Raw genomic sequence first — 72,089 nt, 5'->3', positions numbered from 1 at the left:
TATCCATGCCTTCAATATAAGTCTTTTGGGAAAGCAGTATTGGCGGCTCCTCCAAGCTGATGGTTCACTCTTGGAAAGGTTCTTTAAGGGATTGTAATACCCTCGTTGCTCCATTGCTGATGCTCATCTTGGTTTTAGTCCCAGCTATGCTTGGTGGAGTATCTTGAGTTCAAAGGAGCTAGTGCTGAATGGATCTCGTTGGCGAATCGGAAATGGAGAAAAGGTAAGCATCAATGAAGATAGATGGATTCCTACTCGATCAAGTTTTAAACCTTCTTACCCGGCTGCTATTCTCGATCCCTCAAGCAAGATAAGCTCTCTTATTGACTCAGATACGACATGTTGGAATCTTGAAACGCTTAGGGAGAATTTTGATGAAAACGATGTCACTCATATAAGCAGTATTCCTCTCTCTTTTCATCTCCTGAAGGACAAACTCATATGGCACCATGAATTGAATGGAGAGTATTCTGTTAGGTCCGCTTATCACGTTCAATGGGGGGTTGGGTAGCACAAACAGACATGGTTCCTCTTCTCCGGATAATTACGGCTTTTGGAAGCAGTTGTGGAAGCTCGAAGTGAATCCAAGGATTAAGAATTTTATGTGGAGAGTCATTAAAAACATTCTGCCCACAAAAGAGAATCTGCAAGGCAAAGGAGTCGCGACTGATGGATTGTGCCCTCTCTGTTATACTGAAGCTGAAAGCATTTGCCATCTCTTCCTTCGATGCGCTTTTGTTAAAAAAAAGTCCTTTTTTCCAGCCCGTTGGGAATTAGACTTCCAAGGGCAGGTGATATTGCAAATTGGTTGGATGATATCTTCAAGAAGAATGATTATAAACTTGGTCAAAGGATTCGATGGCTATTCGATGGGTTCTGCAAGTGGCAAAGGATTTGGGCATTTAGGAGTTTGTTTTACAATCGGACGCGATGGCGGTCGTGGACTGCATCAATGACTGGAATAATTATGCAGACTTGAGTCCTATTGTCTTTGATTGTAAAACCTTAATGTCTAGTTGCAAAAGTGTTGGTATTATGTTTATTAATAGGACTGAAAATGGAGATGCCCATCAGCTTGTTGGTGTTGATAAATCCTTAGAATAAAGAACATGGACGGGGCATATTTCAAATTTTAGTCCTGTAATTTGTAATTTTCCTTCTATTCCAGATTAATAAAAATTGTCTTAACATCAAATATATATATATATATATATATATATATATATATATATATATATATATATATATATATATATATATATATATATATATATATATATATATATATATCCTTCATGGTTTCTATTTTCATATGTTCAAGATCTTTGGATTCCTCAATTTCCACAAGAATGTTAAAGATCGTACATTCTTTATCTTCACCATGTCACTAATTATTTCACCATTTTACATCATTCGATTCGTCAGCTTCACTAATTTTGTAAAAAAAAAAAAAACTCAATAATTAAATCTTGGATCATACAACTTCAATATCTTATATTGGAAACACAATGCTTGCAACTTCCCTTTCTTCAATTTGTTGTCAACAAGGTAGATCTTATTGAGAAAATTCTAAGCTCTCCTTTAATGATCATCAAAAATATTTTAATCTATATGTTGTTGGATTAAGAACAAACCTTCTGCGTTCATTTTTCCTTATGATTGTAAATTCTTTGTGCCTCACTTGCATTTTCAGACAATGTGGAAATACAATGATTCACAATTTTAAGAACATATTAAAATGTGAAAATAAATAACCTTCATTTGCACACTCCAACAATTATAGTTTTATCTTTTGAGTATTGTAAATTTTGAGAAAAATTGTCCATTAAAAATTGAATTTGAATTTTCAATTTTTCTTGAATCCATAAGATTGATTTAAACTAGGCTATACGGTACCATTTTGTTGGAAAACTTGAATACACAATTGATCAAATGAAAGGAATGATCAAGAGGGAAAATGTAATGTTGCATATTGAGAGAAAGAAAGATAGTTTCAACAAAATTGTGATGATAATTAGGAGTTTTATCAGGCCACTAAATGAATACATTCATAGAGGGATTAGTTACTTAATTATATATAATAAATTATTTAGCCAACTGATCATAACCACCACAAAAATCTTAAAAACTTTTTTAAACTAATAAAATAAATTAGTTTGTATGTAAGGAACTGACTAAACATTTGAATTACATCAAAATATTTTGAGAAAAATGGAGATAACAAAAAAGTTTCGTTGAAGAAACCAAATCTTAAGGGAAAAAAAAACTACGAGGTCGTTGAAGAAATGCAATTGGTGTCATCTACTTTAATATATAAAAATCAATTACCACCAAATTCCCTTAATTACTCTAATCACAATCAATTAAACATGGTTTTACATACCCCTGAGAGTAATTACACCCCTAAACCTATTAAATTACAGCAGCCTAATTATTTTAAATATTTTATTGGAATAATGCAGCCGCCAATATAATTATTTCATTGGAATATGAAAAAAAAACTTACAACACGCTTTACTCTGCAGAATGCATTTGAACGTTGAGTTTTTCAAAACCCTTAACCCTTTCAATTTCCTCCATACATGTATAAAGTTGTACACTACCAGCAACATTTATTTTCTCTCTCATTTCCTCCACCTTCCTCATACTCTCTCTTTCTCCTCCGAAAAAAAATCTCAAATCTCTCATTTTTCCTCCATCATCATTCAACACTGCACCATCCTTCATTCTTTTTAATTTTATTTTTGAAAACACTGTTTCTCTCTACAGTTTTCCTTCATCTTCATTCCTTTCATCTTTGTTGCTTTCATTTTCTTGATGCTTTAATTTATTCGTCTATGTTGCTTTTAACCAGATAATAAGTCGATAATTTTCCTCCGTTAAGGACATTAACGACACAAAGGAAATGGAGACTGTATCTACAAGAGAAGAAGAAATCTGGGTATTGGGATATGGTCGGGAAAAGGATTCTGATTTGTTTGCTTTTGCTAATCCCTTTATTGTTTGGTTGTTTGTGTGATGCTTGATCATTCTGATTTCAGTTTACCTTCGAATTTGTGATTGCTAGGACTTTGTTACGCTGCTTGGATGATAGATCGAGAGAAAAAGAAGAGAGCTAAAAGGGTTTCAGTTTTCTCAATTTTTCTGCCATGTTGTTTGGACTATAGATCAAAGACAAAGATGAGAGAACGATGGAAACGTTGATGAGAGAGAAGCATAGGCGGAGAGAAGACTATTATTTTCCTCTTTTAATGTTTTTTTTGGAAAATTAAATGAAAGAATAGTGTGGTATTGGAAATTGTTAATTGTTAATTGGAGATTTTTTTTTTTGCCTTTATGAAAAGAAATTCAAATTCAAATTTTGGTATCTTTCTATTTTATTTATTGATTTAATTTAATTTTGATTTATGTTTTTGCATGACTTTAAAATAAATGAGATTAAATGAAAAATTAATGAAAATTATTATGAACCAAATATAATAATATATATTTATCATCATTTCTTTTCATAAATGTTTAATTACTATTTAATTTTTTTTAATATTTGAAAACGGTAATAAGATCACATTTTTTGGGCAGCACGTGTTTAAAATAGGTTAATTTCTCCTATAAATAAATTAAAACAATTTTTTTAAAATTTTTTTTTTATAAAATATATTGTTAAAATTTTAACCTTTTTGCTATAGCTTATAAATTAATATAAAAACGTATGAATATAAAGATATTTTAAATAAATTTTTATATCAAATTTGATTCTTCAGTTCATAAATTTCCATAGCAAATAAAAATACAAACTACATAAAAAATATTATAAATGCATTAAATTTAGTTTCTTTTATTTTTATCATAATAAAAAATTAATAAAATTATTTTTTTATGTCTACTGTAACCCTTGGATCAGAGAATTTTTGGAGAAATAACTATTGATACCTATATAGTTTGAAGAATTTTTATGTCTATTGTAACCCTTGGATGAGAGAATTTTTGGAGAACTAACTATTGATACCAATATAGTTTGAAGAACTTTTATTGAATGCTTTGTTATAATCTTATGTGACATATTCTAAAAGTGAGTTAAGATCCAAACGTTATCAAATATATTAAAGATCATTTGCACCTTGAAGAGGTTTTGATTTTGAGCTATTAAACTTTCAAACATGTATCTAAATTTTTTATACAATTAATAATCTTTTATAGGGAGATAAAAATAATAATAAAAAATAATAACTTTTTTATTACCATTATTATTACATTTTATGTGTCTAATTAATTCAATTAAACCACTATTTTTACAAATTATATTTTTAAAAGATTAAGAAATTAAACGAATATAGTACTAATTTTATTGAAGATTTGTTGACAATTTTATTAGGAATCTACTTTAATATATAAAAACCAGTTTGAGAGATTTTTTCATACCCCTAAACATAATTACACACTTAAACTTATTCAATTGCCTTTAGCCCTAATTAATTATAATGTTTTTATTTGAATGAGTAGTCCATTTAACACGCTGCCTTTTAGTCATTCCATACTAATTATTAACCATTTTAAATACAATTTGTAGAAAATTTTAATAATATTAATTTGAAGAAAATGTCATTGGGAATATGTAGTTTCAGGTGATAATAATTAGTTTTTTTTTTAACATTTGCAATTATTAATATTTTTTAAGAAATAATTGATCTACTACTATAATAACTACTATCATAATAAGAAAATCGATGTCTACCAAAAATAATTTCATGTCCAAGTTTAAACAAATATTTTAATCCGATTTTCATGCCTTCAATTGTCTTTTTTTCATCATCAACTCATATTAGCATGCCTTATGTCTTTAATATTTGACAATATCTAAAAACAATCATTATTTTTTTGCATGCTACAAATTTTCCAATCAATTCCAATATCTAAAAGTAATCATTACGGTTAATTAATCATAAAAAAGGTGGAATTCATATAACTCTCTACCTTCCATACAATATCAACAAATATATAGTACCTTGACATAATTCAAATTCAAATAGAGGAATCAGTATAAAATAATTGTAAATAAACATACAAAAAAGATTTTGTATAGAATTAAAAATTAAAAATTAAATGTATATAACACCTTTCAATACGCATTATTGTATCTTCCCCATTGAAAATAGTTGACATTTATTCTAATTTATATTCATTCCTTTAATATCTATAAAAAAAATATTTGACATAATTCTAATTTATATTCATTTCATTAAATATATGAAATATAAAGAAAGCGTTGGTATATAAATCTTTTTCTGCCAATGATTTTACATACCCCTGAGAGTAATTACACAACTAATCATAATTAATTCCAACAAGTCATTTAATGAAAATCTTTTTTATTGGAATATGAAAATTTTGCACTACGTTCTAGGTCACTCATCGAACATTCATTTTTTCCCACCCTAATCATTATTAATTCTAAATATAAGCATTTAGTAGATTTTATTTAATTATTTAAAAAATTATTTAATTTTCATTGGCTCATGGTTTTCTCCATACAATCTTTCTCTTTCACGCTTTTGAATTTGATAAGCTAATATTAATTACAAATCCTATTTTACTATATATTCTTTTTATCAACCGTCATTTACACCAATCACCTCTTTTACCGTAAAAGTATTCCAAGCATGTTTCATATCAATTTTCCACCCATGCTTTCTCTTCCAATGAGAATATTTTAACTTTTAAGATGTTACTTTACATATATTTTTTTAAGTAATAAATATAATAACTATAATAAAATATATTAATTAAGTAAATCATCTGAAATTACAATTATATTATCGAAAAAATTATGTTTTTATTTTTAATGGTTTTTAGAGGTTTGCATAATAACTACACTACTTCTATTTTTAATGTTTTTTTATTTCTAAAGCATTTTATACTAAAGGGAACTCTACTCAACTTTTTGTGTTGGATAGATAAGAATTCACCTTTAAAAAATATTTGTATTAAATTATGTAATAAAGGATAATAATGATTACTAACATCATTTTGAAATATTTGTATTTAAAAAATAACATCATAGTTATTCTTATCCTTATATAATAATAATAATAGTAATAATAATAATAATAACAATATAACAACAACAATAATAAAAATACTTTCTATAAAAAAATGAAATAATAATATTATTAATAATAATAATAATAATTTATTAGTATTGTAAATGGTGAATATTTATAAAATTTATTTTATATATTTATTACATATTAAATATTATAAAAAATTCTTAATTTGGAGAAATTTGCATGTATTAAATTGATAAAAAAGATGGATAACACAATTTTCTTATGAAAAACTCAAATTTGTTATTATTTTTATTTGATTTATTTTATTGTGTATTCAATAATTATAAAAAAGATGGATAAATTCATACTATATTTTTGCATATATAAATTCATAATATATAAATTTTATATTCATATGAGTTTTATACTCATATGATATCTTTTACAATTTACTTATCACATTGCATTTTATAAAAACTTTTTCTTTTAAATTTTTCAACAATGATTATTTGTTTAAGATTTTTCAGTGATTCCTTATAAAATTTAACTGTGTTTAAAATTATTTTCTATTAGATGATAAAATTATATATTATCAATAGAATTAATAAATTTACAATACAGAAAATATAAAAATTATAGGCATGCCCGACGGGCCTAACCTATTATTTTGACGGGCCGACAAAATATTTACTTAAATTGAACAAATATAGAGATCATATATTAATGAATTCTGAATTACTATAGCATATAACTTCTAAATTACTACACAAATTTAACAAACATAATCAAGTTGTGTTATCCATCTTTTTTTGGTGTATTTTTTTTTTATTTTACATTAAATCTAATCAAATTATTAAACCAATATATTTTTTTGTTGTATAATATATTTTATTTTATAATATCGATAGAAATTGTAAAATTAAAATTATAAACAATTATAAAAATTATTGGCATGCCCGACGGGCCAAACCTTTTTTTCCACCATATATTTGGTTTAATAGCAATTAAACAATCTATCTATATCCTAACAACTACTACAACTTAATAAATTAAATTAATATTTATACCGATTTTAAGTGACCCGTGCGGGCGCACGGGTCCTTTACTAATAAACATATAAAATATTATTATTTTGGATCGCGGTTATTTGAAACATAGAAAAATTGCAAAATTAATTTTTGTCCAACGATAAAGTCTCTAACCAATAAAAAGCACGTTCTACAATAAGTGATTTTTTTTTAATGTTTTTCACCCTAGAATTGAACTCAGGTTTTTCCAAAAGATTTAGTTCATTAACCACTTGAGCCCAATTACATGGTTCTACAATAAATGATTTATTTAGAATAAAAAATATCTCAAAATGAATGATCATTTTAATTTACAATGCGAATAAATTCTTTTTCTTTTCTTTTCTTTTCTTTCAATTGTACATTTTAATTATTATTACTTTCATCACTCCTAATACATGGTAATGAGTACTTTTGTAAAAAATATCATTCTCTTTTTTATTTATTTATCCATTTTTCTTAATATGTATGAAATGGTCAACTGTGTCACTCACCGTGCGACGGAAGCAGTATTAGATATTCACCGGCTAAGTGGTTGAATTAGTTTAAAGTATTATGATGTCTTAGGTTCAATCTTAGTGGAAGTCTGTTGGAATTCTTTTAGAGTGTGTTTGAATGAAGTATTTTAATAAGGGAAAGTAATTTGTTAAAAAAGTTTAAAATGACTTAACAAAAATTCACGGTTAAGATAACAAATATGGAGAATTATTAAAATGATTTGAATTTATAAAGTATTTTATTCAAGTTTAATTTAAGAAGTTACGAATAATATAAAAAAGTAAAGTATTTAAAATTATTCATTTAGTCTATATAATGCGAATGTTAATTTGTTTATTATTAATTTTTAAAATTTTGCAAGATGGTCTTCATATTTTATTTTTTTAAAAATTTAATTCCACTCCTAAAAATTTTAAAAATGGCAAATAAGTCTCTAATAATTTTCAAATATTACAATTTGGTCCCTTCAAATTTTAAAAATTTACAAATTGGTCTCTATTTTTCATATTTTATATTTGGCCGAAAAGTTTTAAAATTTATGTAAATGACCCAAAACATTTAACAATTGATCATTTTAATTCTCCATCCAAACAAAATATTTTAAAGATGAATGTATTTCAATTGAATAATTTAAATTTCTAATAATTTTGAATTTTAAAAATTCTTAATTACCTCATCCAAACACACTCTTAAGTTTATATATTGATGCTAAGCAACCTTCATAAACAGAATGGTTACATATAAGTTTTGGTTTTAGAGATTGTTGATAGTTTTATAAATCTTATAAAACTCAAATGGACTAACATTTCCAGCTAAAATTCCATACAACTCAAATGCCATTTGGCATAGAAGGGTGAGATAGTGGTTCACAATATCCAACCCCACTCATTATTCATAATCACAAGTTGTTGATCCCTTAACCTCTCTTGCTCCTAGTTTTTGTTCATCCAAAGGGAGACATAGTCCGGGAAGCTATTGAGAGTGATTTGGATTTTTTACGACATTCGAGAAGGCTTTAAGGGGAGTTAGGAAATGCATATGTGGAAGGTGTATGAGTATTCATGCTATGAGTCAGGCATGTCATCATCCTGATTGTCAGGTTCGAGTTAATCATTGGACATGGGAGATCGGAAGTCAAATTATATATATTGTAAAACCTTTTATAACATACTTTAATAACCTTGATGAAAATTAGGGGACTGTATTTGACACAAGGTTGTTAGAGAGAGTCTTACAACACCTATTTTCCTTGTAAAAAGTATACCTCTTAAGTGTCGTTTTATTCTCTCTCAATCATTGAAAGATATGCTCTTCAAGGTGGTTTTTAAGTCGAGATATGCAGGTGTTAGGATTCGGTTGTTACTTCTTCCTCGTTTCACTTTACATGTGGTCAAGTCTTAGAATAGGCGGGGATCGCATGTATAGAAATCTGAAGACCTTGCAACATCGAATTTTGGAGTGTTAAACTACTTGGAGGGATGCAAATCTCTTGCTAAGTTAGTTGATAATGTGTTGGGAAGCTCTAAGAAAAATAAGTTGGGACATGAGAATGTTCATATTGAGGAGAAATATGTAAAGGTGAGCTCTAACGTTAAGGAATGCCTTCGTGAGGTTGTAGATGGTCACTTCACATTGGTTGTAAAAATTTTGGAGTCATTTGGTATACCCCCATATAATGCACACATTATAAAGGCTTTGGAGGCTAAAAACAAGTACAAACTACCTAACTCCATACCCACCACCTTGTACTCTAAAGCTCCACTAGTGGCTAAAATAGAGACTATCTTTTAAGTGCATTAAGTCATTCCTCAAAGGAACTTCATTTGGTAGAGATGGTTTGCAAGCAAAACAATTATTAGACGGGGCTGCATGGAGAATGTCTTGCTATTACTGGAGATTTCTTATATGTCATCACTATAGTTGGGAGGAATGTGGCTGATGAGTTTAGTAGATTTTGTTGTCTTCACACCCTTGACGTCATTATTAAGGCTTGATAGTGGGATATGACTAATTATTTTGAGTTCTATTTAGAGATGGTTGGTATCCAAGTTTGCAATGAAATGGACTAGTAAAGATATGGTATGATATCTCAATGACTTCTAGTTTGGGATCGGGGTATCAGATGGTGTTGAGGTCATTTTGCATAGTGCCAACAGGGTGTTGACCAATTAATCCACATGGACATGGCTCTTTTACTATGATCCCAGTAGATATCACGAATGCTTTTAATTAACCTGGTAGATAGACATGGCTTTTTGACTATATTCATTAATGCTTTCAACCTTCAAAGACGACCATAATTGTATCCAAAATTTTAATCTCAATATCTTTTTTAATTACTTCTCTTATAGTTTTTCCAAATTTCTCTATATTGAGAAGATTTTCTAATGTTAGTTAGACATAGAGTCTTTAAAGAATTTATAAAAAGTGACACCCTTCATCTTACTAGCTATTTTTTTAAGGATGAGTTAGGTCAAACTTTAATATGGTATAGGAGTCTATAAATCGGACCATGAGTTGCTCATCAGTTATATCCACACACAAAATCCAAAAGAGTGTTAGACGTGAGGGGTGTATTGGAAAAATCTCAATTCCCACATTGGTTAGATACAAAGTCTCTAAAAGATTTATATAGAGTGACGTCCCTCACCTTACAAGTCGATTTTCTAAGGATGGATTAGGTATGGGTTTAAATGGGTCGGTTTGGACCGGGTTTTTTATCAAAAAAAAGATTCAAACCGATGATATCTCTATTGGTTTAGTTTGGTTCGGTTTTTAATCTTTTTCAAAAATGGAACCGAACCAACCTAACCGGTTTGGTTCTGTTTGGTTTGGTGTTATTGATCGGTTTACAAAGTTATTTTTTCAAACATTTTATTCATCAGTGTATTTTCCATAATCATGTTCTTTTTTTGTGAATTTTATGCTATTAATTTTTAAAATAATATATTTCATGCTCTATTTTTTTCAAACAAATTACAAGTTTCTCTTGAGCCATGTGAAACAATGACATGATTTTTCATTGCATCATGACATAAGTTCACAATCATATATAAAAGTTGACATTTGGCTTTAGAAAGTTAGAAAGAGATTTAAAATCTTAACAAATAGAACACAACAAAGTACACATCAATTAACATGTTTGACACCTCAAACACACATCAAAACTATTTTGTAACAAGACTAGAAAAAATTTGCTGGAGAAGAAGAAACAAAATAGGTAAAAAAAATGGAAATTAAGGAAAAGAACTTGAACACAAAAAATACGACCATAATAACGGTAGAGAGCAATAGTTGTGGCAGGCAGCGAGAGTAGAAGTTCAGTGAAAGCAAGTTTTTGTGACTTATGGTTTTTATTTTCTAAGTTTTGGAGTTTGATTCAAGATGAGTGGTTTGTTGATAGAAAGGAAGTGTAAACAAAGATGGAGAATGGTTGGACTGATAATATCAAAATATCACTCATCTTGTTTACACAGAAAACAGTCTTTAAACTCCATAAGAAAAAATATTACTCTTTATAATATTTTAAATAAAAAATATATTTACATTATATGTCACTCAAATATTTTGATTATTCAATATATTAGTAAATTATTTATCTATAAATATCGACTTCAAATAATTTACTCAATTAAATATAGAAAAGCTAAGATGCGGCGACTCGCCAGCTTAGGTTAACGTTAATGTAGAAAAAAGACAGGGTCCCCACACCTAGGGGTGGCAAAACGGGCCGTGGCCCGCGGGGCCGGCCCGCCACCCGCCAAAAAATGGCGGGTTGGGTTGAGATTTTAGGCCCGCCGCTCGCCAAAACTCGCCCCGCAAAAATCCGCCGCCCGCCATACCCGCCCCGCCAAAGCCCGCCGCCCGCCGAAACCCGCTTCTCCTCCAAAATTCACTATTTTTTTAGTTAATTCTAGTAATTTTAATTCTTGATGGTTTATTTTATACATTTATTTATAAATATATGTAATATTTTTTTAAGTAAATTTGTTAAAAAGTTGCTTTTATAAAAAATTGTTTTAAAAAATAAGTGAAAAGTTTAATTAAAAGGTAAAAAAAGTCGATTAATCTATTAAAAAAATAAAAATAGGCGGGTATGTCCGCCGCCCGCCAACCCGCCATCTTGACGGGGCGGGCATGACTTTTATGCCCATTTTACATGGCGGGCATGCCCGCCCCGCTTGTTTTTTGGCGGGCATATGGCGGGGCGGGCGGCCCGTTTTGCCACCCCTACCCACACCCATGATACTATGTCTGTAACATACGACAAAATTGTAATGATAAGACTGAGTTATCATGAATACAACACAACATGACAACAAAAACAACCCAACATTCCACAAAGCATCTTCCACTTCCATCATTATTTCCTTCTCTTACTCAACTAATGCGCTCAAAAGGTGTATGTATATCACTAATAATATTTTCATTCATGTATCTATATGATAAAATTAAAAAGAATTAATATAGTAATTTACAAACAACATAACATTTTGCACATCCTCGTTGGAACAGTAGTAGAGTTTGAATAAGAATTGGCATCGTTGTGTTTGTTAGAAATCTTGAAGAGAGAGTCGTAGTGGTTTGTGCTTACAATACTAATAAAGGATAAAGATGAAACTTGCTTGCATGCATGATGAGATTAATTTGGTCACTTGTTGTGGTTGTGCGTGTCAATGTGTCATAGTCACCAAATTGTAACGCATCGTCGCCGTTTCTTTTGTCTGTTTCGTGGTTGGTTTTGTGGATCAATATGTGGCTCCACGGTAGCTTTCTCTTCTCTTATCCTAAAATGCTAGTAAGGCCCATCTTATGTTCCTGACAAGGTTAACTACTTTTCTATATAAAAATTTATGTCACCTTGTCGCGTCAATTAATATCATGTTGAAGTGCAATTCAAATTAGTAAGTTAATTGAGTTACTTGCTTTGTTAAGTAATTGGTTAGTTATGTTATACTTATTGTGAAAATAACTTATTAAGTGGTTGTGATGTTTTGAGTCTCATTAGTATATTGTAAGTCCAATTTATGATGTGCAGTGGCGGAGCCAGGAATTTAATGTAGCCTAGGCAAAAAATTTAACTGCACGTTTCATGTGACAATATATAAATAGTCATAAAGTGTGCTAAATAAAATTGAGAGGTAAATGCCTTCTCCGAGACTTCTTTGCGGTGAATGTTCGAATAATCTCAACATCTTTAAGTGACTTGAATATCTCCCGCTCGGTGTAACATATCAAGTCATTAAACCACACATTGTTGATCGTGTTGCACAAATTAGACTTGATAATCTTCATTGCTAAAAAAGCTCTTTCAACAGATGTTGTCGTCACCGGCAATATCAAAGTCAACTCAATGAGCTTGTGCTATGAGATATCTAATACAACCTAAAGAACAAGTCAAACAGATCTTATACAATTCTTCTGATTCCCTAGTTGCTTTAGCAAAGATACTTGTCACACTTTGTCTTTGATTATTATAACGTCATAGTGTTTCATACATAAGTTGTGCTTACTATCATGACTACCAATATGATCTTTAAATCCTTTAGATGCATGCTTCCAATCTTTAAATTTGTCTTTGTTGAAGACTTCATAACCAAAGTGTTCGGCCCTCCCGTGCGGCTTAAAAAGAAAGCAATGGAAACAATAAGCTGCATCCTTCTATTCACTGTATTCAATCCATGTATAATTCTTATACCATGCTTTACAAAATGCTCTTGAAGACTTCCCAAATTGAGTACGAGGAAATCTTGCTAAATTTGATTGCGTTGGACCCTTCAATATATATGTCCTTCTCACTTGGTCTTGAATATCCGGAGCATACTCATGAATTTGTTTCCTACATCCTGGATCACGCACAATCTCATTTATATTAAAGTCATTGACCTCATTATGGGGTGTTTCTTCTACTTCGGCTTCCGGTTGCTTAACATTCATTCACTCTTTCAATACTTGTTCTAGGAACCAAAAACCTCCTCATCCCTGAAATTTAATGATTCAGAAAAATAAACTATGAAACTAAATTGAAAGTAAAAATCGTATTTCATTGCTTCATTGAAATTATATTAATTCATTGAACAAAATTGAACAAAATTGAAATTAATTCGTTGAACAAAATTGAAATTAATTCATTGAACAAAATTAAACCTAAATTAAACTAATAAAACTTTTTTTAATAGTTTGAATTTTGAACCTATATTACAATACCTATATGCATATGCAGTATTGCCAGTACACAGAATAATAATAAAAATATATTGTTTCATCACTTCATGTTTCTTAACTAGCTTATATTTCCGGTCCAAAAAAAAATTATCTTCTGAAGCATTAAAAAAAAGAAGTTCTATATAATAGCAAAAGGAACCTAACTACCTAAGTGCATATAAAAAACTAGCTTCTATATTTCCGGGAAAACAAAAGAACTAGCTTCTATATTGTTTCATTACTGACACTGTGTACAGTATAACTCCATTGCAGAAGAAGAAAAATAAGAGAAAAAATAATTACCTTTTTAAAATTTTATTATAATTTTATATAATTAATTGGGTTGGGTCTGTCTGGACCATTGGGTACTCATCTATTTTAGTTTTTACACCTTTACTTTAAATAATTTTGCCCCTGTTTCATCTAAAATTCTACTATTAAATTGGGGAAAATATAAAGAAAATAGGGGTTGAGCCCGGGCGCGTGCCCAGGCTCGCTGGGCTATAGAACCGCCACTGATGATGTGTATGAGTAAGTATTTAGTGTTCATTAGTATACTGAAAGTGAAATCTTCTTTCTGGCTTGGTAGCCCCTAGAGTAGGTAGTTAAACCGAACTGAGTTAACAATTAACTGTGTTATTTATCTTCTGATTGTATTGTTTGTTCAGTCTCAGAATGTTATAACATTGTGTATAACATCAGGTTCAGTTTTGATAGCTGTTCCTTTTATAGAACCAATAAAGATTACAATCTGGTTATGTTTGCTGAACATATATGATCCCAGGTCTCATTGACTCCTTCTTAGGGTAATTTAAAATTGGGGGATCTTCTTGTTTATGTCTCTGTTAAGTTAGTAACAGATCAGATGTCCTGTCATCGTGAATGACATCCTGAGTCTGTCACACAATTGGACGTTCTGGTTGTGCTGAAGGTAGAAGATTGTTTGAACAAGAAATGTTCATATTGTATGGTCCCTTGACGTGGAGGATGGACCTATATGTGGAGGATTAGACCAACCTGACCTAGAGCTGTGATGCTGGAATAAAGGAGTGCTAAATTCGAAGACTTCATGCGGGAGTGAAGAATTTGAATTGAACTAATTCAGCCGGTATCTATGGACAGGGAAGAATTGCATCAAAACCTTCATGCAGGAGTGAATATATTGATAAGGTAACCTCTGAATCTATGTAATGTTATCAGGTCAGGATGTTGGTTAGGTCTAGTCTATTGCTTGGTGCAGAAGCAAGCATTGTGCAGGGTTGAGTTGCAGTCAATCCTTAGTTGTCATGCTTACAACTAATATCTGGAGTAAGCATTGTGTGAATTCTGTTGAAGTATGGCTATTTTCCGCTGCATAGCCTCTGTGCAACCCCAATTGTATACGAAAGATTCTAGGGTTATTGAGATTCAACAGAATGTATGGCAGAATCTTACAGCTATAATTAAAGTGTCAAAGATACTTGAGAAATCTCTCAAGTCCACTCATAATGGCATGGTTTATTAGAGCTATTGAATATCAACTGATCAATGATATTCATAATCATCTGCAAGTGTGAACCTTGAAAAATATCAAGGCTGGAGTGTTCCTAAAAGGAGGAACAAATGCCCTACCGGATGTTAGGACATTAAGAACTGGTATGCAGCTACCAGCTGAAGAACAGATGTTCTGGTGCTAAACTAATGTAGTGTGAAAACATGGTTTGGAACCTACTCCTGGTCTGGAAGAGGAGACATCTGACTATAAGTTGATCAGAACACGATTAACATGTACTTCTACTCCAATTCTTTTAGAAGTAAAAAGCTTAGTGCCAAAGAAAACTCATGAAGGTATTCCTTTCTGATCCTTTATGCTTAAATCAAGATGATCTTACATCTGGTATTTTCCTCTGATCAATGGAGCCAGATATGTGTATTTTCATTCATAACCATAGAGCAGTTGTTGGAGCTGAATAATGTGTCTCAACCACAGTGAAATATGGTCAAGAATGTTTACTTCCCTAGTTGTTATCCAGAAAGGGTAGTGTTGTTTGGAATCAAGGAATTCAGATGGCTCAGAAGAATCTGACTAATTAAGTGTCATGTTATAACTAAGTCTGTTCCAGAAACCTAAATGAGAGAATCTTCTCTATAGGTACAGACTGTGGCATCCAACATCTCAAAATCAGAATGGAAGTCTGAAGAAAAGCTTACTGAGATGCTGGCTATTATATTCTTTGATATGTCTGGATATTGCTGATAATTGCATTACTCTGTTTCCACCGCAAGTGTTATGAATTAGATGTTAAAGGTGTTAACCAAGAATCATGAAGGATGATGTCATATCAGATGTCACAACATCATCTCAAGATCTTCAGCTTTCGTGTATTGTGTTTGCCAAGAGAAGAAAGTACAAATGTGAAGAGGTAATCAGTCAGAATGACCTAGTGTGAGTAGCAAATTCTAAATTGAATAACTGGTAAGTACTTTGACGGGAGACTTAGTACTTATTGGATGTAGAACATGGATGCAAGACAGAGAAGAAGAAACCAGTCAGGATGAACTAGTGTGAGTAGTAACTCTTACTGAGTAACTAATAAGTACTTTGACGGAAGACTTAGTACCTATTAGATGAGAAGTCCCTCTAGTTATGTATTCAAGGTCTAGTGTGAACCTAAGGTCCGTGTTCACTATTATCTTCACATATTAAGGAAGTGTGGCAAGAGTTTCTGGTGAAGCATACTGACTCTGTTAAATATCTTGATGGGAGCTAGATATTTACTATGTCTGTATGAAAAGCTCATATGTGTATGCTGAAGATTGATTTATGGTTATACAATCATAGTTTCTTCTACTTCAAGTTGCAGAGTGTGGCAATCTGAATCTTGTGTAGCAAGTAAATTGAGGCTTCTGAACTTGGAAACTGTGGCAAATTCCAAATGAAGGGAACTTCAAGGACGAACATCAAAGATGTCCTAAATTTGTATATCTTAGGGGGAGTAAGAGAGTATGAAGATCAGCAAAGACAATGTGATTCTGCTTCTAATCAAATGGAAAGTCTTTCAAAGACTAATTTTTAAGGCAGAATAACAATGTCACACAAGATGTCAGAACATAACTCAAGTCATGTTTATTCTTAATGACCAGCAAGGAATATTCTTTTCATTATCATCTGAAGACATGTATTGAAGGTGTGTATCACTTGTTCTGAATTAGGGCATGTTCCAACCTATGAACAAGTCCACCTGGTGCAGTTCTTCTTCAAATGACATCTCTTGAACGTGACTTTGGTTAAAGTTCGGGTATGTTGTTTAAATTGCTCAGGTTTCTAGAGTCTTTTTCCGTGTTGTTTGAATCTTGTTTGAGTCTCTCATGTTCTTCTTTCGGATATGAGGAAAGTCTAGAGTCTAGGCTATGGTTGTCAAATTGTGACAATCATAGGGTTTAAGGGTAGTGTTCAGACATTGTTAAGTCTGAGGTCATTCTTTACAGTTGTTTTGTAAAGAGTGGAGTCTTGTTTCGTGTCGTGAACACAAATTATTTCTTGTGTTCCAAGTCATTCTATAGAGAGGTGTTATCTCTATGGATATTCGAAGTTTGTTTGAGTTTGAGTGTCAGACGAACTTATGTCTTGTATGATGTCAACATCACAATGTGCTATTATCCTGGAAGATTGTCTAGGAATATGCATGCAAAGTTTGAAAAAGAGACATTATTGTCTGAAGTGGCAGTTCAGACATAATGTGGAATAGGATGGGCAGGTTCTGATCTGGATGTTAGTAATGTGTTCTGGAAATACATAATTACTTTCATAATGAAGACTTCACTTCGTGAATATGACTATGAAGACAAAAGTTCTATGATCTGATCAACACAGCTGAAGATAAAGGAGAATCCTTCCGGTTCAAAATAAAGGAGCATGTTAATCAATATGTAAGATTGAATAACATCATATCAAGAAGGATTTCAAATTTTCTTAAGCAGACCATGATATGATACAAACATGGTAAGGTTATGCTCAACAAAGTACAAGAAGTGGCAACTCTTTATGTTGAGATTGTGACAACCTCTCTGTGTGTGCTTCTAATGTCAGGAGGTCATCAGTTGATCATTTCTGGAGGAGATAAGTTGGTAGACAAGGGTCTGTTATAGAAAGAGATATGAACCTTGTGGAAGATACTGGTAGTACTAATGTCAGACACAATGTTATAACATCTTATTTCTAGTGTGAGTATCTATTGTAAAGGAGATACATTGCTATAGTGAGTGTGTTCAGCAGGATAGTTGAATAGAGGGTGAGGCTCTTGAAGATATGAAGATGCGTCTTATGTTTTCTATTCATCATTACAAGGTTATCCTTGAAGAAGCTTAGACTATCTCTGATAGGGGGAGTAACTTCTTATGTGAAGAAAAATGTCTTGATAAAAAATACTCTAACATCATGAAGAAAATGTTACATTATTGTCAGTGAATGGTTGAATCTAACCATGTGCAACTGAAATCCACAATTCTTTCTCTAGTCTGATGAGGTAACTGTATGTCTACAAGTGTTGAAAGATTCTTCACGGTTGCATTAAACAGTCTCAAGGTGTTCAAAACAACAGAAGTCTATGTCTATGACTAGTGTGTTAGAAGAGTAAGTGGGGAGTCTATTACTTGGTCCATCAGATTCTTTGTCTTAATCTTTTGAAGAATCTTGAGCTATGTGCTTAAAGGGAAGAAAAGTGACAATGTCTGACAGAATGTCATGACATGTTTAAAGACATTGAATCTTCTAAGTCAAACAAGGAAACTATCTTGAAGTTTATCTACACATTAGTGGTCGGTGTAAAGTACAATCAATGACTATGCATGCACTGGTATTTTAAGATAACTCCTATCAGAAAAACAGTCAAAAATTGCTTTGGAAAGAGTAATTGCTTTTGGAACAGTTTCCTAATTAACCGTTTGACCGTTGAACAAGACCAAAGACCATCGTTATTTCCTATAATCTCAAATGGCTATATAATAACGTCTCCACAGATTACAGAAATCAAACTCTCTCAAGATGTCCTTCGTGTGTGTCCCTATGAGTCGTGTCTGGGTTTGGTATTACGATGGGTTGCTTTACCAAAACCTGTCCAGAAAAAGAAAAACACAGGTTGGGGATGTTGGTTGTCTCTACCATGGGTTTTTCTGCAATAACAACAAAGATGTTCCATCATATACAACCATCAGTATAAGAACTATTTTCGTTGTGATTTGTGATCTGAGTTATGAACACAATTGTGATTTGTGTTCTGAGTTACTAGGACTGGTGGACAGTTTTCACTCAAGTTCTCTCTCAAGCTCTAAGCTAGGAATTGGTTTCTAGTTCAAGACTGAGTGAGGGTTCTCTTTTTTCCACCATTGGTCCTCGAAGACAAAGGCCTTCTCCCATCATCTTTCTCGTGTACATCAGTGTTGCATGATGATGTTCCACTGCATATTATGACATCAGTCCAATCTTTGTCATATTATGGCTAAAAAAGGGGAGAGAAGTATCATCTGATTTTGCTACTGTCAAAAGAAACAAAGGATGTAAAGATAGTGCAGACTGAAGATGTTATGATGTGGTTCAAGACCAGAAGAACAAAAGAGCCCAATTATGAGAATGTAAAAGTCTGTTCCTTGTTGTCTTGAAAGTTGAAGCATTTATGTTTTGCTGTATTTTTAATGTATGTATAGTTTTAGCCAAAATATGTCAAAGGGGGAGATTATTGGTGCTTTTATTTGCTGATTGGCATTTATGTTTGGCTAAAACATAATAGCAGCAAAATGTAATACAGCGTGTAATCTTGCAAATATAAAAGAACAAAACAGGTACAAGCAAGATGTTATATGGAATGTCATGACTTCAAATCATGACATCGCGCCTGCAAAACTGGAATGAAGATTCAGTTTGATTCTCAACAGATACAGAATATTCTGTGAATATTATGTAATCCTATGTGGCACAGATTTAAAGGTCAAAAGAATCAATTCTTAATATTGAAGAATCAGATCAGAAGATTGATGATTCAGCAGTTTCTAATTTAGGAGATAAATTAGGAAACTTATGATTAAAAGACCTTGATTGTAGCAGAAGATATCTGCAGATTTGTAACAGCAAGGAGTGCTGCGATTTGTATGCCCAAGTCCAATTGAGAATAGGTTATAAATAGAAACCTTTGTAACCTAGTTTTGTATTGAAAAAATATAGAAAACCTTGTTTAGAAAAGATGTAGTCGTTAGGGTTTCTATAAGTAGACCACCCAGGTTGTGGGATGGCTGCCTTGTCCTTCTCGAAACCTGTAGGTAAGAGAAGTGATTGTTCTCACTCGAAACCTGTAGGTAAGAGTTGAGTATTGTGTTCTTGATTGAAGCTGTGAAGCAAGATCAAGCTATTGTTCACTGTTAATTATGTAAATAGCTGTTGCAAGGTTGTAACAGTTATGTATCACTAGGGAGTGAGCAGGGGTTCTCTTGTCTTGGATGGATATCTGAGATAAAGGTTGAATTGGGTAGTGACTAGGTAAACCAGAGGTTGTTTATCTGTAAACCAGGGGTTGTTTACATAAAATAGTACTACTGATAGTGAAATCTTCTTCCTGGCTTGGTAGCCCTCAGAGTAGGTAGTTAAACCAAACTAGGATAACAATTAACTGTGTTATTTATCTTCTGCATTGTATTGTTTGTTCAGTCTCAGAATGTTATAACATCGTGTATAACATCAGGTTCGGTTTTGATAGTTGTTCCTTTTATAGAACCAATAAAGATTACAATCTGGTTATGTTGACTGAACATATATGATCCCAGGTCTCATTGACTCCTTCTTAGGAGTAATTAAAAATTGGGGGATCTTCTTGTTTCTGCCTCTGCTAAGTTAATAACAGATCAGATGTCTTGACATCGTGAATGACATATTGAGTCTGTCATACCAGAATTTCAGCAATATATATGTTTGAAGAAAGAGAAGCACGATATCTATGTGTCTTGCCTAAACAACATGACTTACACTTAATAGGAACTTTATATGAATTGTGAATTTTACAATGTTCAAGAGCAAGTTTTACTGCAAACAAATGTGTATTTCCTAATATATAATAACATAGAAAGGAAGTATTCAGTTTAGGTACATCAGAAACAACAATACAAGATATAAAATTGACATTAATATGAGAGGAAAGTAAGTTTAGATGCTGATGTGAAGACATGCTTGAAGGCTTCTATAGCAGTCGTGGAAAGAAATACAGTCCAATCGGGTCAAGGAAGCCTTCAAGTAGAGTAAATATAAACCCTGATATTTAATATAGCATTTGTCAGCCAAAAATTCAAAAATAACATGATTATATTTAGAAAACTTGGATATAAATTTCTTGTAATGCAAGACGCAACTAAAATATCATTTATCTTAAATGAAAAGGTTGGATATGCAGAGGAAAACACATGTGTGGAAGCTACACCGTGAATTGCAAAGGATTCACCATTAGCAACATTGACTCTATTATGACCTTCATACGATTTCTTAGAATGCAAGAAAGAAGAAATAGATGTTAGATGGCGGGAAGAACCTGAATCAGCAAACCATGATTGACTCTCAAGCTCATTAGAAAGAGAGTAAGCATTAATGGATGCCATCAGAGAAACTTCTTGAGATTCATATGTAGAAGTTGCAGACTTGTCAATAGGTTCATATGAAATACCAACTAACTTGGGCTGATTTGGTGTAAATGTTTCATCAAACCTGTGATAGCAATCAACCATTGCGTGACCATATTTTCCGCACATCTAACATGTAAGTCTTGTACTAGGTGAAAAACGGCCTCTACCATTACTACGACCTCGATATATACGTATTCGACCTCAAGTCTCCGCCATATTTCCTCGCACACCAACAGTTTAATCATTTATGTGCGCTATATTTGCAGTAGCAGTTGACACAACTAATTCTTGCTTGAACTTGTTAAGCTACGCCTCCTGAACGTAGAGTAAAGCCTCTACATCATACAATGTCGGTGGTTCAGCCATGCCATACATTTTCATAACAAAAGAGGTATGCTCTTTTGATAATCCACCAAGAATCAAGTCAACTTGACTTTGCTCAGATACAACATCACCAAAAGCTAGTAACAAGTTAGCAATAGCTTTATCACTGTAATACGGTGGGAGAACTGACTTTTTTAGAAATGTCGCGGATAGCAAGAGTCGCCACAGACTTTTATTTATCCAATTTGTAGAAAGGCTAAAAGAACAGAAAAAACCTTTTTGAAAGAGATTGAGTTCGGGGGGTAAGTTATACAAAGGGAAGGTTTAAGCACCCTTTGTATCCATGGTTATCCATGGGCTCTTAATTGCTTAGCTCACTTTTGTTTTCAAAATTTTGAAGTGTCGTGTGTGAATAGAAAATGTTTAAATAAGGACTTTAGCTTGTAAAATAAGCTTAGCCTTTTTGAAGGTTTTTGAAAAGATAGTGAAAAAGAAATTTTGAATTTAAACCAGAGCAAGCAATTAAAAGTAATTACCCTTAAATTAAAAGTTTATGTTCTTTAAGGCTTTAATGGGAAAGGGTTATTGTTGAAAGAGTATTGTGGTGTACTTTTCGTTATTATCGTATCCACAGGGATTATTGCGATATCACCGCCGTTCTATAGCCTATTTTGTCTTGAGTTAATGTTACTTTAGTTTTAGGTTTGCAAAAGATCATTCAATTTTAGTAGCAAAGAGTAAATTAATGAAAGTTCTAAGTTAAAGAAAATGTATCAAGATTCGATTTCATCGACCTAAGTTTGTATGTTCCCTTATAAACAGATGCATATGAACTTGCTAACGATCAATATAATTACGTATCGACATCTATATCGTCCGTGTCCGCAACGATATAGTCAGATTTACCGTATTGTTTAACCGACGATTTATCCACCGTTTAAACAATACAAATAACGTTTTAAAACCGATACTTAGTAAACATCAAACTCTAAATCCATGTCTGCAACTTATAGTTTGAAAGATGATGAGCTAGGTCTAGATACAAACATTGATGTCTCAAACATTTAGACCAAAGAAAAAGCTTTAATAAACAAACTAAACCATCTATATTGATCATCACTTGTTCATACACATATATTCACAAGAAAAACATACAAAAGGCTAGGAAGATTACATCTTATCTTGATACAAAAGGGGTTTAGCTATCCATGAGAATGGTAGCTTGCATAAGAAGGAAAGGATGAAGATCAACAAGCATCAAAGGCGATTAATCGATGATCAAGGCTTTCAATCTTCAATTCTATGTTTGCTACAGTGTATATTGCTCTTGGTTCTCTCTTAAAATATCTCTACTCCTCTCAAAAGTGATCTGGCCCATAAACAAATAAACAAAGTTTCGCAGACCGCGCTTAGCGCGGTGCAGCCCGCTAAGCGCGCTATCATTAATTGCTTAAACCGCCCAACCGCGCTAAGCGGGCTCCAGACCTCGCTTAGCGCGGAACTCTCTGCCAGAACTTCCTTCTTTTCTTCAAAAGCGCGCTTAGCGGGCTCAACCTCGCTTAGCGCGCTACCTCTTTTCAGCAATCCTTGGCTTTGGTCTTGGAACATCTTCAAAACACTTTTTCCATGGTCCAAGCTTCCAATTATCTATAAAAACTACAAAATCCAACATAGATTGCAAAGATAAGAACTATTCAACACTAATATAAATATAAGAATAAATGTATACTAAATGACAATAAAATACTACTATTAACCACAAAAAGACTTGAGAGTTACCGAAAATTACCTAAGATATTTACACAAATTGGTAACTAACAACTCTCCCCAACTTAAACCTTTGTTTGTCCTCAAACAAAACAAATACACCAAGAGATCACAAGCTAAGACAAAAACAATTGGGTGGTTCAAATTCCATAAGCACACAAGTAACATCTTACCTTTACTAAAATAACACCATGATGCAGATACTAATACTAAATACATATTTGATGTCTGAAATTCCTAAAACAAAATAAGTTCAAAATTGAATCACAACCTATACACTTCTCTAGTAAGAGACAGAATTGAGGTCCTAACACTCACACAACAATGTCGCCAACATCCAGAATTAATTATGCATTCATCTACACAACATTTATATAAAAAGCGTAAAAGCAAGAATCACAAAGACTTTAGGGTTGAAACTTGGGTTGGTTAACAAGGAAGTGTCATTTCTCAAGGCCATTGAAACAAAAGGGGTCAATTCCTAAGAGAACATTCAAATCATGATTATATCCACACATCCTTATCAACCGATCACACAATTTTATTGCTCAAGAGTTCATCTTTTTATTTTAAAGGAACTAGCTATATACAAAGCTCTTTTCTTTTCCTTTTTCTTTTTCTTTTCATTTTCTTTTTTTTTTTCTTTTTCTCTCTTGAGCAATTATTTATTTTCTTCTACACACCAATACAACCAAAAATTTTTATTCTCCCCAACTTGAATATTACCACCACATAATCATGAATGCTCTCTATTCTAAGGCGAAAAGGAATCATTCCTAACCACATTTCATGGTACTCTTCAAGGTTAAAAGAAAGTCATCAAGATTCAAATCAAAAATCGGCAATTATAAGGCATGACATGATACCGATTGAATCTTGGCAAAATGGCTCAAAGTGGTTAGTAAATACTCACACACTCACCGGGTAGGTTATATTTGGAAGAGAAGTTATACTCGTAATGCGAAACAAAATGCTTTGATCACTTTCATGCTTTACACAATTAAATAAAACCGCAAGATTAAACATAATAAACACGAGTTAAACGCACATTGTTGGTAACCACAAAATAATATATATATGTACAATGGAAAGGCTCCTCACACTAGTTTTAGAGCTAAAATGATTCATTATTGAACTATATTTGTTAAATAAAATATGACATCTAATTTGTACAATTAGAAGTATCTACTTCATGGTATATTAAAGAAACGATAAAAATGTACCTTGTACGTACTAATTTCACATTATATCATCACCGCCCCAATTGGATGTAAAACTTGCTCCCTCAAGGAAACACTTTCACAAGGACAATCAAAAATTAAAAGAAACAATTGCATATGTTCATAAAAATAAAAGCAATTAAACTAAAAACTTAATAATGTAAAACAAACACCAAAAGGTGTCACAATATCCAAAAAGGCATAGCAATGCCTAAGGTTCAAAATACCTCATCCTATAAAAGGACGGAACAAAAAACTACAAAGCTTAAGTCAAAAATAATAAAAAAAACTAGCACTAAACATACTAACTAAACATACTAAGCATCAACTAAAAAGAACTACTCATCCTCATCATCTTCCACATTCTCATCCTCGCCACCATCTCCCTCCTCCTCAGGAAATGGACTGACCTCAGGCCAATTAGCATAATCCACCAAATCTTGGCGAGAACTCCACGGATGAGCCACATGGGGCTCCACCATCTGCAACCTCAGCTGAGACATAGCGTCATGCATAAACATGAATGCTCTCTGATGTGCCATATGAAATGCCAAGTTCTCCTCTCTATCAGGATCACTACGGCGGCGAGCAGGGCGAGCAACAGCAACAGGAACAGTAGTTAACCTGGATAAACAATAACGCTCAATAAAAGTATCATCAATAAAAGTGTCAATGGACATAAGCCCCTCAGAAGGAATCTGCACTCTAGCTTTCCTGCACAGATTCATGATCAAACCCGGGAATATCAACTTGCAGGGAGCACGATCACCATGGCGAGTTCCACTCAAAGCAACCCTCTTCAGCTCATTCGCAATAATGCGAGTAATATCAATCGGCTCATGCTCAATCATACGAGCAACCAAAACAGCAGACTCAGCAGGTAAAGAAGAAGTGTGACTCCTAGGCCTCAAATTATGAAGGACCACAGACATGAGAATCTGAGCATTAGTAGACAACGACTTCCTAGAGAATTTCTGGGGCTGTTGTGAAGGATTAAGATCATAAGACTGCCCAACCGAACACAAGACCTCCCTCAGATGCTCCCAATCAAAATTACCCCTTGCCAATTGCACATGATACCCACACAGCTCACCATCCTCAAAAGGTAATTGAGTTCCAAGAAACTCACGGATAGCTTGACGAGAAAAATCAATTTCATTACCACGCACCCAAGTTTTGAACTCAAAGGGAACACCTTCAACCGGAAATTCTTCATTTGGAACGGCATTAGCATAGAACTCTCTTACAATCTCCAAATGAAACTTAGGTGCAGGCTCACAAAGTCTAAGCCAACCATACTCCTCAATGGTGCGATGACACCACCCATAGGTTCCCTCAGGATTGATCCTCACAATTCGCTCTGGCCACCATGTCCTAACCTCTAACTTCTTGTACCTCGCCTCCTGGACATGACTCTTAAAACGGTTTTGATTAAACGGAATAGCCCTAGGTGCTTGAGAAGAACTGCCACCTTCGGTTCCGGTCTTTCTTTTCTTAGAGCCCAGGAATTTCGGTCCCATCTGAAATAATTAGGAACACGGCACCACAAAACCAACATGTTAACACAATACATAACAAAAATTAAACAGCCACAGCAAGAATTAAAGTAAAAGATCACTTCCCCTGCATCAAACAAAAACAGGGAGAAGAGGGGATTTTTCTGAAATCCCCAGACCGCGCTAAGCGCGCCTACCGCGCTAAGCGGGCTCTGCGATTTGCAGAAAAAATCCCCTGCGAAACAGGGTTTCATCCATGCATTTCCAGCACCCAAATATGATTCTAAACAAGCACAAAGCACTGGAAACCAGATTGAATCACTAAGTTTTCAAAACAACAACCCTAACCACAAAATTTCTATTCCTAAACTAAAATTAAACCCTAATATATAAAACAAGCATAAAGAAATAGCAAAGGAAATAGAGAAATTACCTTGGTGATGATGAAGGAGAAGAAAAAGCAAGGAGTTAGATTGCTAAACAACACAAAAATGGAGAAGCAAAGAGAGGAAATTCTTTTAGGAGAGCAAAATGAGGGAAATGAGACCACAAAACCTCAAAACCTTATTTTCTCCATTCAGAACGCGCTGGGCCGGGTCTAACAAACAAAGGCCCAAAATTCAATTTTTTTTGAAAACTGACCCGCGCAAAGCGGGCTAAGGAGCGCGCTAAGCGCGCAACTCTCTGGAACTAAGGGTTCAAACATCATCAAAGCGCGCTAAGCGGGCTTAACAGAACACAGAAAAAATTTTCTTCTACCAGCAAGTGTAACTTTACCGGTAGACTGATTTTGGCTCGACCAGAACGCAAAAAACATAAACGGTAAAAAACACATAAAACAAGCTGAATATTTACAAATTGGGGTGCCTCCCAATAAGCGCTTTGTTTAACGTCGGTCAGCTCGACGGTCAAAGGCAATCAAGGATCACCAAACGATAAAACACAAGTTTCACGATTAAAATCACATCCTCGATAAACCTTCAACCTCTGACCATTAACTACCCATTCTTGCTTTGATTTTTGGTCCTCTATCACAATAGCCCCATGGCTTCTAACCTCTTTGACCAAAAACGGTCCGGACCATTTAGACTTCAACTTTCCCGGAAAAAGTCTTAACCGGGAATTGAAAAGTAAAACTAATTGCCCTACCTTAAAGTCCTTCATTCTAACCTTACTATCATGATAGAATTTGGTCTTTTCCTTGTAAATTGAATTAGACTTATAGGCATGCAATCTCATCTCTTCCAACTCATTAAGTTGGATTTTTCTTCTCTCTCCACACAACTTGTGGTCAAAATTCAAAAGCTTCAAGGCCCAATATGCCTTATGTTCTATTTCTACGGGAAGGTGACAGCTTTTACCATACACCATTTGGAATGGTGTAAGACCGATCGGTGCTTTGAAAGCGGTCCGATACGCCCACAAGGTTTCATCAAGCTTCATTGACCAATCCTTCCTAGAGCTAGACACAGTTTTCTCAAGAATTCTCTTAATTTCTCTATTGGTCCTCTCAACTTGCCCATTAGTTTGTGGATGATATGGAGTAGCCACCTTGTGCTTTACTCCATATTGCTCCAACACTTTTTCAAGCGGGGCATTACAGAAATGAGATCCACCATCACTAATTATTACTCTTGGCGAGCCAAACCGCGAAAATATATTTTTCTTCAGAAATTTAATCACAGTTTTACCATCCGCTTTGGGTGAAGCAATCGCTTCCACCCATTTAGACACATAATCCACAGCTACCAAGATGTATTCATTTGACATTGAGGAAGGGAAGGGTCCAACAAAATCAATGCCCCAACAATCGAATACCTCAACTTCTACAATACTTTGGAGGGGCATTTCCTCTCTTTTCCCAATTCCACCAGTTCTTTGACAACTGTCGCATGAGGCAACATGGTGGTAAGCATCTTTGAACAAAGTAGGCCACCAAAATCCCGATTGAAGGACTTTTGTGGCCGTACGCAAACCATTAAAATGACCACCATAAGGCGAATTGTGGCAATGCCACAAAATGCTTTTTGTCTCCTCATCCGCGACACATCTTCTCAAAAGATTGTCACTACTCAACTTAAACAAGTGAGGATCGTCCCAAACATAAAAATTAGCATCGTTTAAAAACTTTTTTCTTTGATTCCAAGTTAGATCCTCCGGTATCCAGCCAGATGCTTTGTGATTAGCCATATCTGCGAACCAGGGTCTAACTTCCTGTACCATGTACAGTTTTTCATCCGGGAACTCTTCCCTCACTTCTTTTTCATTGTTTGTCACCTCGGTATTCACTAACCGAGACAAATGATCCGCAATCAAATTTTCTGTACCTTTCTTATCTTTCACTTCAAGATCAAACTCTTGAAGCAAAAGAATCCACCGAATAAGCCTCTGTTTTGAATCAGGCTTGGTGAGAAGATATTTGATTGCGGCATGATCAGTGTAACACACCACTTTAGAACCAATGAGGTAAGAGCGAAACTTTTCCAATGCAAATACAATTGCGAGCAATTCTTTTTCGGTAGTGGCATAGTTAACCTGTGCCTCATTTAAAACTTTGCTCGCATAATGTATAGCATGGAATTGTTTGTTCTTCCTTTGGCCTAAGACCGCACCAACCGCATAGTCACTCGCATCGCACATGAGCTCAAACTCAAGCGACCAATTAGGAGCGACGATTATGGGTGTGGTTGTCAAATTTGCTTTAAGTTCTAGGAAAGCTTTTAGACATGATTCATCAAAATTAAATTCCATACCTTTGTTGAGCAAATTACTCAAAGGCTTTGCGACCTTGGAGAAATCCTTGATGAATCTTCTATAGAACCCAGCATGTCCCAAGAAGCTCCTTATGCCTTTCACATTCACCGGAGGGGGAAGCTTTTCAATAACTTCAATTTTTGCCGGATCGACCTCAAGCCCCTTTGAAGAAACCTTGTGGCCAAGAACAATCCCATCCGTCACCATGAAAGTGCATTTCTCCCAGTTGAGAACCAAATTTGTTTCAATGCATCTCTCCATCACCACATCAAGGTTTTTCAAGCACAAGTCAAATGACGACCCGTACACAGAAAAATCATCCATGAACACCTCAATGCTTTTCTCGATCAAATCAGAGAAGATAGCTTGCATGCACCTTTGAAATGTTGCAGGAGCATTACATAGTCCAAATGGCATTCTTCGGTATGCAAAAACGCCAAAAGGACATGTAAAAGCAGTTTTCTCATGGTCCGCCGGATTCACTGATATTTGATTGTATCCCGAATAACCATCCAAGAAACAATAGAAATTTCTTCCGGCTAACCTCTCTAACATTTGATCCATAAAAGGTAATGGAAAGTGATATTTTCTTGTTGCTTGATTCAACCTCCTATAATCAATACACATACGCCACCCGGTCACCGCTCTCGAAGGAATCAACTCGTTCTTCTCATTTCTCACAACTGTCAATCCACCCTTCTTAGGAACCACATGCACCGGGCTCACCCATTCGCTATCGGAGATGGGATAAATCATACCCGCCTCTAATAACTTCACAACCTCTTTTCTAACAACTTCTTTCATGGTTGGATTCAATCGCCTTTGAGGTTGTGCCACGGGCCGAAAATCATCTTCTAACATAATCTTATGCATACAATAGGCCGGACTAATACCCTTCAAGTCGGATAAAACCCATCCTATTGCTTCTTGATTCTTTGTCAACACTTCCTTCAATCGATGCTCTTCCTTGTTAGACAAACCACTATTAATGATAACCGGCTTAGTAGAATTGTGACCGAGAAACACGTATTTCAAGTGAGACGGTAACACATTCAACTCCACCTTTTGCTCTTCAACTTTAGGTTCATCCTTCAATTCTTCAATTTGAGTTTCAAATGGATTCATCTCCTCACAAGCCTCTAAATTTCTCAAGCAATCTTCAATTTCCTTTTCTTGATCTTTGGTGAGAACTTCAAGAGCTTCCATTAAAGTCTTCTCGAGAGGATTTGACAAGTGCATTTGATTCTCCACTTTCATAATAGCCCTTTCGGTAGCATCGATTCTAAAACAATCATCCTCATCATTAGGATGTTTGATGGCTTCAAAGAGATCAAGACATAATTCTTCATCTTGGTACCTTAATTTCATTAAGCCATCATCAATATCTATCATCATTCGGGCCGTCTTCATAAAAGGCCTTCCTAAGATCAATGGAATCTCAGGATCTTCTTCCATGTCTATGACAATAAAATCAACAGGATACCAAAATTTGTCAACCTTGACAAGCAAGTCTTCCGCAACTCCATGAGGATGGGCTGTGGATTTATCCGCTAATGATAACGTCATTCTTGTCGGCTTCAAATCATTGATTCCTAATCTTCTCACCATAGACAATGGGATCAAATTAATGCTAGAACCGGTATCTACCAAACCTTTGCCTATGTGAACATTTCCAATAGACACCGGTAAGGTTACCCGCCCAAGATCATTTGATTTTATCGGAGTAGTGCGTTGAATTAACGCATTACAACAAGAGCTCACCGTTACTACCTCCGGATCCAAGAATCTTCTCTTCTTAGTGATGATGTCTTTGATGAATTTTGCATACATCGGCATTTGCTCTAATGCCTCGGAAAAAGGAACATTAATTTGCAACTTGCTAAAAATATCCAAGAACCGAGCATAGTGCTTTGCATCTTCTTTCTTTGACGGACCGGGAGGGTAAGGTAATTTCTTCACTTGTATAGAATCATCCACCTTCTTCTTTCCCTTCTCGCTCACACTCAATTTTTTTCTCTCTTTTTCTACAACTTTCTCAAGAGTTTCTTTTTCCACTAATTCTTTCTCTTTCTCATTTTCAACTAAATCACCCTCAACATTTTTTTCTACTTCAATCACCCTATCTTTTTCACTCTCAACAATTTCCTCCTCAACTATCTCTCCTACACCCATATCAATATTCCTACCGCTACGAGTTAGAATTGACTTACAATGCTCACGAGGATTTTCTTGTGTAGTAGCCGGAAAAGGACCTTTGTTTTGATCGGCAAGTTGCTTTGACAATTGCCCGACTTGAGTTTCAAGGTTCTTTATTGCGGCATCCGTACTCTTTTGGCTTGCAATTTGCAATTGCATGAATTGGCTAAGAGTGTCCTCGATTGAAAGCTTTGTTTGTTGAGGTTGTTGATTGTAACCGCCTTGATAAGGATTTTGACGATTCGATGGGCCCGCTTCCGGCCTCCATCCTTGTTGATAACCTTGATTACCTCTTTGTTGGTAACCTTGGTTATTGTTGTAAGGTTGTTGTTGTTGTCTTCCACCATATCCTTGATTAGGATTAGACATATAATTCACCTCTTCACCCGGTGGAGGACAAAAACCTGTTTGATGGTCACCCCTACACAATTCACAACACATCACCTGTTGATTTTTAGAAGGGCTCCCATTTATCTCTTTAATTTGTTGAGGGAGTTTTGACATTTGTTGAGTGAACAATTCTACTTGTTGTGTCAATAACTTGTTTTGAGCAAGTATTGCATCACTAGTATTCAATTCAAGAACTCCCGGTTTTCTTTGTAATGCACTACGGTTGTGTTGCCCTTGATGATCATTCAAAGCCATTCTATCAATGATAGCAATCGCTTCTGCAGCAGTTTTTGACATCAACGAACCACCCGCGGTAGCATCTAAAAGAGTTTTTGGTTGAGGTTGGAGTCCATTTCTAAAGATATGGATTTGAGACAATTCATCAAACCCATGACCTTTGCATTTTCTAACCATGGACTTGAACCTCTCCCATGCTTCATTGAGAGATTCATTCGAACCTTGAGAGAACACCGCAATAGAAGTTTTCGCTTCCATGAACCTATTGTGAGGAAAGAACCGATCCAAGAACTTCTCTTCTAACTCGTTCCAATTTGTCATGACATTATTTGGTTGATCAAGGTACCATTCCTTAGCTTTTCCAATTAAGGAATGAGGAAAAAGTCTCCTGAACACCTGTTCTTCTTGGTCTTCCGGAGCACCAATTGTTCCGGCGATCTCGTAGAACTTTGTTAGATGAGTAAATGGATCCTCGTGATCTGCCCCTGTGAAAGGATTCTGATAAAGTAATTGAAGTAACCCCGTTTTCATCTCGGAGTTTCTTCCATTGGCTTGATCACGAGCAAATTGTGCATTGAGTCGAGGGCTATTAACACAAGGCCCTCGAACTGGAACAATAGGATCCGAAGCCATTTCTTCCTCAACCAAGTTTTCAACCGGAGTTGAAGAAGAAGATGCTTCTTGTTGTTGTCTTCTTTCCCTAGCTAGTTGTCTCCTCCTACGAGTTTTGCTATTCTCTCTACGAGCAGTCCTCTCAATCTCAGGATCAAAAAGGAGTTGATCTGCAGGTACACGTCCTCGCATAAACTGTAATCTGAAAAACTAACCAAGCAAATTAACAAACACAAGGAAAATAAATTTAGAAACAAGATATTAATTATAAGACTCAATACAAAACAAACTATTGCAATGCTTGCAATATCTAAACAACAATCCCCGGCAGCGGCGCTATTTTGTTGAAAGAGTATTGTGGTGTACTTTTCGTTATTATCGTATCCACAGGGATTATTGCGATATCACCGCCGTTCTATAGCCTATTTTGTCTTGAGTTAATGTTACTTTAGTTTTAGGTTTGCAAAAGATCATTCAATTTTAGTAGCAAAGAGTAAATTAATGAAAGTTCTAAGTTAAAGAAAATGTATCAAGATTCGATTTCATCGACCTAAGTTTGTATGTTCCCTTATAAACAGATGCATATGAACTTGCTAACGATCAATATAATTACGTATCGACACCTATATCGTCCGTGTCCGCAACGATATAGTCAGATTTACCGTATTGTTTAACCGACGATTTCTCCACCGTTTAAACAATACAAATAACGTTTTAAAACCGATACTTAGTAAACATCAAACTCTAAATCCATGTCTGCAACTTATAGTTTGAAAGATGATGAGCTAGGTCTAGATACAAACATTGATGTCTCAAACATTTATACCAAAGAAAAAGCTTTAATAAACAAACTAAACCATCTATATTGATCATCACTTGTTCATACACATATATTCACAAGAAAAACATACAAAAGGCTAGGAAGATTACATCTTATCTTGATACAAAAGGGGTTTAGCTATCCATGAGAATGGTAGCTTGCATAAGAAGGAAAGGATGAAGATCAACAAGCATCAAAGGCGATTAATCGACGATCAAGGCTTTCAATCTTCAATTCTATGTTTGCTACAGTGTATATTGCTCTTGGTTCTCTCTTAAAATATCTCTACTCCTCTCAAAAGTGATCTGGCCCATAAACAAATAAACAAAGTTTCGCAGACCGCGCTTAGCGCGGTGCAGCCCGCTAAGCGCGCTATCATTAATTGCTTAAACCGCCCAACCGCGCTAAGCGGGCTCCAGACCTCGCTTAGCGCGGAACTCTCTGCCAGAACTTCCTTCTTTTCTTCAAAAGCGCGCTTAGCGGGCTCAACCTCGCTTAGCGCGCTACCTCTTTTCAGCAATCCTTGGCTTTGGTCTTGGAACATCTTCAAAACGCTTTTTCCATGGTCCAAGCTTCCAATTATCTATAAAAACTACAAAATCCAACATAGATTGCAAAGATAAGAACTATTCAACACTAATATAAATATAAGAATAAATGTATACTAAATGACAATAAAATACTACTATTAACCACAAAAAGACTTGAGAGTTACCGAAAATTACCTAAGATATTTACACAAATTGGTAACTAACAGTTATCCATACCATAAAGAGGGCAGGTAGTTCTTTCATTGGATATTGAAGGGTCATCGAGAATTATCGTTCGCCATAAAACTGTCCCTACCATGTAGAAATAGGTAGTCTTTAGGGAAGGATATAATAGTCATTAATATTTTTAGGCAACATGCGAGGATACCTTGGCAATGGGGACGATAATCATTTATCGAGGCAACATCGAGGGACAAAATTGATGATGATAATGAACTGAGGGCAACATTCGTTTTGCTTAGGTATCCTCGGAATCGAGGGACTTGACTATTTTTAATCGAAAGGCAACAGGCAATAAGGCAACAAAAGAGGTTACCCTAAAGGTGTGTGTGCAACAATCAAGTGATTCAGTTCAGATATTTTATCTTATAATTTAGGCAAACTAAATTTATTAGCAGGCTTGTCACTCCCTAGATTACTAACCATGCAGTTAATATAAACAAAATTAAAGGCAGAAATTAAAAGTCCTACGCTATTACAATAAACACCCGTGGGCAGAAAAATAAAGGCGGAAAAGAAAACCTAAACTATTACAATAAACACCTGCAGGCAATAGAGGCAAAAATAGAAACCCTAAGCTATTACAAGGCTTTGGGGCAGATACAAAATTAGGCAAATGATAAAAATATAATAAAGGCAAACCCCAAATGAGGGAACAAGTTAACCACAGTTAATAGAATAAATAAGGCAAGGCATGGAAAATGGTATAAGGCAAACAAAAAGTTTTGAAAAAGAGGGTAAACCCTGATTTTTTAGTAAAGGCTTTTGAAAAGAGAAGATAAATAAAATTAAAAATAAAAAAATAAAAAGAAAAGGTTTTTTTTGAAAAGGGGCGAACCCTGATTTTAAATCAAATCTTATTGTAATAATAGATAAAATGAGTTAGTAAAAATAATCAAGTTAATGAACGACACCTACCTAAGACTTCTAGGGTTACCTAGGGTTTTGTTCAAAATCGAGGTTTAGGCGATCCTAAAATTAATTATTGGTTATAAACCTAATTAATTTTAATTGATTCATCATGATTAAATTAACCCTAAATTTTTTAACCTAATTTACCTAATTTAAATTAATTAACCAATCCTAAATTAATTATCTAATTATTCTACCTAATTTAGAACTAATTTTCTAATTATTTAAACCAAATGAAACTAATTACCTAATTATTAAAACTAAATTAAGTATTAAATTAATTATCTAAATTAAGTTAATTGAAATCTTAATTAAAAATAATAATTTTAATTTTATATAAAAAAAAAGGTTAAATTAAATTAAATTGAAAAAAGTAATTTAAGCAAAAAAATTAGTTAAAAAGAACTAAAATAAAAAAACAATTAAGATTAAATAAGAAAAAGTAAAAAATAAAAAGAAATATAAAAACTTGGCGCTGTGATCCAGTACGGTTTGTCCCTGATGGTTCATGGTGTGCCCTCATACTTATACGCGTTGGATCAAGGCTCAAGGAGATCTGATGGCTAATGGGAAGGGGACGTATCATATGCGTGTGGGTGAGGACGCACCAGATCCCTGACGAAACAAACGCGCGCTGCAGATTTCAAATCAGCCAACCACGCTGCGCCACGTAGTCGTCTTCTTCGTCTGTCCGTCGCCTTAGCTTTTACCCACAGACCTGTTCGTCGCTATATCTTTTACCTACGGTTTTCACTGTTGCTATAGCACCTGCAAACATCAAACTCATAATACAAGCCAAATAAAACTTCCATAAACACCCAGATCCACTAAACGTTATCCCCTGAACACGAAAAAGCTAGTGGTTTCGCCTAATTCGGTCCCTATTTACAGTTCCCTAATTTGGAGTTCTTGGAACCCTAACATGGCAATTTCATGTTCCTGCATCAAACCTCAAAATTAAGGATTCAAAAACAATCAGAATAATCATACCAACCAGAATATATGCTTATGATCCATTAACAACGCGTAAGTTAATGAAATCGAGTTTTTGAATGTAAGAGCAAACCGAAGGGATTTAAGGTGAATTTCTTGGTGCTTTGGTTGAAGGTGACGATTGTAATAGCTCAGCCAACTCCCAGGAGTCGATTGGGAGCCTTTGTTTGGCCTAAATCCCACTGAAATCTTGAACCCGAGTTTGGTTTTTTTCTTGGATTTTTTTAGTTTAGTATGAGTTCTTCTTGACTGCAATCCTTCTTTTTTTAGGTCTGGATCAATTGTGTATATATAGGAGATTGTTTTTAGGTCAAGAAACTCAATCAAATCTTGGTAATTTGTGAGATTGATATTGGATTGAATCTTGATTTAAAACTTCCAAATTTGGCTCAAATCTCCTTCATCTCTTTCCAATCACTATTCCCACGAATTTGAATCAATAATAATGCATTTAGATGATTATATTTGATTGGAAATCCAAGCCATATCAAATCTCCCATATTTCCTTCAATTATTTTGATTTAAATGGCTTTTTAAATGAATAAAAATTCACTAAAAATATAATAAAAATCAAATGATCGTGGGATTGGGCTTGGACACTCTTAGTGACTTAGGAAATAAGTTTGGATCATAAAAACTTGGGCTCATTTGCAAAGAAATCCATTTTGAAGCCTTTTGTTTTACATTTTTTCTCTCAAAATTGTCCAACTTTGATAAGGAATATCTCTCTCAATTTTTAAGGTATGGAGGAGTTCTAGGACTTTTTGGAAAGCTTAAGATATCCTCTACAAGCCACTTTGGAACATTTTTTCCATTTGGAGATTTTATCTTGATGATATGGGCTTTGACAAAAAACTGCTTTTGGTTGACTTTCAAAAAGGACTTGTAATGTTTTGATTCATATCTCTCAAATGAAGAATTTTTAGCCTTGGCATGTGAGAGACAAAATTGTAGAGAATTCAATTTCCTTTAGAATGAGCTTGGGATGGAGAATTTCTGATGTTCCATGTGAAAGTTATGGCTGGTCAAAGTTCAGTTGACTTTTAGGTCAAAAAACCCTAATTTAGAAACTTTGAGTTTTGTTGATTTATGAACTTTCCTTGATGAATCATGATCAATCCTTGATCAAATGATGAATGATACTTCAAAATGAGGATGTTGACCAAGAATCAGGAATTTTGACTGTACTTTGACCATAGTTGACTTTTAGGTCAAATCAGTCGACTGTTGACCATTTGAGCTATTTTGTGAATCAGAACTTGAAATATGGTGGGAAAATTTTGGGGTATGACAATCACGTAACACATATTCAGTGATTGAGCGATTACCTTTCTTGATGGATTTCAACTCAATTCGAAGTTGTCAAACACGAGCTTTCATGTGAGCATTGAAGTATTTATGAATTCTCATACTTTAAATGCATGCTTGCAAGACAACACACGAGGCAACATGAAGATAGCTTGATCTTGTACTATCCACGCCTCATATTCATCTCATACTTTTCCTTAAAGGTGATCTAGCTCTGTTTTGTATTGATGCGGAATTTGTGGATTCACCACAATCTTGTGTACTCTTTATGCAACAATAACACTCTCAACTTGTTGATTTCAAAATAAGAAGTTATTTTCCAGCAGTTTGATGGAAATTTTAGGTCGAAAGTGATATTAAAAGGACGATGAATCAATCGCGAGAATCGAAAAACTTGACATTTCAATTTTTGGAGATACAGTTGGAGTGACCTCTGAAATTTTGGTTATGGCGGAAGAAGAACGATGACGAAGTTACAATTGAAAAGAGAACGAAAAATTGTAACATAAACGATTAGAGCAGATGGAAAGCGGAAGGAATCGTACACCGCTAATGAGTTAGTTTTACATGAAGAGGAAAACAACTATTTATAGTGTTGCATGGATATGGCTTATAGTCTCATACATGTCATGCACTACATGTAATTACACCATTCATAACTCTACAAACTTCATGCTTCCATCATCATGCAATACAACCAGCTTTTGCTGCTTCTCATAATATTAATAAATAAATAAATAAATAAAATACACTTTTAGTTACTACCTCCGTTCCTTTTATAAGAGACAATTCACTTTTTAGGTTCATTAAATAATCAATGTATCTAGTCTATAAACAGACCAAATACATTAGTTATTCAATGAATCTAAAAAGTGCTTTGTCTCTTATAAAAAGGAACGGAGGTAGTATTATTTAAAATTTTTAATCAAAACAACATTAAACATCTTTTTGCCGACATGTCAATATCCATTAAAGGTTTTTTCATATTATAAACCTATTAGATTGCTACATATAAAAAATATTTTGAAGGTTAAAACTTTTACACACTTTTGGAGAATGAATCTCTTAGCCTTTGCCGACTAGATTCACTGCTTTCTAAAAGGGAATACCTTTGCGAGGGAGGGTTACACGGTCCTGATGGTTTGTTTATATACATTTTTTTTCTATATTTTGTTAATTACTATTTAAACAATATATTATTACATTTATTTGTTGAAAATTGTACGAAATGCTAAAATTAAAATAAATTAATAATTTTTATAGTTATTGTAATTTAAATAATTATAATTACAAAGAAAAAAAAAAGGCTATTAAAAATTATGAATGAAAGAGGAAACAAGAATGGTTTCAAAAAGTTCCTCAATTTTGTCTAAGTCCCTTAGTTGAACTTGGTCAGTATAATGAAATAGGTTCGTAGAAGTATAACTTTTCCGCAGAACAACACGTTTTTTTAATTACTCTATTTCTTTTAGATATTTGGTTGTGAAATATATCAAAATTCATGAAAAAGTTTCACATTTACAAAAATTAATACACAATTTAACTAATTATATTATTATTATTATTATTATTATTATTATTATTATTATTATTATTATTATTAATTATTATTATTATTATTATTATTATTATTATTATTATTATTATTATTATTATTATTATTATTATTATTATTATTATTATTATTATTAACAATAGGTTTTTACATGGGCAATAGGTTTCAAATCTATGTTTCTGATATCCCAAACAATAATTTAGTAAATTGGACATATGTTTTGCATAAAATCTAGAAAAATTGACACATACTTTGCCCTAATTTTTAGAGAATTTCTTTAGCCACCTCCTAACCTTCTTGCCCACCCCTAGTGAATTTACCACACTACCCCTTGTTTCGGAAGTTCATTTCCGAAACGGTACTTTTTTTTGCAAAAAAGGTGTTTTCGGAAATGAACTTCCGAAAAAGTGTTTTTTTTAATATAAAAAATTGATTTCGGAGATGCATCTCCGAAATAAAGTTAAATTTTCAGAAAATGTGGTGTTTCGGAAGTTCATCTCCGAGCGCACCCCCCATGATGGAATTCGGAAATGCACTTCCGAAGTTATGTCTGGACAGAAGCAAAATGAAAAATAACAACGATTCGCTTTATTTAATCGGGTGAAGATTACAACGATAATATTACTGAAAATCAAAGTTACATATTGTTGAACACGGGTAGGTGGGAATGAGTCAACATTTTGATAACGTCGTCCGCCGATCTTTGAAGTTTGGCGTCCAACTCGATCGGGCCTTTCGAAGAAAATCGGTCGAACGTTGTCCACATAACCGCTAAGTCTTCGTCGTTCTTGATCTCAAAAGGTGTGAACTTAATGTCTCCCTCGTCGTTAAGCGATGGAGAGCGGTACTCGAGCTTGACAACCTTTCGATTCTCGGGATAGCGCAAAAGCGTGTTGAGCGACGGTATCAATTCCGCAAACGGCGTGTCGCGCGAGAAGCGAAATTGGAACGGCATCGGGTAGCCGGTTTCAAAGTAGACGAATGCTAGGTGAGGGTAGGTTTGTGTCATTTGTGTTTTGTGGTGTGAAGAGGATGAAGAAGAGTGTGTGGTATTTATAGACTTATTGGAGCATTGATGGCCCGACAAACCTTATCCTGCCTCAGGGGACATTTCGGAAATGAACTTCCGAAAATAGGCTCCAGACATGTATATTTCGGAAGTTCATTTCCGAATTATGCAGAAAACAGACTTAAATTTTGCATTTTGTTGATTGCTTAGTGTTTTGTGTAAACAATACCAAAGGAATTCAAAATAGACATAAATTAGACATTGATGACATAAAACATACTTATATTATATATGTATTGAATCGGTCCGATTTTACATGATAAACAACAATACATACAAAAAATGATCGTTACAAACAAAAAACGATCCGGGACGAACTAAAATTCACCGAACCAATCGGTGGATCCTAAGTCCAAAATAGGCACGTTCTTCGAACGCTCTCTATTTTGCTCGCGCTCCTTGCTCATCATTTCTTCAAACTCCGCCATCCTCGCAACGAACGGATCCGGCCAAGTCTCCGCCTCATTTGAACGATGTGCCGTCCATTGACAAGAAGTAGCCGGTATAGGACAACCCGGTTTCAAAAACACTTGAACGAAGTGCCGCGATCGTAGATACCCGATGCATATGACGCGGCCCGACGCGTCCAACGGCGGTCGACTATGAAGTGGAAAGAAAGTCTCACATAATCCGAACCTCGTCAAATCGACGCACACCATATCATATGCACTTGCTATTAGATGACCCATCTCGGGAAATGACATCCACTTCGAAACCGGAGCGATACCGGTAAGTGATGGAACAAGTGCATCATGAATTTTTGCAAACTTTTCTTGATTTTCATATAGTCGGCCGTAGATATCCCGATACGAAGTCAACTCCGCAATGAGCTCCCGTCGGACTAAAGTGTGATTATTTTCCCCTTTACCGAGCAAACCCGCAACGGCCCGATATCCACAATTACCGTCGCCTCCAACATCAACGATGTTATCGATATATTTGTGCATGAAAAGTGGCATCTCATCAATGTAGACAATCGGTGATTTTTTGATCGGCGGTGTGCGAGGTGGCTTCGAAATACGGGCTCCTTTGTTACCACTACACGTGGACTTCGGTGTCTCTTGAATTTCCGGCAACGATGAATCAACATGTTCAAAGTAGGAAGGAGATCGTTTTGTTGAATTGTCATCTTGTGTAATTTTTGACTTTTTCGGTGCACCTTTCGTCTTAACCGGTTGAGATGGCGGTTTCAAATCGGTGGTCTCCGGAAACGCGATCTTTCGCAATTGTTCTTTTATGTGCAATTTTGTTGTGTCGTCCGCCTTAGCAAACTTCTCCATTATCACTTCCAACTCGTCGGAGATGGTGATTTTGGAGTCATTTTCCTTCGGCGGGTCAAAATCATCAAAACGAAGTTTCTTCCAATGGTCGGCTACCTCATCCATGCGTATTGGTGAATTCAACTCCTTCTTTTTTGAAATTATACAAGCACACGGAAGGCCGTATGTAGTTCTAATGGTGCACCCACATAAAGAACTATCCGCCCCCGTGGTCTCCGACCGCTTAGCTTCATGAAACAAAAAATTCAAACTCGTTCGAGATATGTTGTAAATCAATTGGGAGAATAGAATTTGGCCCTTATACCGGTGTTCCATGACCGTCTTGCTCCGACCGAACGATGTTTGAATTTCATTGTGTTGATTTTCAAGCATTTGATTCACGGTGTCCCACCCGCGACACAAATCTCCCTTACTATCACCCAACCACCTCTTGAAGACCGCATGTGCGGATTCAACTCGGTTAGTCGTGGTGCAACCAAGATGTCTAACCCGATTTGTCCAAGCGCACACAACTTTTTCTCTAACTTTGTCAAGAATGGTGGATTCGACGTAATGACAAAATGTCCTAATGGAACCACACAAAGACCTAAAGTGTACCAATTTCTCGGTATAATCCTCTTCGGAGTATGCATCCAAAATTCCCCTCCATGCCGCCATTATCCTATCAACCACAACACCGGCTTTGACAAATTTACCATTTTCATCCAACCTATCTTTTGTCCCAACCGCGGGTTTCAACTTGCTTCTCACGTTGCAAGTTATGTGATACCGGCAAAGTAAAGCGGTAGATGTCGGGAAGACGGTATCGACCGCATTCATCAAAGCATTGTCCCGATCGGTGACAACGACGTTTGGCATAACCTCTTGATCAACTAACAAAGACTTGCAAATTCCCAAGGCCCACGTAAAGTTTTCTTCTTTTTCACACTCCAAAAAAGCAAACCCCACCGAATAAGTCTTGTCCGTCGAGGTCACACCGACGATCTCTAGAAGAGGAAGCCTATACTTGTTTGTCTTGTACGTCGAATCCATGACTAGAACGGTTGGAAATGTGTTGAACAATTTGATACTTTCGGGATGAGTCCAAAAAATATCACGCACGGTAACTTTGTCCTCGGAGGTTCGGAAGCTTGAAACGTAATTGTTATCGCCTAGAAGTTTCAAAAGTTGTTGCATTTCCGACCGAGGGCCCATATTCAAAACCTTGAGATTGTGCCGTTCATTGTAAACTTGCTTGATATTTGAAACGCTATCCAGTTTCTTACGCTTCAAATCGGCAAGTATGTTGCGAGGCGCCACTTTGACTATCGTTAGGTCCGATATCACATTCCTCTCTTCGCGGGACAAACGACACGCCATTGGATGCCCGTGTAACTTGACATCCAAGGCATGATTATGCATTCCACAAATTACGGTTAACCGCCACAAATCATCAACCCTCCGAGTGGCACGCAACTTAAACGGACACCCGCACTTTCTCGATCCCGTGTCCTCGTGTTTTAGCACACGGTTTGATTGCACATAACTACCACCACGTTCGCAATTCAAAACAACGAAAGCTTTCCGCCTACTATTTCCGTTGTCCGACCTTAAAATGACAATTCCAAATCCAAGTTTACTAGCTTCGTTTCGAACCCAATCAATCAATTGTTCTCGACTAACGAAGCTCCGATCATTTGTAAAATGTTGCCTAACATCGACCGCATTGATCATAGGAGTAGCGTCAATAACCGGATCGTTATTAACGTTGACAATTTCCGGATTTAATACTCCATCGTCTTGCACAATGTTGTCCGGATGCACCATACCTAGCAAATGCAAAAATTAGCAAAATTGGCCAAAACTGTTTTTTTTTAAACTGCCAGGGCATGTTTCGGAAGTTCATTTCCGAAATTTGTTAGGTAATATATTTCGGAAATGAACTTCCGAACTATATCAGTTTTCAGCATAAATTTGTTGAATCAATGTAGTGAAATAGGGGATGAAATGAGAGATGTTTACCTGAAATTGTAGCTTTCTATGCCCCCTTTAACGTGATCAACGGTTTGAAACTTGCTTTTAGGGAGAAAAATTGATGGAGATTGATAGGGTTTAGAGAGGGTTTTGATAAGTTTTTGGAGAAAAATGATGAAAAAGTGAAGGAGGGAAATTTGTATATGCAGCAACAGTTTCGGAAATGAACTTCCGAAAATATGCACGGATTTTGAATTTTTTTTAGTTCGGAAATGAATCTCCGAAAACATCAAATTTTTGATGTTTTCGGAGATACATTTCCGAACTAAAAAAAAAACAAAAAAAAAAATAACTTCGGAGATGCATCTCCGAAGCAGGGGCAGTTTTGGGATTTCGCTGGGGGTTTCCCCCATAGGGAGGTGGGTAAAGAAAAATTCAATTTTTATAGCTTTTTAGAACTGATTTTGTTGAGTATATTTTGGAAATGCTGGGAATATTATTTTGTGTTCAGGGCCTACTCATCAGAACTATTTTATGTCGATGATTTTTTCACATATTGGAAGATGCTCAAGGATATTCATTACACATGCAAGCTATTAAATTTCTTGTTGGACCTCAGATACACTAACATAATATGGTACTACCATAAAGTGAGAGTGATATTTTTTGTTTTTTTTGTATATATTTATATCAAACCACTGACATGAAAGATGGTACCAACAATACTAGCATCATTCAGTAAAAAAAAAAATTATTTCATAACAAATTATTCAACTGAATTTAATTGATGTGCAATAATGTCAACACTATATTGACACCTTTGCTCATTAAATTTTCATTGTTCAACAAAAAATATATATAACTTTTAAAGAGAAAAAATATAGAGTTTTCAATTCAAAATTTTTTTTAGTAAACAAAATATTATATATAAGAGAGAATAAGGGTTCTCCAATCTGTTTACAATTAATATAAAATTTATATTTGATGCCGTAAAAGTCTGAAATTTGCAAAATGTTAACATTTGATTTCATCATAAGCTTCTTTGTTGTTCTCAGGTGTCACATGACTATAGTTTTGAGTCTTGATTAAGAAAGTTTAAAATCGTCAATTATGGGACAAGTAGGGAATGCATAGATTCATACCATCACTTGTCGAAATATATATTATTCTTTAGACAATTGTCTCTAATTAATTATACAATTTAGAATATGTAAATTGACTCACATGGGGTCATTCAGAGTTCAGACTAGCATCGCACGAGAGAATATGCCACACTCTTGGTAGCAAACTCAATTCTTTTTCTTTTAAAAGCAGCAAAATCAATTATGAGAGAAGTATGATTGTAAAATAGTATAATTCTAATAATAGTGGTTAAAAATACTCCCTCCTTATTTTAAAATTTTTTTCATTTGAACACTACGCGATTTTAAAAAAAATATTAGATGTATTAATTTTAATGATAAAACTAATATCATTTATTAGACTACTTTTATTAATTATTGATAATAGAGTAGTTGAATAAAGTGAAAGGTAATAAATAGGAATATAATATAGTAGAAAAATAATAATAAAGGATGTATTGGTATATTTTGAGACAGAGAAAAAAAATTGTAGATGAGACACTTCTTATATATAATACGGAGGCAGTAATTGTAATAAAGAGACGATTGTTAGAATGGTCCAATTAGAAGTTGATACTAATTAGTGATCTTTTGTGGACCGGAGTTTCTCACTAGTGAGAAATGTCAAATCAACTATGATTTATGAGTATTTGTAATGTGTTTTAAGTTGGTTTGGTGTCAAGGGGGCATTTGTTGCTATAAACACTTAAACACCCAAGTGAATATAATGCAAGCTCAAATGTAACCTCATAGAAAAACATTGCTCCTCTTAAATCAAAAATCGTACTTCTGGAGAAACATTTTGGCCAAGTCAAATTCTAGGAAGTTGAAATCAAAGTTTCTTCATTAGTTTCGGGGAAGGCGGAACTAAAGAGGTTTCATTAATAAGTTTTCCTTGAAAATGAAAAGATATTTTTTTAATTGAGTTATAAAATTAGTTGGCTTGATCAATTATGTTTTATTTATGAGATGAAGATTAATATTCTTGGTGTCCTGAGCTTTAAAAATGATTTCTCAAAATAGGGTGTTAAACCCCTCTATAACTTTGAGACTACAAGTCTAGACGCCTTAAAAGAATTATGAGTGGTAGGATTGAATGAATATGTGTATTTATCTTTCTTTTTTGCGTTCCTCTGAGGCTTGTCCATGACATTATCTATTTTTATAATATGGACATAATTTATGTGTATCATCTCGGTTTACTTTTTCTTTTCTACGCTTTTCTTTAGGTGTAATTATTGCATTATCCATCTTCTATACCTTTTCGACCTTATTGTTTTGGCAGATGTGTATTTTTTAGATAATTTTTTTTGTCTTTCCATAAATTAATTTGAATTTATTGCATTTAATGTTTATTATTCATTTTTTTCTTGATGTGATGAAATTTCACAATCCAGGTTACGACCTTGGATAAAGAGTGGATTTCTCAAAGACGACCATTCGTCTCCATGGCGGTGAGCAGATGAGTGAGGTTTTTCTTGCATTGTAGGTGAATTTTATTTGTCTTTTCTCCTATTAGAACCGAGGTTATTTGTACTTTAATTTAAATTTGACGTTACTTCCATTTTTTATTGGTTTAAAAGTTTAAGAAATTTGGGTAGCGAAAGTAATCTCTGAATAGAGTAAAGTGTGATTGAACATAAACAACGATAATCTATAAAACATTCATTATTTGGGTCAGGACTTCCTTCTTTGTCGTATTTTTGCTTTATTCCTCGATCTTGCTATGATATTATGACTCACCTCTATAGGTTTTGATTTTGGTCCATGCATATGGCAAGTTGACAACGGTGTGCTTGGTTTCGTTTTCTTCCCTTTAATGAGTATGGTCCATTTCCCACTTTCCTTGGGTTTCTTTTGTCCAAGAACTTCTTGTCCTTGAGTAGTAATGTAATTTTTTCTAGTTGTCATCTTTCTCTTGGCGGAGCTTGAGGTACCCTTAGAAATATACAATGCATGCCTCCAATTATGCATCTCTTACGGACAATATGTCCCTTTTGATATGATATACTTCAATTTTAGATAAACCGTTAAAGAAACGGTCTTCATTTTGGCCAAAGAAGGTCAAGCTATTATAAACTTTTAAATCTACTTGTAGTCAATTACCAAAAATTATGTCTTAATCATGTTTCTTTCTTCTTTTTATCTTAATGATACCACGAGCTTTATGCATCCCTAAAGTTTTTTTATTGACCCATTGAATCCTTTAAGATCGGTCCCTCTAAAAGGGATGATATCTTGACGAGTTAGGAGCGGGATCTCTAAGAGGTTGATGCATATTATATTGCATCATATTCCTTGGTCTATCACGACTTTTCAGACATCTTAATTGGCTATTGAGACCTTTATTAGTAACAAAAAAAGAGAGGTAGGTGTCTCATTGATTAATTCCCTATCATTAAATGAAATAACGTGTGGCATTTTTAGGAGGTTTGTGATCTGGCTTCTTCTCTTGCAGCATCATCTCATATAACTTCCTCATAACCAAATTGTAGGAAGCCCCTTTAAAGTTGGAAAATCTCCTGAAACTACCCATGTGGTTCTTAATAAGTACCAATCTGGTGATGTTATGTCACATATGACTTCGTTTCTCTTGCGTCATGTTATCTTTTCAGAGTCTATTCTTGTGTTGATGGGAAGGTCCTCCAAGGACTGGAATACCTCTCCTTTAATGTACATGAAAATATGAAGGTTTTCTGATTTGCTTAAAGTTCATCCTCTAACGGTATACTCCACCTACAACTCCTTATCCTCCTCCTCCTCCTCCTCCTCGTCTGCTTGTTTCCAATATTTGGCCATCTGGGCCACCTTTCCTCTCTTCAATTTTTAGGGGGAGAGGCGCTTCTTTCTCATTACCGTTTTTCTTTTGGCCTACCTTTTCCTTGATTCATCCTAGAATTCGAAAAATGGTGAGAAAGACAAAGACATTAACACTTTGATGCAAGGAAAGATAAATGAAAAACTAACTTTACTCCCTCGATATATCTCCAACCAGTGGCATTAGAATCTTTAGCCAAGAATCAAGGAAATATCAAAAGGCATAATCAACGCCCATATTCAATCTCAGTTCCATAACAATAATTGAGGTTACTCAAGCACTCTAAGGGTGTCGCCTCCCTACCCTAGATGTATAAATCCACATGGAAGTCCTCCCAAAAGTAATGCTTCATTGACAGGACAAACATTTCATGTGCGTGTTCCCAAGGCCATCAACTCCCACTAAACTTGTTTGGAGAACTCTAGCAATGATCACGACACTTGAGGTCGGTCTCGACAATCCCACAACAATAATCATAGCTTCATTTTTTATAGAAAGGACTTGAGGGGGGAGGGGGCAACTGTTTTGGGCCAATCTAAAGCTTCGCCCACTTAAACCGACGAACATGTGTACTCTCACTAGAGATCCTCGCACTAAATCCAAACGATGCTCTCATCTCACCTGAGACTTCTATTCCCGTGTTAGAGATCTTTCAAAGTGGACTTCACCAACCTAAAATAGATACAAATATTGATAAATATGAATATTCTAACATATGTTTCTTTATCCATTAACTAACTGATATATGAAATATCAGTTACTTTACTTACAAATACTCGTTAAACTAACTGTATAGTACTCATAGTCGATGTTCTTTATAAAAATATACCCACAAAGATTGTATTTTAGGGTGTATTTGTCTAGGATTAGAAGTATAATTCCGGGAATGCTATTCATGGGAATATTATTCTTGTGAATTTTATTCCCGTCTACGATTTTTTTTAAATAACTACGTTTTTCAAAAAAATTACGCATATAACCAAAATTTCAAATTAATTACATAAATGACTATTTTTTCACTATTTTAACACATTGTCGCCACTTGCATTGGCGACTTGTATATTTTGGCGGTTTAAAACCCCCGCAAATCTTTTTCGTAAGGCAAGTCGCCACTTGCATTGGCAACTATACTTAAATTTTTATTTTTTTTGTAAATTGTGGTGGTTCAAAACCGCCGCAAATCTAAATTAATTAAAAAAATTGTGGCTGTTTTGAACCGCCACAATTTACAAAAATATTAAAATTTGAGTGTAGTCGGCAATGCAAGTGGCGACAATGTGTTAAAATAGTGAAAAAATGGTCATTTATGTAATTTAAAATTTTGGTTATATGCGTAATTTTTTTGAAAAACTTAATTATTTAAAAAAAAATCCCCGTCTACATTGGTGAAAAATGCAATTTCTTGAAATATCTTTAACTTAAAATTTAAATTATAAAATAAATGAGTTAAAATATTTGATAGTGGAAAGTTATGTGTGGCTATTTCTTATGAGAATAAAAAATAATAAAATTATGTGTAAAATGAATTTTGGAAATAAAAAATTCCTAAATATAACTTTAAAAAACTTAAAACAAACTTAAAAATGAAAAATATTCCAGACTACTCCTAAAATTAAATTTGCAATTCACAAAACAAACATATTCAATTCTTATTAAATACTTATTCTCATTGTAAAATTAAATTAAAATAAAAATGTATTTAATTCATATTTCGATCAATTACATTTTCAAGTTTTAAATATACAAAAATGAAGGGAGTAATCATGATTTAAGTAATGAGGCACACTTTAACTTTATATATTTTAAAAGAAGTAAGTAGTATTAGTTGTTAACATTAGTATTGGATTAATATCAAAAAAGTGAGTTAGATTTTGTTTACAAATTCTTTTCTTCCTAAAAATGAAAATACACGCACACAAATGATTTTCTCAACAAATGGCAATAACGTGAATCCACAAAAAGACAAAACAACGAAAACGACTTTACACGATTCATTCACTGTGGCGGTTCGTTTTGTAATTTCAGAAACCAACACAACACTGTCTTTAAAACCAAACCACCTTAAACCTCTTGTTCTCATAACTCATTACTCAAGCTCAAAACAAAAACCGTGACCAAAAAAACATGCAACCCTCATATTGTGTGAAGGAGAATAAACCCTGTGTGGGTTGGGTTCAAAACTACTTCAGTGACTGTCTCTGCAATTTGAGTGATGATATCTCATTCACTTTTGGTTTCATCAGTTTAGTTTGTTGGGGTGTTGCTGAAATTCCTCAGATTATTACTAATTTTCGTGCTAAGTCTAGTCATGGTGTTTCTCTTGCTTTTCTTCTTACTTGGATTGCTGGGTTAGTTAGTCCATTTATGCTAATTAATTAATTAATTAATTACAGTTATAATCTCTTTAATTATTAATGTTCTATTGTTGAACTATTTGGTTGCAGAGATATATTCAACTTGGTGGGTTGTCTTTTAGAACCAGCTACGGTATGTGATTCTGATTTCTCAAACATTACATTGTAAAATGTTTTTTTTTTTTAATTTTAAACAACATTGTAAAATGTTTGTGTGCTGTGTTCTGATGAGTCTCATTTTGCTCTGTACGTAATTAATTTAATTAAAAAATTAATTAGACTTTGGTCCCTAATTGTGTGACTTTGACTATGAAGTTTTTCTTAGTCTATTCATAACAAAATCTATGTTTTTAACTAATTAAATATTGTTTAATTTTCAATTTTTTTTTTATAATTTCTTAATTTCTCTTATTTTTTTAAAACAGAATTGAATTTTATATGTATTTAGTTTGATAACATTTAAAACATATTTAGAGATGGATCAGCATTTTTTTTCCATTAAAAACTGGATATTATCTCTTCATATTTATAGAGATTAATCTTTTGAGTAGACTAAAGGAGAGTTAAAGAGGACCATAATGGTAGAAAAATTTTAAATTACATTATTTATTTTTTGAATAAATATCATATAATATTTAATTAAAGATTATTTCGAATATTATTTAGAAAATAAATAATATTGAAATGATTAAGTTAATTGCAATAGGTGGAAGAATGTAGAATTTGGTGTCTTTTTAAGTGCATTACATGTCATTTTGTCTCTTTGTTGTCAATAGTTATCTAATACTCTTTTCTATAATAATATTTCTTTTTTGCTTTATAAATGTTTAATAATTTTTTAATTATGTGAACACTTGTTAATATTTAATTATATATTTACCGACTTCAGCCACTCTTTAATATTCTCTTTTTAATGACACATGCATGCACATAAAATTATTGTGATTATTGACTTACTTTTATTTAATTATGTTTTTGGTGTTTTGTGTTTTCCTTTGTGCTCTTTTGGATGGCTGGAACTGCAGTTGCCAACTCAATACTACACAGCTCTGGTAATTAAAATACAACCATAAAAATTTAAATAAAAGTTTGAATTTTTTTTTTGTCAAAAACAAACATTTTTTTTTGAAGAGTGTGGTAGGCCCAATTACTTTAAAAAAAGATACACCACCACTCAGATGGAATCATGATCAGGACCATCCCACTAAAAGCTCTTGTATTAATTGCCAAAAAAAGAAACATATTCAACTTTTTGTTTTGTCAAAAATAATATTCAAACTTTTTTATATATACTTTACTATATAAAATTGCAACCTTAACTTTATACTAATGGCGTGTTATTTTATTGTGATTATTGATTATTAACAGCTTTACACAATCACAACTATCGTATTAGTATTGCAAAGCTTCTATTATGATTACATCTATAAATGGTGCTGCAACCGTCGTCAAAAGATCAACGTCCAAGAGGTTCTTTTGCAATTAAGATTGAGAAACAAATATAAAATGTTACTTACTAAAATAAAAAATAATGTTATATTATTCTTGTATTTTTGTTATTTTGTTATAATAATAGGGTTATGATGAGGAAGAGAAAAAACCATTGAAACCAAAACAAGCAGATGAGTCTGGGATTCCAATAAGAAGTGGCAAACACAGAACAATTAGTAGACCAGAGTATTACTATGGGTAAGTACTTATATTTAAATTGTTAATTATTAGATTAATAAAATTTAATAATTGTCAATAACTTTTATATATAATCAAGATTGTACAGAAATAGTCAGACAAATAGACAACACGATTATAATTGTTGTGCTAATTGTACAGATCAGCAAGATCATTGGCCGGTAATATGACTCCGCCATCTCGAACATACATGAGAGTTGCTAAAAGTGGACCATCTGCAATGGGATTAGACGAAAATTCATCTTCCGATGACGAGGCGCATTCACCTCCTGCAACACAACCGAGACTAATCCCTCGTTCTGCGGTGAGTGAATTTGACAAAATCACGGTGTAACCATTAGAATTGTAGTGGTTCATGGTGATTTTAGTAGTGTCACATAGTGTATACATTGTGAACCTAGAACATGAATGTTTTTATTAATGTTAATTTCAAAGATAAATTTGATTGTAAATATATATAAGTTAAGGGACTAATTTGAAAAGATTATCGTAAACTGTTTTCAGGGAAGCTATGGAACATTTCTAGCAACATCACTTAGCTTGCCTATGCAGAGTAATGCTTTGAAAGTGGGATACATAGCACTGACTGGAAGAAAACTACTCTCCCAAGTATGTTATTCATACACTCTTACTCTTACTCTTATAATTCGGCCAAATTTACTTACATCTGCGTCTACGGAGTATTACATTGTTACAAATGATATATATAATACTATTGTTTGAGACCGTCGCTCAATTTCCTAGCCCCCTCTCCCTAGACACCATCTACGAGTCATACTCTACACTTTCAATCTGCATAACTGCATTTGCTTGCAGCTGCTACTAATAAGATTTCATGACAGGAACATGTAACACACAGTGCATTAGGTCAATGGTTGGGATGGCTCATGGCTGCTATCTATACCGGTGGTCGAATACCTCAAATATGGTTAAATGTATGTCTAAAACTACTTAATTCTATTATACTTATTCTACTCTTTCTTTTTTGAATTATTCTAACTTATCAATGTTTTTATTACATGATTATTGACCAGATTAAAAGAGGGAGTGTTGAGGTAATATTCAATCTTAATCATTTCTTGTCTTCATATTATATATCATGATTCACAAATCCATATATAATCTATAATTTCTCTAATTATAATAGATGATTTCTCTCTTTATCATGTAGGGGTTAAATCCTTTCATGTTCCTCTTTGCACTGATTGCCAATGCCGCTTACGTGGGAAGGTTATAATTCATACTCACTTTACTTTCTCAAATTATTAATTATGTCAACGTATTAGTATTAGTATCGTGTTTTGCATTTTTCTCAGTGTTTATAAAATATTTGTAAGAAATCTGACTCATTTGATTTTCTCTGCAGTATTCTTGTAAGAACTACAGAATGGCAAAGTATCAAAGCAAATTTGCCATGGCTATTGGATGCAATAGTTTGCGTTGCATTGGACCTATTTGTATCCTTTATACATATTTTTTATTCAAATTTTAATTTACTATTATTTAGTCTTAACTATACTCTAATGATGAAGAAAGGTTTTTGTGCTAAAGTTGAAAAACCTTAACAGTGAAACAGATAATATTGCAGTACATCAATTACAGATACCATCGGAAGACAACTGCGAATGATGATTATGGTAACTATGAAAACCACAAAGAAGTGAGAAAAACTATTGTTTCTTGATTTATGGACATGTAACATTAATTTTGATTGAATTTGAACAATATTATAGTATAGTTTTAGTTTACAATAACATTCAGCTGTTACTGGTTGGGTCTTGCTATAGTTTGATGTGGTGGTTTTGTAACATCTAATATATGTTAATTACAATTGTGCGGCTCTTAGTTATATATTTGAGAATTTTAATATTTTTCAAGTGTACCAAACTTTATAAATTAATGTGGTTGCTAATATATGAAAATGAAATGAAAAACAAACATGATAGGTAGTTATCAAGTTGAAGATGATATCTGATATAACAACAGAATCGAAAAAATATGGTGAAACATTGTTTCTACCATTTATTTTTATTTAAATGAAAATGGGTTCAAAGATTAAAAAAAAAATGAAAATGGGTTCAAAGTTATCGAAGAACATTTAGATGAGATGATATGAATCAGAAATCTTGGGATTCGTTGAATGGGAATGCTGCATTGTTAAAAACATGCTTAAAGTTAAGTGATTTCACATATGAAGGCTAAAGTATGTTACAACTTAATAATGTCTTAATGTCTTATAGTTTTCTTTTCTTCTTTAGTTTTTTTTTTTAAACAAGAGATTTTATATATAATGGAGAACTAAGGGTTCTCCTACCTGTTTACAAACAGAAAAGACAAAAGCCTATCGAAAAAATTACCTACCAAATGCAATTACAATTACCACAAGTAGGCCAAAGGTTCTTTGCTAAAATCATAAAGGGAGCAATTGGGATGTTTAATATCTCTGAAAAAAATCCACCTACAAACCAAAGTTTTTATGTTCCAAACAACATCATTAAAATTTCACTCTTCCTCCCTAAAACACACACCGTTCCTACTCAACCATATGGACCAAGTCAGTGGCTAACCAAACCAAATCAAGTTTCTTCACATCTATCTTTTTAGCTTTATAAAATATGTGTCAATCCATAAAACTTGAAAGACACTCATCTTTTTCTATCACCTCTTTACCTATCCACAAAGCTATCTCTAACCAAATATTTTTTACCAAAAAACAAGCAAAAAAAGAGTGATCCCGTCTTTCCGATTGTAACCCACAAAATGAGCACTTTAAATTGTCAAAAGAAAACGGAATTCCTCTACGAAGCAATATATCTTTGGTAGGAAGTCTAGTAGCAATGAGTCTCCATGCAAAGGCCTTAATCTTGAATGGTGCTCCCGCCTTCCAAACAATACCCTCAACCTCATCAAATTTACAAGGAGGACCGAAATAAGTTTGTAAGCTAGCATAACGACCATAACAAGAAGCCACCGTAAAACCATCCTCCCGGTTCGCTTCCCACTCAACAACATCACCGCCTTCCCCCCACCCCACAAAAGTTGCCAATAAATCACGCAAGCTCTCCAAATCAGCATTCAACTCCACATTCCCCGCCGCTTCATCTGAAACCCCCAAATCCCCCCACTTCCAACAACCTTCCTCCCACCCTCTCATTCCCGCTACCGAAATACCTTTCAAACTCGAGGCGTCATAGGATAGCGGGAATTCCTCCTTAAAATTTTTATCACTCATCCACTTAGCTTCCCAAAAGGGAGTTTTGTAACCGATCTTAGGAATGAAAGTGCAAAAAGATGCAAAAGGATCCTTACCGACTTTACACCCAATCTTCAATAAATCTCTCCACCAAGTGGAACCCTTCTTAATTCCCACCAAAGCACTATCTCCCCCCAAAACTTTCACCGATATATCACCATATCTCGCCTTAAAAATATGATATCAAGTGAGTCCGATCCTTGAAGAATCTTCCATATCCATTTACATAAAAGAGATTAATTAAAATCCACGATATTTTTAACCCATAAGCCCCCCTTCTCAAAAGGCTGGGTGACCTCCTTCCAACTAATCCAATGAATGCCTCGTTTCCCTTCCACCCCTTGCCAAAGAAAGTTGTTTTGAAGTCTCGTAAATTCTTTCGCTACTTTCGTCGGCATCTTGTAAAATGACATTGTGAAAATCATTAAGGAACTCAAGATGGACCTTAACAAAGTAATCCTCCCTTCCAAATTAAGCTACCTAACCTTCCACCCCTCCAATTTCTTCTTCATCTTCTCTAACAAAGGCTTCAACACTTCCTATTTCCTCGGGTTAGCGCCAACCTAAATCCCAAGAAATTTGAAATTGCAAGTTTCCAATTTACAAGAGAGAAACCAAGAAGCGGTTTCCAAAAAAGTATTATTAATATTGATACCGATCAACTTACTCTTGTGATAGTTGATTCCTAGACCCGATACCAATTCCAAAGCTCTTAATATCGCTTTGACCGCCCATACATGTTTTTAAGTGCCTTTTCCCACCAACAATGTGTCGTCCGCAAATTGAAGAATGTCCATCTTGCAACCTCTATTGATCGAAAAAGGTTCAAACTCACCCGCCGCTATAGATTGATTCACCAAACTTGTGAGTCCTTCCGTTACTAACACAGAGAGAAAAGGCGAAAGAGGATCGCCTTGTCTCAATCCTTTGTCAACCACGAACTCCTTCGTAGGACTACCGTTCACAAGGACCGACATATGGCTCAAAAATCAACAACTCCATCCAATTCCTCCATTTCTCTCCAAATCCCATCCTCCTCATCAAGTATCGAAGAAAATTCCAACTAACATTATCGTATGCTTTTTCAAAGTCCACTTTAAAAAGGAGACAATCACTTAGCTCCTTATTCGCATAAACAACAACCTCATTAGCCACCAACACCCCCTCAAGCATTTGACTACTGTTAGGAAGCTAAATCTAAACCCTAACAAACTAAGGAAAAGCTGTAAAATAAAATAGACAATAAAAACTAACTAAGAAAATAAACTTCATTTCATTTCTTTGATACTCTAAAATGTGTCAAAGACACTACATATATAATACTTCTAATGGGTAAATAACTAAAAGCCCAAAAGCTATTAAAAGCCCAAAATGTCTTAAGAATATTCTAGATAACACTATAATATAAAATAACATCTAATACATCAAAATACTAATAAAACTAATAATAATTGATTCTATTAAGCTCTCTATCATTACCCACCCCTTCAAAATCAACCTTGTCCTCAAGGTTGTAACAATAGTATCACTTTTTTTAAATCTCAAATGGGCTGAATGATTTTTTTTATATAGTGGGCTCATCTTTTAAAAAAAAAAGATTAAACAATTTGATCCACCAACAAACAATGCAAAAGTATCACATACCAACCCTAATGTTTGTTGGCTTATCTCCATGTGACGGCCGCATCTGTAAACCATTTTTTTTTATTTCTATCTTCTTCTTGTTCTTCCATGAAAGCGTAATTGTGAGGGGTGGTGCACAATTCTTGAAGGGTTGTACATGGTGGAGCAACCAATAATGAGAAAAAAAATCCCCCGGGATCAAATACGAGTATTGAGAAACCAAGTATATTGAAAGTGGAGAACAAATGTTGTTGAAATGTATCTCTGAACCCAACGTCGACACACCTAATCTCCTTCTCCGACGGCCCTCCAATTGTTGGAATTGATTTAGTTTCAGAGTAGAGATTTGTATAATTGTTGTTTGAAGGAAATATTGTCGGCGTAACAACTGTGAATGAAGGTTTGGACGCTGGTTTCACTAGTAGATCTGGCGGTTTAGCCGGCGATACCGGTGGTTGTTCAAATATTGACGCGGGTGGTGGCTTTGGTGGTGAGTTTTTGCTCACTGCAACATAACCTTTGTGGTTTTCTTGAAACTTTTTGTTACCAACAGCTTTAAGGGCCACATCAAAAGAACCTCTGTTGAAGGAATTTTTATCACATGAGTTAGTCGACTCATAAGTGGAACATTGTTTTGAGCTTGTTCGTGTTGAAGATTTGAGAGAAAGACTTAAAGCTTGAATTTGTTCTTCTTCAATCTGTTTTTCTGTAGTTCTCTGAATATATTTCTCTTTCCATTTTTCTTGTGACTTTTTGAATGAATTTGAAATATTTTGAATTTGAACCTTCAACTCTTCTCTATATTTGTTTTCGATTTTCTGAGTTTCAGTTAAGTATTGCCTTAGAGTTTCTAACTCATGAACAATTTCTGGTTGTGAAAAGAAATCTTGAGGTTGAGGTTGAGGAATTTCTGGTTGAGAAAAGAAATCTTGAGGTTGAGGTTGATAGTTAGGGTAGTTTGAATATTCATAGAATGTGGAGGATGATTGTTGAGGTGGACCAGAAACTATATGTTGTTGTTGGTATGGGATGGATGGAGTGAAGGTTGAAAATGGAGGATTTGACGATGCATAAGAATATGCAGAATATGGGTTTATAGATGGTGGAGGAGAAATTGTTGTTATAGTGGAACAATGCAAGTGAGTGAATATAGGTGGAAATGGATGATTGTAATAAGAGTATGCCATGGAAGGATTGAGTGCAAAAGATGAAAGCACCAATGTTAGGAAGCTAAATCTAAACCCTAACAAACTAAGGAAAAGCTGTAAAATAAAATAGACAATAAAAACTAACTAAGAAAATAAACTTCATTTCATTTCTTTGATACTCTAAAATGTGTCAAAGACACTACATATATAATACTTCTAATGGGTAAATAACTAAAAGCCCAAAAGCTATTAAAAGCCCAAAATGTCTTAAGAATATTCTAGATAACACTATAATATAAAATAACATCTAATACATCAAAATACCAATAAAACTAATAATAATTGATTCTATTAAGCTCTCTATCAACTACCTAGAACAAAGGAACTTTGATTCGGAGAAACTTGCAAATGTAAATACCTTTTTAATCTCCCCGCCAACAACTTAGCCACTACTTTGTACATGCAACCCACCAAACAAATCGGCCTATAATCGTCCAAAGATAAAGGGTTTTGAGATTTTGGAATTAGTGTCAAGAAATAAGACGTAACCGATTTAAAAAGAACTCTGCCCTCCCAAAAGCTCTTGAAAAACGCATCGTATCATCTTTAACCACTTTCCAGCACCTCTTGAAGAATAGTAACGAATACCCATCCGGCCCCGGACTCTTAGACCCACCACAACTCCAAATGGCTTCCTTAATCTCTTCCTCGAGAAAAGGCCTTTCAAGAAATCTAGCCTCCTCTCCACCAATACTAGTATTATAGTTTTCTTTTATTTTTTTAGTTATTTTTAGTCTAGTTGAGATTTTTGGGTTGATCTATTAGAGAAAATTTCTCTAACAAACCTTTACCTTTGGACCTATATTAATCCAAAGACCCATTTCACATTCATAATAAAATTTTTAATTATTTTTAATTTTTTTCGTATCAATTTTATCATCGTCGTGCATAAACATATGCTTTTCTGTCGTATGTCAATATGGTATCAATAGTGAGAGAATGCTATTATTATTCATCATTATCTTATACGTGTTTTTTATTCACTTTGGAGATTACAACCCTACCTCCAACCTTTTTTTCAGAAAGAAATCAAAAGACTCTTCATTATTTTTCCACTTGTTCTCTCTCTTTTGACTTGTCATCTCTCTCTTTCTTCATCTTCAACCTCTCAACAAACCCTGATCCATGGTTTCCCTTGTCAACTTCTCACCTCAAAACCTCCTCACCATAACATACAACGGACCCTGCAAAAGAAATCTAGGACGAACTTCAAGATCTCTACCATCAGGGTGACGTTTTTTCGCGTATCAGATCTTCAAGAGGAAATCTGCGCTCTTAAATAAAGGGACTAGAACATCACACAATATTTCGCCAAATTTGGGAAGTTATGGCAAGAAATTGAGAACTTTCGACGAATTTTGTCATTCATGTGCAACCGTAATTGTACATGTCAACTCATTCTCACTATCAAAAGTTATATAGAAGGTCATTACATCATCGGGTTTCTAAAGGTTTTGAATGAACAATACAACTATATTTGTGCTCAAATCATGTTAATGAACCTTTTACCTCCTATCAACAAAGTACTATCTCTGTTTATTCAATAAGATAGACAATTACTTGTCCCAGTTGAAGAAGAGAATATCATCATTAACTTCAATAAACCCTACATAAGAGGTCGTCCTAAAGACACCAACCTTAGGAACTACACTTTCAATAAGGACAAAGGAATCAAGATTTGCACTTAATGCAACAAATTGGGTCACAATATTGAAGTTTATTGCAAGAAACATGTCATTCCTCTTTACCTCAAGAAACCCAACATTGCTCATCTTTCAACTGAAGATACCTCTTAAGAAGCTGCATTTTAAACTCACACTGAGGACATGAACAATATCTTGGATACTTTAAGATTCACTCAAGATAAAAAAAAAGTCCCTACTCACTCTTCTACATCAAAGTCCAGCTTCTCCAACCTCATATATCAAATAACTCGCTTCATCATTCAATATTGAATTAGGTACTTCTTAATTTCCTCCTGTATTAAACCATTTTACGCATGATTCTTGGACTATGGACACTAGAGCCACAAACCATGTGTTTCATTCTAATAACCTCTCCACTCATCTCATTATTATCAAACCCATCAATCTTAGGCTTCCTAGTGGAACCACCATATCTGCAAATTTGTCTGACACTATTCATTTCACAGATAACTTCTATCTGACTAATGTTTTGCATATTGAAATTTTTTATACAAACTTAGTCTTTGTTCCTAAAATTACCACTTTTATTGGTTGCAACTTAATTTTTATATCATATGAATTCATTATACAGGGGAACCATCCCCTAATGAGGATTGGTGAAACTAAACTTCAAACTCAGTCTCAATAATTGCACCCTTTGGCACAATAGGTTAGGATATCCCTCTCATGAGGCTATATTAATACAAACAAAATTTTCCTTTTACATTATTTTTCTAAACATTCATTTTCTTGTGATACTTGCTTTTCTATGTTAAACACAAAATACTTCCCTTTCAAGACAACAAAAGTGTTTCTCTGCATCCTTTTTATCTCATTCATATGGATATATGGGAACCCTTCTCCATATCATCTATGTTAGGTCACAGATATTTCCTTACTGTTATAGATGATCATACTAATAGTGAGTAAAAATATCCATTGGATTTGAGTCAAATGCAATGGGTATGATTCGAGTCGAATAAAAAATGATTTGAATCAAGAACTTAAAACTTAAATTTTGCACCTTTGGTTCGAGTCAAGGAAATCCTTGTTCGAGTCACACAACTAGAAGCAAACCGAAAATTGAATTTCAGCCATGATTTAAACTAAGCTTTTTTGCAAATCGAGTCAAGACTATCATGACTCGAATCAAGTTTTTTTGCAAATTGAGTCAAGACTATCATGACTCGAATCAAGTTTTTTTTGCAAGCTTTCATGAATTTCTTGACTCAAATATTAGACTTATTTGGTTTAAACCATATTGCATTTACTTTTACAAAAGGGTTCGATTTATGCATGCAAAATTATGATTTAATAAATTGCACTCAATTTTAAGATATGTGCAAAGATCTAACTTATAGGAGTCTCAATAACTAAAATGACAAATTATAAACGATAAAAAATTGGACAAACAAAAAAATCCAAAACCATAGAGGACGGAGAAACTTCAATGGTGTCGACCAAGGTTTCCACGGTGAAACCCATGGTGGAAAGGCTCATACTGGTGGCCACATTTGATGTTGTGATCGGCTTTCGCGACCTCCGCCTCGGACCTTACCATGACCACCATGACTATTGTCCCTACCGCGGTTGGAGGGTGCACTGTTATGCCCGCCGCGGTTGTTGCTCCCATTTATGTTGTTATGATTTTGATGATAAGAAGAATTGTCAATAGAATTATCATCTTGAGATGCAAGAAACACATAATTGTCTATGATGGAGTACCATTTGCTCGTTTGATATAGAAGCACTAATGTTAGATAATTTAGAGAACAATTTCAGAAGATGACAATATGATGAAGCATTAGAAAATTGTTCCATGTAAACTCGTGAAAATCATTGTTCCAGATAGAGTTCCCTTGAGTTCTTGTTGTAAAAAAATTAAAATATTTAGTTTCAAGTAAGATAAGTCGTTGAAATATATTTGATGATTATGTTGAGCAAATCATCACATACACTCTCGTAAACCCATTTTAGAAAAAATGATTCAATACGATGCTAAAGTTTAGGATCAGTTTCATTTTGTGAGAGAGAGAGAGAGAGAGAGAGAGAGAGAGAGAGAGAGAGAGAGGAATGATATGGTCAATGAATTGGTAGGCCCTTGCATGTCTATCCTAACTTTGATGAATTTAGTGATATTAGGGACATTAAGGGTAGTATGAATGACAAGACTATGAGTTTCGGTAAGGACTAGAGGGGATTTTGGTTGCAAGAAAGTGGTTGTAGAGAGGATCTAATTCAACCAAGAGATAGGAGGAAGGCAATTTCGGTTGATATCTAAGGTAAATATGTGAAAGGGATTATCAGTGTCAAATGTAAATGACTATGGTTAAAAACCAAACATTTTTTATACGAATATTTATTTTTTTATACATTTAAGAGAATATTTATCTTGCATATTTCATTTAATAGTCATGTATATTGTAATACCCCGTATTAATTAAATGCTCTAATGTATTAACTGACACTGAGGTTTTATCAATTGATACGTTAGAGATACTTTTGGACATTAAGTTAGTAGTGTAACTTAAGATATTTTCTTATATCCTTTCCTTTGGCTTTTCTTCTTCATTCTACATCAAAAAGAGAAAGATAGAGAGAAGAAGTAGAGAGAAGGAAGAGCAAAGGAGAAAGAGGAGAAAAGCTTGGATCTTCACCATTTCTCCGCCGAATCAACTCATCTTCGACATCAACGACTCTTAATCGAGGTGGGTTCTAGTTAGAAACTTATAGCTTTGATTGTGGATGAGAAATCATAAGTTTGATTTAGGGTTTTGTATAGAGGAAATCTAGGTTTTGGACTAGTTCATCAATGTTCATGAGCAAAGTGATTATAATCCTTGAATAGATCAGCTATAGTTTGTATCCATGCTTTATTCTGATCTGGAACAGGTGTGAATGGATTTAGATGGTTTTTGAACCATGGATCTGTGTATGAGGCAGAGCTGAGAACTGAGTTCTCGCGCGCTTCGCGGCGCGAACGGGGCTGCGCGGCGCGAACCATGCAGGTTTTTAGGGGTTTTGTTTCTGCCTTCAGTACGCGGCGCGTACTAGGGTTAGCGGCGCGAACATTTTGGAAATCCTTAGAGATTTGCCACTGCCAGAGGTTGGCGGCGCGTAGTTCAGTTAGCGGCGCGAACATTGGGGAAATTATGATGGTTTGCTTCTGCCAGAGGGTTCGCGGCGCGACCTAGTTGTTGCGCGGCGCGAACTGAAGCTTTCTTGACCAAATTTTCTTAGATTAATGAACATTGTTTCAATCGTAACTTTTAACCGTAAAACTGTTTTAACCGCCGTTCGAAGCAGTAATAGGCTAGGAGTGTGTACTTATAGTGGTGTAGATTTTGGAACCATGAGGACGTTATGCTCTTGTTATGATGCTTATGTACTCTATAATTGTTGTTTGAGTTCTATTGCAGGTGGATTGGTAATACCTTGTTATATGTGTTTATATCAAGAGGGTTGATAACTGCATTGTTATGTGAATAAGAAGTTTGATTTCCTTATTCCTTGTACTTATTTTGGATATGGCGAAGCTTCTGTTGTGGAGTTCTTTTGAGATCATTGTTGATCTAGTTCTTAGTATTTTACTTTTGAACATCTTGTATGTATTATGCCATTGTGTAGGACTTTTGTATTTGGGCATTAATATGTATAATATGTTGACTAGGAACTTATTGGTATTTCAGTACCAAATACTTGGATTCATGTATATTTATATGATTTGATGCATGTAATTATATATGGGTGTTACAGTTGGTATCAGAGCAGGTCGTATCCTCGACCTAGCCATGAGATATTATAAGTGTTTCTTTCTGTCCAAGATGTGTTGTGTTCCCATGAGTTTTGTTGTGTTATGACTATGGCATTGAGCCTGATCAACTTAATCCCATTTTGATAACCTTCAGGAACATGGCGGACGGACGCAGGACTCGTGGTCGACCCCCCACACGACCTCCACAAGTGAATACACCGGATGGCAGTGCGAATGTTCCATGGCCCCAGTTCATGCAACAGATGCAACAGCAGCAGAATCAGTTCATGCTGCAGATGATGCAACAGATGAATGGCGGTCATAATGTTCCAGTGGTTGTGCCCGAAGCTGTAGGTGGGACTTATAGGGATTTCATTCGCATGAATCCTCCGGAATTTCATGGTGGATTAGATCCTATAAAGGCGCATGAGTGGGTGGCCAATGTAGAAGGAATCTTTGAGATCGTGCATTGCAGTGAAGAGGACAAGGTAGTGTTTGCTTCTCATTCGCTGAAAGGTCCAGCTATGAGGTGGTGGAAGGGTGCTTCTGCTTTGATGACTACTCAGGGAGTACCTAAGGAATGGGAGAATTTCAAGACCACTTTTATGGAGAAATACTTTCCTAGTTCACTGAGGACTAAGAAGGAATTGGAGTTCCAGCAGTTAAGGCAGGACAATATGTCAGTAGCTACTTATGCTGAGAAGTTTGAAATTTTGGCTGCTTACTCTAGGCAGGCCGCGTATGCTCCTGATGAGGGTTGGAAGGTGGACCAGTTTCTGTTTGGTTTAAGGGCTGATATCTCACATAGTGTGTCCCAGAGGGAGTTCACTACTTATACGGAGTTGTTGCGACAATGTTATGTGGCTGAGACTAGTTTGAAGAAAGTTCAAGCTGAGGAAGATTTGAAGAAGAAGAATCAACATGAAAGAGGAAGGCCAAGCCAACAATTTCGACCTAGGCCACAAGCTTTCAAAGGAAAGCAAGTGCAAGGTCCTCGGTCTAGTGCACCTCCGGTGTGTCGTAGTTGTGGTAAGAATCACCTTGGAAGATGTGCCTTTGAAGGGGCGAAATGTTTCCATTGTCATCAAGAAGGGCATATGGCTAGGAATTGTCCTCAGAATAGGAATCAAGTTCAAGGAAGGGGTACTGGTAGAGTTTATACCTTGGATGCTAAGAAGACCAAGGGTGATAACTCTTTGATTGCGGGTACGTGTTTCATTAATGGGCATTCTTGTTTTGTTCTATTTGATTGTGGAGCAACACACTCTTTTGTGTCATTGCAATGTATGAAGCGACTTGGGTTGCAAGCTACTCCTTTATTTCCTCCTATGGCGGTTACTACTGCTATGGATGAGATGGTAGAGACACCGTTGGTGTGTGAAAATTGTGTGTTATCTGTGGGTGGTAGGAATTTCCAGATTGATCTTGTTTGCTTACCACTTAAGAAGGTAGACGTTGTATTGGGAATGGATTGGCTTTCTGCTAATTCGGTGTTCATTGGGTGTGAGGAGAAGTTAATCATTATTCCAACTGAAGAAGCTACTCCGAAGGATGTGTTGACTACTATACTAGAAGGTACGGTAGGTATGATTAATTTCTTGTTTGAGAAAGAGAAGTCTGTTCTGTTGGTTCTCACTAAGGAGACGGGTGACAAGTTAGAGGTTTCACAAATTGCTGTCGTTAGAGAATTTCCTGATGTTTTTCCCGAGGATGTCACTTCTCTTCCTCCGGAAAGGGAAGTGGAATTCTCTATTGACCTGGTACCGGGAACGGCTCCTATATCCGTTTCTCCGTATCGGATGACACCACTTGAATTAAGAGAATTGAAGGGGCAATTGGAAGAACTGATGGCTAAACATTTTGTGCGACCTAGTGTCTCACCGTGGGGAGCTCCAGTGTTGTTAGTAAAGAAGAAGGATGGTGGGATGAGACTATGTATTGATTACCGTCGGTTGAATAAGGCCACCATCAAGAACAAATACCCTTTGCCTAGGATAAACGACTTGTTAGATCAATTGAAAGGAGCCTGTGTGTTCTCGAAGATTGATTTGCGGTCAGGTTATCACCAAATCCGTGTGAAGAGCTCAGATGTGTCAAAGACTGCATTTAGAACCCGTTATGGTCATTACGAATTCTTGGTGATGCCTTTCGGTGTTACGAATGCTCCAGCTGTTTTCATGGATTATATGAATCGGTTATTTCAGCCTTACTTAGATCAATTTGTGGTAGTCTTTATCGATGACATTCTTATTTATTCTCGTACTCCACAAGAGCACGAAGAACACCTGAGGATTGTTCTGTCGGTACTGCAAGAAAATCAATTGTTTGCTAAGTTAAGTAAGTGTGAGTTTTGGATGACAGAGGTAAGATTTCTTGGTCATGTTATATCTCAAGGAGGTGTGGCAGTGGACCCGACAAAAATCGAAGCGGTAATTAATTGGGAGAGACCGAGCAATGTCTCAGAAGTCCGAAGTTTCTTGGGCTTAGCCGGCTACTACAGAAGATTTATAAAAGGGTTTTCTCAATTGGCTTTACCAATGACTAGACTTACTCGGAAGGAGTGTCCTTATGATTGGGATTCGGGGTGTGAACAGAGTTTCATGGGCTTGAAGGAAAGATTGACGACTGCTCCTGTTTTGATCGTTCCTGACCCAAATAAGTCCTATGAAGTATTTTGCGATGCTTCCAAGAAAGGATTAGGAGGGGTTTTGATGCAGGATGGTCAGGTGGTAGCATACACATCTCGACAGTTAAAGGTTCACGAAGAGAATTATCCAACTCATGATTTAGAATTGGCTGCGGTTGTTTTTACTCTGAAGGTGTGGCGTCATTACTTGTATGGAGTTCATTTTGAAATGTTCAGCGACCACAAGAGCTTAAAGTACCTATTCGACCAGAAGGAGTTGAATATGCGTCAGAGGCGGTGGATGGAATACTTAAAGGATTATGATTTTGACTTGAAGTATCATCCAGGCAAAGCGAATAAAGTGGCGGATGCTTTGAGTCGGAAGGTGTTAAAGAGGGCCGAATTAATGATGTCAGAGTATGCATTATTGGAGAAATTTCGAGATCTCAACCTTCAATTTGTTTGGACCCAAAATGGAGTATTGATGGGAAACTTGAATGTTAATTCTGCTTTGAGAAACGACATCCAACAAGCACAAGCGTCTGATACTAAGTTACGAGAGGTGTTGGTTCAACCAGGTTTTACTCGAGCTACAGATGGGGTGATTATGTTTAATCAGAGGATTTGTGTTCCGGATGATGCGTTATTGAAAAGAAGGATTTTGGATGAAGCTCACAAGGGTGCTTTCACTATACATCCGGGTTCTTCAAAAATGTACCAAGATTTAAAAGGAGATTATTGGTGGTCCGGAATGAAAAGAGATGTCGCAGTGTACGTATCAGAGTGTGCGGTGTGCCAACAAGTAAAGATTGAACATCAAAGGCCGGGTGGATTGTTACAACCACTAGAGATTCCAATATGGAAGTGGGATAGTATTTCAATGGATTTTGCGGTTAGTTTACCTCGTACTCAAGGTGGATATGATTCTATTTGGGTGATTGTAGATCGGTTGACGAAATCTGCACATTTCTTAGCCGTGAAGACTACTTACAAGGCAAGTCATCTTGCACGGGTGTTTGTCGCAGAGATTGTGAAGTTGCACGGTGTACCCTCTAGTATTGTGTCGGATAGAGATCCAAAGTTTACTTCAAGGTTTTGGAGAGCCTTTCAACAAGCGATGGGATCTAAATTATGTTTGAGCACGTCGAACCACCCTCAAACGGATGGTCAAACGGAACGAACGATACAAACCTTGGAAGATATGTTAAGGGCTTGTGTGCTTGAAAGTAGAGGAAATTGGAAGGAGCTTTTACCATTGATTGAATTTGCATACAATAACAGTTATCATGCGAGTATCGGTATGGCACCTTATGAGGCATTGTATGGGAGAAAATGTAGAACACCGTTGTGTTGGTCAGAAGTTGGTGATGATAGAATTTTGGGACCCGAAATTATTCAAGAGACCACGGACAAGATTAGAATGATTCGTGAGAAGGTTAAACAAGCACAGGATCGTCAGAAGAGTTATGCGGATAACCGTAGGAGGCCTTTGGAGTTTATGGAAGGTGACCATGTATTTTTGAAAGTTACTCCGAGGTTGAGGTTGAAAGGACCGTTTAAGTCAAGGAAGTTAAGTCCGAGATACGTGGGACCGTATGAGGTTCTAGAGAGGATTGGTGAAGTAGCTTACCGTTTAGCCTTACCACCTTCTCTATCGGAAATGCATGATGTTTTCCACGTGTCTCAACTGAGGAAGTTTATTCCCGATCCTCTCCAGCCGGTGTTACCAGATGCAATTGAGATAGAATCAGATTTAACTTTTGAACCCTTACCGAGCCGTATCGTAGGAAGAGAGACTAAAGTGTTACGCAACAAGGAGATTCCTCTTGTCAAGGTTCAGTGGGATGTGACGCATCCGGGCGATGCTACATGGGAACTTGAATCGGAAATGCGGGATGCTTACCCTCACCTTTTCAGGTAATTCTTAAATTCGAGGACGAATTTCTATTTAAGTGGGGGAGGATGTAATACCCCGTATTAATTAAATGCTCTAATGTATTAACTGACACTGAGGTTTTATCAATTGATACGTTAGAGATACTTTTGGACATTAAGTTAGTAGTGTAACTTAAGATATTTTCTTATATCCTTTCCTTTGGCTTTTCTTCTTCATTCTACATCAAAAAGAGAAAGATAGAGAGAAGAAGTAGAGAGAAGGAAGAGCAAAGGAGAAAGAGGAGAAAAGCTTGGATCTTCACCATTTCTCCGCCGAATCAACTCATCTTCGACATCAACGACTCTTAATCGAGGTGGGTTCTAGTTAGAAACTTATAGCTTTGATTGTGGATGAGAAATCATAAGTTTGATTTAGGGTTTTGTATAGAGGAAATCTAGGTTTTGGACTAGTTCATCAATGTTCATGAGCAAAGTGATTATAATCCTTGAATAGATCAGCTATAGTTTGTATCCATGCTTTATTCTGATCTGGAACAGGTGTGAATGGATTTAGATGGTTTTTGAACCATGGATCTGTGTATGAGGCAGAGCTGAGAACTGAGTTCTCGCGCGCTTCGCGGCGCGAACGGGGCTGCGCGGCGCGAACCATGCAGGTTTTTAGGGGTTTTGTTTCTGCCTTCAGTACGCGGCGCGTACTAGGGTTAGCGGCGCGAACATTTTGGAAATCCTTAGAGATTTGCCACTGCCAGAGGTTGGCGGCGCGTAGTTCAGTTAGCGGCGCGAACATTGGGGAAATTATGATGGTTTGCTTCTGCCAGAGGGTTCGCGGCGCGTAGTTCAGTTAGCGGCGCGAACATTGGGGAAATTATGATGGTTTGCTTCTGCCAGAGGGTTCGCGGCGCGACCTAGTTGTTGCGCGGCGCGAACTGAAGCTTTCTTGACCAAATTTTCTTAGATTAATGAACATTGTTTCAATCGTAACTTTTAACCGTAAAACTGTTTTAACCGCCGTTCGAAGCAGTAATAGGCTAGGAGTGTGTACTTATAGTGGTGTAGATTTTGGAACCATGAGGACGTTATGCTCTTGTTATGATGCTTATGTACTCTATAATTGTTGTTTGAGTTCTATTGCAGGTGGATTGGTAATACCTTGTTATATGTGTTTATATCAAGAGGGTTGATAACTGCATTGTTATGTGAATAAGAAGTTTGATTTCCTTATTCCTTGTACTTATTTTGGATATGGCGAAGCTTCTGTTGTGGAGTTCTTTTGAGATCATTGTTGATCTAGTTCTTAGTATTTTACTTTTGAACATCTTGTATGTATTATGCCATTGTGTAGGACTTTTGTATTTGGGCATTAATATGTATAATGTGTTGACTAGGAACTTATTGGTATTTCAGTACCAAATACTTGGATTCATGTATATTTATATGATTTGATGCATGTAATTATATATGGGTGTTACATATATATAGAAGAGTATGTTGACTATCAAAATGTTACTAAAATGTATTGGTAATTATTTACTAAGAGATTAATTAGAATACGTTGTCAATGTAAAACCACTTTATACTGTCATTCAATTAGAATTAATCATTTTAATATATAAGCATGAAATTAAAATTAAAATTAAATTATTTTAATAACTATTTCTTCTGTGTTTTTCTTATCTTATGTGTCAAAATGATTAATTCTAATTAGATGTCAGTTTAAAGTGATTTTATATTGACAGTTTATTCAAATTAATATTTTTTATAAATGAGATTGATTTGTTAAATAAATACAAAATAAGTATATACTGATATTAAAAAGAACATTTGATAGATATAAAAGATAGAAAGATTTTATTTGAATATTAAAACTAGATGGTAAAAATATTATACAAGAAGTTTTGAAAATTCAAAAGATTCTAATTTGAATATTTAAACATGGATTTTTAATTTCACAACTTTTAGAAATTTTCCTAAACTTAATTTTATTTTTTAGATGTTGTGTTGAGTATTTTCTATAAATAAATTAGTTTATATAAATTAGGGATAATTTTGATAGCTCATATATTTTGGAGAGGTATAAGTGTAAGTATGGGTATAGAGTTATTTTTCTTCCATTAATGAGCTTGGCTCTATTAAAGGCAATGGGCCGTTCTTTTTTACTCAATCTGACTTGTTGGAGGAATTCTACCTGGTACCTCATGTTGTTTCTGGCACCCCGCGTGCACAACATTTTTGTCATAAATCATAATCATAATACTCTTAAATCTTTGAAATTAAATTACTGGATTAATAAAAAGCCTGATAGCTCTTCGGATATTTGGTTGTTTTCATTTATATTTATCAATATTTTTTTTAGTTTTTACCATGAGTTTAATGGTGCTTTTTATTACACAAATATTCAATTAAAATATTTTAAAGTGTCAAATCATAAACAATTTAAAATTTACCGTATGATTTGAGAGAATACATAATAATTATTAATTGACAGTGTAAAAATAATTTATACTGTCAATGCACCCTCCATTTTCTACATTACCATATACTTTTCTAAATAAATTAGTTTTTTATATATTTTTTTTAATAAATAATTTGTATCTAACCAAATTTTTCGTATAATCCATAAAGTTTCATCGGATGTTTCAAAATGCCGTACCAAAATTTTGGTATTTTATCATGTAACATTAGAAAAATCCAATATAAACTCATTGTTTGAATACATTTCTATCATATTTTTTAAAAGTTCAGTATAAAAGCATCGAGGTGTACCAGATATTTAAAAAATATAGCAAGACTCCTCAATTGGGATACTAGATTTATTAAAATGCTCGGTATGCATAGGATGTTACTGACTTTTAAAAAAATATGGTAGGTAGTACTAGTAGGACGTTATTTTTGTGTAGCTTTTTTTAATACATCTTTGACATTATTAACATCACAATACTATAATATAATAATATAAGAAGTTTGTTATTCATACACGAAAGTATACACTAAATATTTACACCAAATATTTTTCACCGTATTTATATGATGAAAAGTGTATATTTAAAATAAAAATATAATTGTGAATAGTGTAGATGATCAGTGCTCGTGAATAGTATATGAACAATAATTTTTAATGGTGAAACAAAGTTGGTTAATGAAGTATAAAAAGTTGGTTAACGAAATGATGAAGTTGGTTAATGAACGCCCAGATATTAAAAATAATTTAATAAAAAAACAAAGTTGGTTAATGAAAAGTAAAAAAGTTGGTTAATAGAGTTATGAAGTTGGTTAATAAACATACAATTGTTAAAAATAATTTTTAGAAGTAAAATAAAGTAGGTTAATGAAGTTATGAAGTTGATTAATAAACGTTCAGACTTTTAGTAGTTATGAAGTTGATTTAAAATATTGGTTAATTACATTTTTTTAATCTGTACCCCTTAATTTAAATAAAAAATGTAAAAAAAAATATTTTTAATAATTTATTATTATAATATTTCACTGTCACCATATTAGTGAACAATGAAATACGGTGTAGGTGTAAGATTTTGGTGTAGGAATAACATTTCTCAAAATATAAGCATAACTTAACATATTGTAATATAACTTATCTATCATATAAGAAAAGTAATTCTACTTTTTCCACAATAAGCCACGTGGCTGCCTTAAAACTCTCCTTATTGATTTCCCAAGTTTTCTTTCACATTCCACCTCTTTTACATTTTCTACGATAGTTACCAACATTAAGGCTGGGCAGTTTCACATAACCCTTTCTATTCCACATTCCATCTGCCAAAACAATTTCAACATTCTTTACTTTAAAACAGTTCCGTCTTTTGTTCCATATTTCATCTGCTAAAACAGTTATAACATCCATTACTCTAAAATCGTTCCATCTTTTAAGCGTAAGTTATTTACACCTATTTATACCCTTGAATACTTTAAGTTCCTTATCATGTTCATCAACCTGTCGTCTGAAACATGGAGGTTTTCTTCTTCGCACTCCCACCGCTTCTACATGGCCAGACCTTTGGAGAAAATCTAAGGTGGCTGCATCATAAATGGACGGTTGTGTCCAACAACAAAAACACTTTAAGATGATCTTCATAGACAAAGACTTATTGATTTCGCAAATTTTCTTTCTCATTCCACCTTTTACCTTTTCTACGACTGTTACAAACATTAAGGCTGGGCAGTTTCACATAACTCTTTCTATTCCACATTCCATCTGCCAAAACAATTTCAACATAACTTTAAAACCGTTCCATCTTTTATTATATATTCCATCTGCTAAAACAGTTATAACATCCATTACTCTAAAATCGTTCCATCTTTTAAGCGTAAGTTATTTATAGCTATTTATAACCTTGAATACTTTAAGTTCCTTATCATGTTCATCAACATGTCGTCTGAAACATGGAGGTTTTCTTCTTCGCACTCCCACCGCTTCTACATGGCCAAACCTTTGGAGAAAATCTAAGGTGGCTGACAACAAGGAGCTGTGGAAGGTGGCTGCATCATAAATGGATGGTTGTGTCCAACAACAAAAACACTTTAAGATGATCTTCATAAACAAAGATGTAATTTAAGACACGGATTGTGATTCTGTTTATTTAATAGCATACCATTTGATTTCTGTATATTTTGTAATTTTATATGCATTTAGCATTAGATCATACTAAGAATTTAATTAGCTTTTGGTCTAAATAAATTTGTAGTAACTGGTTGGAGTAATATTGTTGGCCAATGTTAATCAACATACTGTCAGTGACACAACAATTCTCTGCCTTTTGGCTTTTCTCATTAAATTTTACATCATCAATATATGTGTATTCTTTTCTCATTGTAGATTAATTTTGTTTCAAATTTTGATAAGAGTTTTATGATTAAATTTGAAATCAATATTATTTGTATTCTTTTTTGTTCCAAATTTTGATAAGGTTTTCTAATTAAATTTGACATCAATATTATGT

The 72,089-nt window shown here is 34.5% G+C and overlaps 2 protein-coding genes across 2 annotated transcripts; one reads left to right on the top strand and one right to left on the bottom strand.

Annotated features, from left to right (window-relative positions):
- Positions 1–49,038: 49,038 nt before the first annotated feature.
- On the top strand, positions 49,039–52,959 carry LOC131652140 (seven transmembrane protein 1). Its single transcript, XM_058921918.1, has 12 exons — positions 49,039–49,394; positions 49,491–49,533; positions 50,426–50,452; positions 50,769–50,870; positions 50,977–51,089; positions 51,231–51,393; positions 51,594–51,698; positions 51,932–52,024; positions 52,124–52,144; positions 52,261–52,319; positions 52,456–52,546; positions 52,666–52,959. The coding sequence occupies exons 1-12, from the start codon at positions 49,171–49,173 to the stop codon at positions 52,771–52,773; spliced, it is 1,149 nt and encodes a 382-aa protein (XP_058777901.1). The 5' UTR covers positions 49,039–49,170; the 3' UTR covers positions 52,774–52,959.
- Positions 52,960–53,709: 750 nt separating this feature from the next.
- LOC131650041 (uncharacterized) lies at positions 53,710–55,319 on the bottom strand. The gene is made up of 2 exons (XM_058919782.1): positions 55,104–55,319; positions 53,710–54,510 (listed from the first exon to the last, which is right to left on the bottom strand). The coding sequence occupies exons 1-2, from the start codon at positions 55,317–55,319 to the stop codon at positions 53,710–53,712; spliced, it is 1,017 nt and encodes a 338-aa protein (XP_058775765.1).
- Positions 55,320–72,089: the final 16,770 nt, after the last annotated feature.

This window comes from Vicia villosa, linkage group LG2 (assembly GCF_029867415.1).
Source record: "Vicia villosa cultivar HV-30 ecotype Madison, WI linkage group LG2, Vvil1.0, whole genome shotgun sequence".
NCBI classification, from domain to species: Eukaryota; Viridiplantae; Streptophyta; class Magnoliopsida; order Fabales; family Fabaceae; genus Vicia; species Vicia villosa.
Note: the sequence above shows the minus strand (reverse complement) of the source record. Positions and strands in the feature narration are given on the sequence as shown.

What these genes read in the sequence shown, in the direction of transcription:
- LOC131652140 (XM_058921918.1), top strand. Translation starts at nt 49,171, where the DNA reads ATGCAACCCTCATATTGTGTGAAGGAGAATAAACCCTGTGTGGGTTGG. An exon ending in CTCAATACTACACAGCTCTG is followed by an intron (nt 50,453 to 50,768) that starts GTAATTAAAATA and finishes GATTATTAACAG; the next exon opens with CTTTACACAATCACAACTAT. An exon ending in GCGTTGCATTGGACCTATTT is followed by an intron (nt 52,547 to 52,665) that starts GTATCCTTTATA and finishes ACAGTGAAACAG; the next exon opens with ATAATATTGCAGTACATCAA.
- LOC131650041 (XM_058919782.1), bottom strand. Translation starts at nt 55,319, where the DNA reads ATGTCGGTCCTTGTGAACGGTAGTCCTACGAAGGAGTTCGTGGTTGAC. An exon ending in TTGCGGACGACACATTGTTG is followed by an intron (nt 54,511 to 55,103) that starts GTGGGAAAAGGC and finishes CATATTTTTAAG; the next exon opens with GCGAGATATGGTGATATATC.